Here is a 63,250-nt window from a genome sequence, read left to right as displayed (position 1 = left end):
TACACCACCTCCCTGGGCAGCCCATTCCAATAGAATACATAGAATACATAGAATAAACCAGGTTGGAAGAGACCTTCAAGATCATCGCGTCCAACCCATCAACCAATCCAACTCCGCCCAAGCAACTAACCCACAGCACCAAGTACCCCGTCAAGTCTTCTCCTAAAAACCTCCAGTGATGGTGACTCCACCACCTCCCCAGGCAGCCCATTCCAATGTGCAATCACTCTTTCTGTATAGAACTTTTTTCTAACATCCAGCCTGTATCTCCCCTGGCGCAGCCTGAGACTGTGTCCTCTTGTTCTGGTACTGCTTGCCTGGGAGAAGAGACCAACATCCGTCTGTCTACAACCTCCCTTCAGGTAGTTGTAGAGAGTAATAAGGTCACCCCTCAGTCTCCTCTTCTCCAGGCTAAGCAACCCCAGCTCCCTCAGCCTCTCCTCATAGGGCTTATGTTCCAAACCCCTCACCAACTTTGTTGCTCTTCTCTGGACTCGTTCCAGCAAGTCAACATCCTTCCTAAACTGAGGGGCCCAGAACTGGACACAGTACTCGAGGTGCGGCCTAACCAGTGCAGTGTACAGGGGCAGAATGACCTCCCTGCTCCTGCTGGCCACACTGTTCCTGATGCAGGCCAGGATGCCATTGGCCCTCTTAGCTGCCTGGGCACACTGCAGGCTCATGTTCAGTCTACCGTCGACCAGCACCCCCAGGTCCCTCTCAGCCTGACTGCTCTCCAGCCACTCTGACCCCAGCCTGTAGCTCTGCATGGGGTTGCTGTGGCCAATGTGCAGAACCCGGCACTTGGATGTGTTAAATCTCATGCCGTTGGACTCTGCCCATCTGCCCAGCCTGTCGAGGTCCCTCTGCAGAGCCTCTCTACCCTCCAGCAGATCAACTCCTGCGCCCAGCTTGGTGTCGTCAGCAAATTTACTGATGATGGACTCGATGCCCTCGTCCAGATCATCAATAAAGATGTTAAAGAGCAAGGGGCCCAGTACTGATCCCTGGGGCACACCACTGGTGACTGGCTGCCAGCTGGATGTGGCACCATTCACTACCACTCTCTGGGCTCGGCCCTCCAGCCAGTTCCTAACCCATCTCAGTGTGCTCCCATCCAAGCCATGGGCTGACAGCTTGGCCAGGAGTTTGCTATGGGGAACGGTGTCAAAGGCCTTGCTGAGGTCCAGGTAGACTACATCCACAGGCCTCCCCACATCCACCAGGCGGGTCACCTGATCATAGAAGGAGATCAGGTTGGTCAGGCAGGACCTGCCCTTCCTAAACCCATGCTGGCTGGGCCTGATCCCTTGGCCATCCTCTAAGTGTTGTGTGGTTGCACTCAGGATGACCTGTTCCATAATCTTGCCTGGCACTGAGGTCAGGCTGACAGGCCTGTAATTCCCTGGCTCATCCAACCGGCCCTTCTTGTGGATGGGTACCACGTTGGCCAGCTTCCAGTCAGCTGGGATCTCTCCAGTGAGCCAGGACTGATGAAAAATAATGGAGAGTGGCTTGGCCAGCTCATCTGCCAGCTCTCTCAGCACCTTAGGATGGATCCCATCTGGTCCCATGGACTTGTGGGGGTCCAAGCTGCTGAGGAGAGCTCCTATCACTTGCTCATGGAACACAGGGAAACCATGCAGCTCCCTGGCTCCCTCTGCCAGTTCTGCAGGCCAGCTGTCTGGTAGACGTTCTTTCCAGCTAGTAAAAACTGAGGTAAAGAAGGTGTTAAGTACCTCTGCCTTTTCCTCATCCTGTGTTACAACATTTCCTTCCATGTCAACCAAGGAGTGGAGGTTGTCCCTGCCCTTCCTCTTGCTATTAATATATTTATAGAAGGACTTTTTGTTGTCCTTCACATCAGAGGCCAGTTTAAGTTCCAAATATGCTTTTGCCTCCCTAATTTTCCTCCTACATGCCCTAGCAACCTCTTTAAACATTCCATGGGTTGCCTCACCTTTCTTCCAAAGATTATACACCCTCTTTTTTTCCCTTAGTTCAATTAAAAGTTCATTACACAGCCAGGCTGGCCGTCTGCCCCGGCGGCTCCTCTTCCGGCACATTGGCACAGCCTGCTCCTGAGCCTTCATCAGCTCTTTCTTGAAGCAGGTCCAGCCCTCCTGGACCCCTTTATTTTTAAGGGCTTTCTCCCAAGGAACCCTCTGAATTGTTTCCTTGAGCAACCTGAAGTCCGCCCTCCGGAAGTCCAGAGTGGAGGTCTTCTTGCTGGCCCTCTTAGCTTGACTGAATACTGAAAATTCTATTATTTCATGGTCACTGGCCCCTAAACAGCCTCCGACCACCACATATAGTATAAGTATATATAGTATAAGCTTCCCATATAGTTAGCTTAAAGGAGCAGCGGGACTCTCAGAGAGGTCCTGGGCTTGGAGGAGTATAGGCACGAATGGTGCTCTGGATTTCCCTGAGGTTTACAGGGCTCGGCGTGGCAGCTCCTCACTCACGATAGTGTGGTTATGCGTATGTGCGGACTACCAGACTTGGTCAAGTCCTTTCTCCCCGGCAGCTGGGCAGATCTTACCCTCGGGGGTTGGTCCAGTCCTCTGGTGGCACGGTAGGCTCTCCCAGTCAATACGACTGGCTGTGGCAACGCTGGGCTCCTCGGCTTAGTGCAGCATCCTCCCTCTATGGAGATGATTCTCCAACTGCTTCCCACGATGCAGAAGCTTTTAGTATGCGTGCATGTATATAACAGAAGCTAAACAACAATAAACTCAATGGCAGAGGCTGCGGTTCGGAGGGTTACACTCTCGAACAAGCACAGAGACAAAGTGGAAGAGGGGGACAACTTGTTTACCAGCTGGGGTAATACTTATAGAATCCCTCGAGGCTGGGTTTGACCAATGGGCACTCTCATAAACAACTGGCTTCAGCCTATGGGAAAGCGTGAAGCTAGAATTCTGCCATATTTGGCGTTTGCATGAGCACAGCATGCGCTGGGTGCATGCTGGCCTGGCTAATGCCTTGGCTTTTATCTTCCTCCTGAAGGAGGGGGAACTTGCCCACATGCTGGGACAAGATTCAGTATCTGGGCATAATGTGCCTTCACCGCACAGAAGCAATAAACTCTTTCTCCTGCAGAGCAGTTCTGATGTCACTCAGTGCAGGCCCAGCCTGGCTTCTGCATTTGGTGGTGGTGGTGGTTTACTCTTTATCAAACATCCCTTTTCTAACACATTCTCTGCTTTGCTGACCAAGAGTTTGTGCAGCAGGACCTCTGCTCTTTGCTTGGTTAAAAAAATAAAGAACCTTTCATTAACATTGTCCTTCCACCAGGAATTTTCCAGTGCTTCAGGGCCAGGTCCTGTGCAGATTTTGGGGAGAAAAGAGTCCCAGCACAGCATCACTGCCAGAGAGCACCAGCACCTGGACTCCCAGGGCAATTCCCTTTCCACTTCCAGCCTCTCCTGGGTCAGTGCAAGGCCTGAGTGCTGTGGCAGCTTGGTCATTGTTCTGCTGCATGCCAGTGCTGTGAGCACACGCAGGGACAGGCCATGGGAACTACTCTGACTGAGCTGACCCCCAGAAGCAGTTCCACAAAGACAGATGATCTGCTCAGGGCAGAGTCTGAAGGCTTAGGGCTCCATCCAAAGTTTCTCTCCAGAGCAGGCCCAAGAAAGTGTCCCAGGGATGCAAACAACAGGGAACAGCTCAAGTGTGAGTGTGCAGGGCTGGGGCACACAGCAGTGTGCTGATACAGAGAGGCCTCCTGCAAGAGGCCTGAAGGAGCAGCAGAGCAGGCTCTGATCTGTGTCTCTGTTCACTGCACAGCCTGGGGAAGCTGTCCCAGGGTAATCATCCTGCTCCAGCCACTCACCACCACCATTTCCACCACTGGACACTCACCATAACTTGTAAAGTTTCTTTGTGCCCCAGTTGCAGGTCACAGGATCAGGAGGTCAGCAGTGGCTGCTGGCATTGCACAGATGAGATGCAAGCATGGCCATGGTGTGTGGGGTGAGAGGAACCTGAGTGAGCACAAACACCATCAGCTGTGGCTGGGGTACCAAGGCACTGGAGGTGTGAAGAGCCTCCCAGTCTCTGGCAGGGGCAGCAGGAGGCCAGGGACACTCTGCCTGCTGCAGTGCAGAGCCTGAGTGAGGGATGGGGAAAGACTCTGCCTGAACATCCTGAGGTGCTGAAGCAGTTCATGAGGCCAGCTCAGGTGTGGACACCTGGCAGAGCTCTGACATTTCTCTGTGTGACTGCAGCACAAACCTCCCTGCCCCAGGAAGAGTCCTCTCAGGTGTCCTGCACAGGCTCATTGCAAATGTTGCTGTCTGCTCACACCACCCTTCCTGTGCTGTGCCCTGAAATGTGCACAGAGCCATCAGAGAGGTTCTGGCTCCTTGGCAAAGGCATCTTCAGGAAGGCCAAGAAGGAGGCTGTGGCAAACTGCAGGCTGGTCACCCTCAGCACAGTCATGGTGCTGGGTCAAAAGTGATAAGTCAGACACTCCTGCAGCCATCTGCAGACCCTTGCAGGACAAGAGCGAGATCATCAAACCTGTCTGGGCAGGAGCAAGAAGGGGATGTTATGTGCCTGGACCTTAGCCAGGCCTTTGCCATGATCTCCCATGGTCTCTGTAGAGCCAGACTGGGGACAGCAGGACTGAAGGAATGGTTGAGGTGCTGGGTGGGAAGGTGAGTGGTGGATCAAGCCCAAAAGTCACCACGGTAGATCCCTCCTGGCAGCCACTTCCCACTGGCATCCCTCAGGGCAAGCCTTTGAGCCAGCACTGTGCAATCTCTTCATCAGCTCCCTGCAACTTCTGACCCAGGGCCTCTGCAGCTCCTTTAGGGCTGAGGCCAAACTGGGCACAGACCTTGAGACTTCATCTGCATAACCCTGTGTCGTAGTTTGGGCTAGGTGCCCTCTGCTACAGGGGTGTTTCCTGTGTCCAGAAGTCCATCCCAGTGGGTGGACTCAGGAAATTAGGTATTTCTACCATAATCCCTTGCACCACTATAAATTTTGCAGTGGGGTCTGGCACTTCCTCTTTCCTTCCCTCTCCAAGACTTGGTAACTGGGGGAGAGATCTCCCGGCCATGGGCCTGATTGGGCCCAAGGCCACAGGGGGATGGGCAGTCTCAGGCCTGGCCAGCTGAGACTAGCCCAGCAGAGGGAGGGGGAAGAAGGAGCCCTGGGGGTTTTGGATGCACCCTCAGGTGGGGATGGGATCTTTCTTTGTCACTGCGCTTTGGGTTTTCTGTAACATTCACTGCTTTCTATTTAAACTTTCATCACTTTTGCAATCCGTTTGTCTGAGTCGTTATTTCTGCCTGTGGTGGGGAGGGGATCTGCCCCAACCCATTACATTTTGGCGCACCAACGTGGGGCCAACTGCAGCTCGGATTGCAAAAGATGGAGAGTTTAAATTTAGTTCTGGGCATCGGTTTGGGTTTGGAAAGTTGGGGCTCAGGTTTTGTGTTACCGGGGCGACTGTGTGAACTCCTGTGGACTGCAGAAGGATAGCTGGTGCGTGGCTGATGGCGTGGAGGTCCCTCCTGTTGCTTGAGAACAGCGAGGGGTGGTTCTTTCTGTGACTTTCTGCCCAGGGTGGCTTAAGAGTGCTCGAGTAGCCTAAGAAGGCGAGACCTGCCTTCTCCTCGTTCTCTGCGGAGCGGCAGGGAGCGGAGGAGGGGCAGCGGCAAGCAGAGCGTGGTCGGCCCGCGGCCGCTGCGGGGGGCGGACACCCGTGGCGAGCGGGCAAGCGACTGCTGGAGGTGACTCGGACTCTGCATCGCGGCGACAGAGACGGCGGGGGCCGGGCTGGGCCGGGCCGCGTTCAGGCGGCGGCGGCGGCACCGCCCGAGCCGGGCTGCGTTCAGGCGGCGGCGGCAGCTGTAAATCTTTCCCTGGTGTTTTCGGACGTGTTCCGAAAATGGCGCCGAGCACCTGGCTCCGCCTCCCTGCTTCTTCAGTGGGCTGTGGCGCAGCTCCTCTCTCTTCCGGGGGTGGAGGTTGTGCAGCCGGATGCTGTCCTGCCTCGGTACGCGAGCGCCCAGCCGGGGGGTGCGGAGTGCCTCTGACATGCATCCGTGCAGCTTTGGTCCGCGTGAAAGCGGTTGGCTGCGGCACCCTGGATGGATTGAAAAAGGTAGTCGTGGAGCCGGATTGTTCCGACTGGCCTGCCCCAGGGGTGGAGAATTTGCCGCTGAATATGAGAGTAAAGGCTTGGCTGAGAAGTTGTGAGGTATTTCCAGGTGACCAGGATGTCCCAAGGAGTCCACAAGGAATTCACACTGCAGGAGAAGGACTGCGTCGCTGGGAGGTTCCATCACATGAGGAAGAACAACTGGAATGGACTGATGCTTGAGCCTGAATGAGAGACTGTTTGAGTGGACGCCCAGATGAAGATATGGACTCCGCCGGACATGTCATCAGAAGTTTTCTGATCTGATGATGTGTTTGGGTGCAAGGATTATGGTATGAAATACAGGGGTGGCTCCTGTCGTAGTTTGGGCTGGGTGCCCTCTGCTACAGGGGTGTTTCCTGTGTCCAGAAGTCCATCCCAGTGGGTGGACTCAGGAAATTAGGTATTTCTACCATAATCCCTTGCACCACTATAAATTTTGCGGTGGGGTCTGGCACTTCCTCTTTCCTTCCCTCTCCGAGACTTGGTAACTGGGGGAGAGATCTCCCTGCCATGGGCCTGATTGGGCCCAAGTCCACAGGGGGATGGGCAGTCTCAGGCCTGGCCAGCTGAGACTAGCCCAGCAGAGGGAGGGGGAAGAAGGAGCCCTGGGGGTTTTGGATGCACCCTCAGGTGGGGATGGGTTCTTTCTTTGTCACTGTGCTTTGGGTTTTCTGTAACATTCACTGCTTTCTATTTAAACTTTCATCACTGTGGTGGGTTGAGAGAGGGCTTAGCTCTCCCTCCTCCACAGAGTAAGAAACCACGGCTAACTCAGTCGAAGAGCAAAAGCTATATATTTACAAGCATATATGGAAAGCAGGTTATATATAACACAATATATACAGGTATTTACAATATATACACAGAAATACACAGCAAAGACAAATAACACAACAAAAATCCCTCCCTCAGGGAGGGATCCCCTCTTTGGAACCCCCTCTCTCCCCCCCTTACCTCCCTTTTTCCCCAAAAAGGGGTTAGAGAGAGAGAAAGGCAAGTTACTAAGGAAAAGAGTTGTTAGCAAGCTTCAAAAGCCCATGCAGGATTAGTGTTTGCTTATCTGAAGGCCAAGTCCAGCAGTTCGCAGAAGAAGCAGGCAGGGAGAACAGGCTGAAACACCAAACTCCCCCAACTCCCAAACCGAACTGAACTGAGGAAAAAATTTTCCAACCGCTTCACAATCTAAAGCTGAATTTTTGTTTATCAACCAATGAAATTCGTTTAGAATATCAGAATGTTTTGGTTCTAGTACCAAAAACATTAGCCAGTGTGTTCCAGCAGTGTTTGTTCTTAAAGGCACAGCCTCAAACGACCACAGTCCACCCCTTTCTAAACAATTTCATTGGCTGTTCGTACTGTCCATCCAATCCAGAACAATATTTACAGTTTGTAAGTCAAGTTCATAGTCCATTCCGGCTATACTCAGATGTAGATGATTCAGAAGTCCAAGAAAATCCAAAATCAAGAAAATGGAAAACAGTTTGTCTCTCCGCAGACGAAGCGAAGAAAAAGGGAAACAGGGACTCAGGGACTCTCAGTTGACTCAGGGCTCTCAGGGTTCTCAGGGTTCGTGCACCGTAGATTCCTCAGGGACTCTTTCCTTTGGACGCGCTGTAGCTGTACAACATTCTGAAATTAAACTCTCTCAGCTAAAGTTAAATCTCTTTGTGGAATACACTGAATTTCACCATTCTCTTGCATTACCCAATAAGTGTGACCCGGACCTTCTGCTGAAACCACCCCTCGGACAGGTTTAGCCTCTCCTGAGGGCGAAAATACCCAAACAGTTTTACCTAACAGATTCTTTTCCCTAACAACAGGAACTCTATCACCTTCTACTTTCTGTAGCAGATCAGAATGTGCAGGTCCAGCTCGGTTCACTGAACCTCTACTGTTCACCAGCCAGGTTGCTTGTGCTAAATGTTTCTCCCAGTTTTTCAAAGATCCACCTCCCATGGCTTTGAGAGTGGTCTTCAACAAACCGTTGTAGCGTTCAATCTTCCCTGCAGCTGGTGCATAGTAGGGAATATGGAAAATCCACTCAATACCGTGCTCTTTTGCCCAGCTCTTTACAAGGTTGTTCTTGAAGTGAGTTCCGTTGTCTGACTCAATCCTCTCTGGAGTTCCGTGTCTCCACAGGATCTGTCTCTCCAGACCGAGAATGGTGTTGCGTGCAGTTGCATGTGGGACTGCGTAAGTTTCCAGCCATCCAGTGTTTGCCTCTACCATAGTAAGCACGTACTGCTTACCAGAACGAGAACGTGGTAGAGTGATGTAGTCAATCTGCCAAGCTTCACCATACCTGTATTTGGACCATCTGTCACCATACCACAAGGGCTTAATTCTCTTTGCCTGCTTAATAGCAGCACAAATGTCACAGTCATGGATGACTTGTGTGATGGCATCCATGGAAATGTCTATGGATCTGTCACGAGCCCATTGGTATGTTGCATCTCTGCCTTGATGTCCTGACGAATCGTGAGCCCACCGAGCTAAGAATATCTCACCTCGGTGTTTCCAGTCGAGATCAAGTTCAGAGTCCTTGTCTACTTGAGAAACTCTTGCAGCTAGATCTGCCTGATGGTTGTGCTGCTGTTCCTCAGTAGCTTTGCTCTTGGGAATGTGAGCATCAATGTGTCTCACTTTCACTGGAATTCTCTCGATTCGATCAGCAATGTCTTGCCACAGTTCAGCCGCCCAGATGGGTTTTCCTTTCCTCTGCCAGCCATTCTTTTTCCAGTTCTTTAGCCAACCCCATAGAGCATTGGCTACCATCCATGAGTCGGTGTAGAGATAAAGCTTTGGCCATCTCTCACGTTCAGCCACGTCGAGAGCTAGCTGGACAGCTTTTACCTCTGCAAACTGACTGGATTCTCCTTCTCCATCCTTCGCCTCTGCAACTCGGCGTGTTGGACTCCACACGGCAGACTTCCACCTTCGCTTGTTCCCGACGAGACAACAGGAACCGTCTGTGAACAAAGCATATTTCTTTTCATCATCAGAAAGGTCATTGTAAGGAGGAGCTTCCTCAGCACGAGTTACTCTCTCCTCTGGAGGTTTAGCACAGTTGGTATCTTCAGGCCAACTTGAGATCACCTCCACCAGACCAGGTCTTTCAAGATTTCCCATTCGAGCTCTCTGTGTTATCAGGGCCATCCACTTAGACCAGGTGGAATCTGTGGCATGATGTGGTGTGGAACCTTTGCCTTTGAACATCCAATTCAAAACTGGCAATCTGGGAGCTAAGAGAAGTTGTGACTCAGTTCCAATTACTTCAGAAGCTGCTTTCACTCCTTCATAGGCAGCTAGAATCTCTTTCTCTGTTGGAGTGTAATTAGCCTCTGAACCTCTGTAACCTCGACTCCAGAAACCAAGAGGTCGTCCACGTGTCTCACCTGGAGCTTTTTGCCACAAGCACCAGGTTGGACCATTGTCACCTGCAGCCGTGTACAAAATGTTCTTAATGTCTGGACCATCTCGCACAGGTCCCAGACCCACTGCTTGGACTACTTCTTGCTTTATCTGGTCAAAGGCTGCTTGTTGTTCAGGTCCCCAGTGGAAACTGTTCCTCTTTCGAGTCACATCATACAGAGGTTTCACAATCTGACTGTATCCAGGAATGTGTAGTCTCCAAAATCCCACTATCCCCAAGAAACGTAGAGTTTCTTGCTTGTTCGTGGGATTTGCCATGGTAGAGACTCTATTTACCACATCCACTGGAATGTGTCGGCGTCCATCCTGCCACTGCACTCCCAGAAACTGGATCTCTGTGGTAGGACCTTTCACTTTGTCTCTCTTGATGGCAAAACCTGCATTCAGGAGAATGTCCATGATTTTGTTACCTTTCTCGAAGACTTCCTCAGCAGTTTTACCCCAGACGATGATATCATCGATGAACTGGATGTGTTCTGGAGCACCACCTTCCTCCAGAGCATCGTGGATTACTGCATGACAGATGCTGGAGCTGTGGATCCAGCCCATTGGCAGTCTGTTGAAAGTGTACTGGATTCCTCTCCAGGTGAAAGCAAACTGAGGCCTGCATTCCTCTGCTATGGGAATAGAGAAGAAGGCATTAGCAATGTCTATGGTAGCATACCATTTGGCCTCTTTGGATTCCAGCTCATACTGGAGTTCCATCATGTCTGGTACTGCTGCACTCATAGGCGGAGTTACTTCATTCAGGGCTCGGTAGTCCACTGTCAGACGCCAGTCTCCATTCGGCTTTCGCACAGGCCACACTGGACTGTTGAAAGGTGAATGAGTTTTGCTGATGACTTTCTGACTCTCCAACTGACGAATCAGATTCTGAATGGGCAACAAAGAGTCACGGTTGGTTCTGTATTGTCTGTGATGCACAGTCCGAGAAGCAACCGGCAACTTAATGTCCTGAATCTTGTGTTGTCCCACAACTGCAGATTCATCAGAAAGCTCAGGTCTAGCAGACAGCTTCAGTTTTTGTCCATCAATTTCTACAGAAGCTACTTCAAAAGCCCATGCAGGATTAGTGTTTGCTTATCTGAAGGCCAAGTCCAGCAGTTCGCAGAAGAAGCAGGCAGGGAGAACAGGCTGAAACACCAAACTCCCCCAACTCCCAAACCGAACTGAACTGAGGAAAAAATTTTCCAACCGCTTCACAATCTAAAGCTGAATTTTTGTTTATCAACCAATGAAATTCGTTTAGAATATCAGAATGTTTTGGTTCTAGTACCAAAAACATTAGCCAGTGTGTTCCAGCAGTGTTTGTTCTTAAAGGCACAGCCTCAAACGACCACAGTCCACCCCTTTCTAAACAATTTCATTGGCTGTTCGTACTGTCCATCCAATCCAGAACAATATTTACAGTTTGTAAGTCAAGTTCATAGTCCATTCCGGCTATACTCAGATGTAGATGATTCAGAAGTCCAAGAAAATCCAAAATCAAGAAAATGGAAAACAGTTTGTCTCTCCGCAGACGAAGCGAAGAAAAAGGGAAACAGGGACTCAGGGACTCTCAGTTGACTCAGGGCTCTCAGGGTTCTCAGGGTTCGTGCCCCACGTTGGGCGCCAATAAATGTGGTGGGTTGAGAGAGGGCTTAGCTCTCCCTCCTCCACAGAGTAAGAAACCACGGCTAACTCAGTCGAAGAGCAAAAGCTATATATTTACAAGCATATATGGAAAGCAGGTTATATATAACACAATATATACAGGTATTTACAATATATACACAGAAATACACAGCAAAGACAAATAACACAACAAAAATCCCTCCCTCAGGGAGGGATCCCCTCTTTGGAACCCCCTCTCTCCCCCCCTTACCTCCCTTTTTCCCCAAAAAGGGGTTAGAGAGAGAGAAAGGCAAGTTACTAAGGAAAAGAGTTGTTAGCAAGCTTCAAAAGCCCATGCAGGATTAGTGTTTGCTTATCTGAAGGCCAAGTCCAGCAGTTCGCAGAAGAAGCAGGCAGGGAGAACAGGCTGAAACACCAAACTCCCCCAACTCCCAAACCGAACTGAACTGAGGAAAAAATTTTCCAACCGCTTCACAATCTAAAGCTGAATTTTTGTTTATCAACCAATGAAATTCGTTTAGAATATCAGAATGTTTTGGTTCTAGTACCAAAAACATTAGCCAGTGTGTTCCAGCAGTGTTTGTTCTTAAAGGCACAGCCTCAAACGACCACAATCACTTTTGCAATCCGTTTGCCTGAGTCGTTATTTCTGCCTGTGGTGGGGAGGGGATCTGCCCCCAACCCATTACACCTTCCCATACTATGACTCTGTGACCTCAGGAGGTCCCTTCCAACCCCTCCCAATCTCTGAATCTGTGAATTCAGAAGGTCCCTTCCAGCCCCTTCCATTCTGTGACTCTCTGACCTCAGGAGGTCCCTTTCAGCCCCTCCTAGTCTACTGCTGTATGATATCTGCAGGTACCTTCCCGACCCTCCCACTCCATGACTCTGTGACCTCAGGAGGTCCCTTCCAGCCCCTCCCATTCCAGGCCTCTATGACCTCAGGAGGTCCCTTCCAGCCCCTCCCATTCTACAGTCAGTGACCTCAGGAGGTCCCTTCCAGCCCCTCCCATTCTGTGACTCTCTGGCCTCAGGAGGTCCCTTCCAGCACCTCCCATTCTATGACTCTGTGACCTCAGGAGGTTCCTTCCAGCCCCTCCCATTCTTTTACTCTGTGACTTCATGAGGTCCGTTCCAACACCTCCAGTCCTAGGACTCTTTGACCTGTGCAGGTCCCTTCCAGCCCCTCCCATTGTGAGACTCTGGGACCTCAGGAGGTCCTTTCCAGCCTCTCCGATTCTATTGCTCTTTCACCTCAGAACGTCCCATCCAGCCCCTCACATTCCAAGCCTCTGTGACCTCAGGAGGTCCCTTCCAGTGCCTCCCATTCTATGACTCTGTGACCTCAGGAGGTCCCTCCCAGCCCCTCCGATTCTTTGACTCTGTGACCTCAGGAGGTCCCTTCCTTCCCTCCCATTCTACACTCCGTGACCTCAGGGGGTCCCTTCCAGCCCCTCCCATTCTATGACTCTGTGACCTCAGGAGGTCCCTTCCAGCCCCTCCCATTCTATGATTCTGTCACTTCATGAGGTCCCTTCCAACCCCTCCAATCCTAGGACTCTTTGACCTGTGCAGGTCCCTTCCAGCCCCTCCCATTCTGAGACTCTGGGACCTCAGGAGGTCCTTTCCAGCCTCTCCCATTCTATTGCTCTTTCACCTCAGAATGTCCCATCCAGCCCCTCACATTCCAAGCCTCTGTGGCCTCAGGAGGTCCCTTCCAGTCCCTCCCATTCTATGACTCTGTGACCTCAGTAGGTCCCTCCCAGCCCCTCCGATTCTTTGACTCTGTGACCTCAGGAGGTCCCTTCCTTCCCCTCCCATTCTACACTCCGTGACCTCAGGGGGTCCCTTCCAGCCCCTCCCATTCTATGACTCTGTGACCTCAGCAGGTCCCTCCCAGACCCTCCCATCCTATGACTCTGTGACCTCAGGAGATCCCTTCCAGCCACTCCCAGTCTATGACTCTTTGACCTCAGGAGGTCCCTTCCAGCCTCTCCCATTCTACACTCTGTGACCTCGGGAGGTCACTTCAGGCCCCTCCCATTCTTAGGCTCTCTGACCTCAGGAGGTCCCTTCCAGCCCCTCCCATTCTATGACTCTCTGACCTCAGGAGGTCCCTTCCAGCCCCTCCCATTCTATGACTCTCTGACCTCAGGAGGTCCCTTCCAGCCTCTCCCATTCTTTGTCTCTGTGACTTAATGAGGTCTCTTCCAGCCCCTCCATCCTAAGACTCTCTGACCTCAGGAGGTCCCTTAGGACCCCTCCCATTCCAGGCCTCTATGACCTCAGGAGGTCCCTTCCTGCCCCTCCCATTCTATGACTCTGTGATATCAGAAGGTCAATTCCAGCCCCTCCCATTCTTTGACTGTGTGACCTCCGGAGATCCCTTCAAGCCCCTCACATGCTACACTCGGTGATCTCGGAAGGTAACTTCAGGCCCCTCCCATTCTTTGTCTCTGTGACCTCAGGAGGTCCCTTCCAGCAACTCCCTTTCCAGGCCTCTGTGACCTCAGGAGGTCCCTTCCAGCCCCTCCCATTCTATGATTCTGAGACCTCAGGAGGTCCCTTCCAGCCCCTCCCATTCTGTCACTCTGTGACCTCAGGAGACCCCTTGCAGGCCCTCCCATTCTATGACTCTGTGACCTCAGCAGGTCCCTTCCAAACCCTCACATTCTACACTTAGTGCCCTCAGGAGGTCCCTTCCAGTCACTCCCAGTCTATGACTCTGTGACCTCAGGAGGTCCCTTCCAGCCCCTCCCATTCTATGACTCTGTGATCTCAGAGGTCACTTCCGGCCCCTCCCATTCTATGACTCTATGACTTCAGGAGGTCCCTTCCAGCAACTCCCTTTCCAGGCCTCTGTGACCTCAGGAGGTCCCTTCCAGCCCCTCCCATTCTGTCACTCTGTGACCTCAGGAGACCCCTTGCAGCCCCTCCCGTTCTATGACTCTGTGACCTCTGCAGGTCCCTTCCAAACCCTCACATTCTACACTTAGTGCCCTCAGGAGGTCCCATCCAGTCACTCCCAGTCTATGACTCTGTGACCTCAGGAGGTCCCTTCAAGCCCCTCCCATTCTATGATTCTGTCACTTCCTGAGGTCCCTTCCAACCCCTCCAATCCTAGGACTCTTTGACCTGTGCAGGTCCCTTCCAGCCCCTCCCATTCTGAGACTCTGGGACCTCAGGAGGTCCTTTCCAGCCTCTCCCATTCTATTGCTCTTTCACCTCAGAACGTCCCATCCAGCCCCTCACATTCCAAGCCTCTGTGACCTCAGGAGGTCCTTTCCAGTCCCTCCCATTCTACACTCCGTGACCTCAGGGGTCCCTTCCAGCCCCTCCCATTCTATGACTCTCTGACCTCATCAGGTCCCTTCCAGCCCTTCCCATACTATGACTCTTTCACCTCAGGAGGTCCCTTCCAGCCCCTCCCATTCTGTCACTCTGTGACCTCAGGAGGTCCCTTCCACCCCCTCCCATTCTATGACTGTGAACTCAGGAGGTCCTGGGGTGGTTTAGGTTGGGTGTTGGCCCAGATGCCACTACGCAGGGCACACCTGGGATGTCCCAAGGGTTGGGCCCAGCCCAGGGGGTGGTCACAGGGACCAGGTATTCCATTCCCATAATGCCCTGCTCCCCTATAAAAAGTCCATGCGGGCTTTTCACTTCGTCTTTCGTCCTCTGTTGCTGCCTAGGTACAATGGCTGTGCTGCCTCCCTTGGGCCTCCCCAGGCCCAAGGCTCGGTTGGGGGGGGAGGAAAGAGCCCTGGGGGAGGGTTTGGGTGTACCCCCAGGTGGGGATGGGATGTTCTTGGGTGTGTTCTGGGATCTCTCTCTTTGTCACGGTGCTTGTGGCTCTCTGTATTTTTTCCTAGTCAATGTCTAGGAAGGAAATATAAAGACGTTACATTAGCTGAGGAATACTTTTTAAAATGAATACCTATTTACTACAAACCTTAACTATATTACACGGAGCTCCTTTGCAATGCTGAGGCACACAGCTAAGAAGGTTCAAACCAAAAGAAAATCTTCTTATTTGAACTCATTACGTATGTACACCTTACTGCAATTACTATGGACTAAGTACCTGTAAATACCAAATGCTTACCATTCCTTATGCTTACTAGGTAGACTTAGCAAAACTCTAAATAACAAATCTCTGAAGGACATTACAAGCAGAAATGATGAAATTAGCACCGTTGCTTTCCATCAGAACAGAGCTTTGGTAGACTGGAGTCTTACCAGAGGAAGGGGGTGGCAGTGTGAGGCTGGCTAGCAAGGTATGCCCTAATTGCAATTGTTTCTGCAGTAGGGTCTTAACGACTTGCAGCCTATCTTGTCTGAGCGACCACTGCTCCACCCATTCTGGATTATCTGGTTTCCATTTTAATGTGAGGGTTGGTTGCTGACCAGTAGCCGCTACAGAAAAGGAACAGAAACGAGTTTTGCTCCTAGCTAACTTAAGGCATCTCTGCCCAATAGAGCAACTAGAAGGGTTAACAAGTATGGTCTTACAGTGATTGATTGGTGGTCTTTAAAAGCTAATTACACCGGCTCTTTGCTGACCCATGTTGTTTGGATACCTTCTAAACCCATGACTCCAGAGTTTGCCATCAGCAGTGGCTAGTGACCATTCCATTTATGGCAAGGTATAATAGTGACATCAGCTCCAGCATCCACAATCCTTGAAAGTTGTATAGTTTGTCCACAAGGGTGTCTGATTGTTACAGTCTGTTCTGCTTTTCCCTTTTGGATTTCTAGGGCCAAGAAGCTATTGAGAAGCCACCTGGAGTACTGCATCCAGTTCTGGAGCCCCTGTTAGGATCTGGATGTGCTGGAAGGTGTCCAGAGAAGGGCCATGAGGATGATCAGAGGGCTGGAGCACCTCTCCTGTGAGGACAGACTGGGAGAGTTGGGGTGTTCAGTCTGGAGAAGACAAGCCTCCAAGGAGACCTTATTGTGGCCTTCCAGTATCTGAAAGGGGCCTACAAGAAAGCTGGTGTGGCACTTTTTAGGGTGTCAGGTAATGATAGGACTAGGGGGAATGGAAAAAAAATAGAAATGGGTAGCTTCAAGTTGGATATTAGGAAGAAATTCTTCCCCATGAGGGTGGGGAGACACTGGAACAGGAGGTGGTAGGAGCCCCATCCCTGGATGTTTTTAAGGCCAGGCTGGATGTGGCTCTGAGCAACTGCTGTTAAGTATTATACTAATGGGATCTCTCTGGGAAAGAGTCTCATACAGTTTTCCCTTTTGCAACCATATCCTCTAGATCTGGTCTAGTTGTGCGACTAAGGGTTTCTTAATGTATAGGCAAGATGGCCCTGCGTTTTCAGAGAGGACAGTGATACCACTTGTAATGCATCCAGTAAGAGATGAGCTGCAGCCTGCCTGACACACACTCCCCTGCACACTGGAAAGGCCAGGCAATAAAGAGAGCATTACAAATAGTGGTTGTGCTGTTTGATAAATTCAGTTCATCTGGAAATGGAGGGACAAACCCTAAGTGACTTTCCCTGCCCACGAACTGCGCCAGGGGAGGTTCAGGCTGGATGTTAGGAAAAAGTTCTACACAGAGAGAGTGATTGCCCCTAGGAATGGGCTGCCTGGGGAGGTGGTGGAGTCGCCAACATTGGAGGTTTTCAGGAGAAGACTTGATGGGGTGCTTGGTGCCATGGGTTAGTTGTTTAGGTGGTGTTGGATTGGTTGATGGGTTGGACGCGATGATCTGGAAGGTCTCTTCCAACCTGGTTTATTCTATGTATTCTATGTATTCTATATGGGTGGAACCTCCTTGTCCTCAAATCCTGTTAGAAGCCTTAGGCACTCGGGACTCAACTGGTATTAGCTGAGCAATTGTGGTCCCAACAGGAGTGCTAACAGGAGGGGTAATGGTATAGAGCATAACTTTTATAACCCAGTCATGATGAGACTCTATTAAACTGGGAGCTATAAAGATGCCCTGTCTCGAGGTAGACAATCTGCCCATGAACAGAGCACAGGGTAGAAGCCCGTGCTTTTCAGACTCCACAACAACATTGGTGGACTCAAGAGTGACGTCCACTGCAGTTGTGTATCCTGACTTTAACCCATAGGTAGCTATGGCTTGTTTAGCTTCTTTTAACATTTTCTAGTCCAGAGATTGCCATATTCTTTGTTGACCTTCTAATACCACAGGAGATGCATGTACAGGAAAATCTACAGATTCTCCATCTATTCCTGCATTTCTCACAATACCTTTCCACAAGCTCAGCGCAGCAGTTCCTCGTCCCTCCCACCTCCCAATCCCTTACACTATCCCTTACACTTCAGAATTCGATTGTAGCCTCCATCGCAGGGAGATGCTGAGAATGCCTGGGATCTGAGAGGCAGGGAGGGTAGCGCAGCTGGAGCCGCTGGGGAGGGGCCACCACTGGGGCCACTGGGGCCACCACCATGGGGATAGCCACCGGGGCCACTGGGGTCCTTGCTGTGACTGCTGCCATGGGGGCAGCTGCCGGGGCCACCGCTACAGTCGGTGCTGCTGGTGTCGGTGGTGCATTGATCGGTGCTGCCTTGGTCGGGGCAGTCGGGGCCGCCGGGGCTCACGAGGGCCATCGGGGCTCATGGGGGCTGCCGGGGCTCATGGGTGCTGCTGGAGCTCGCGGGAGGGGTGCGGTCATAAAAATGCCGTAACCACGAGCCTCCAAGCACTCCATTTTTCCTAAGAGGAGCTGTAGAACAAAGTTGGTGCTGTTTGGTTTCTCAACATCGGTGTTTTCGTCTTCCGAATCCCAGCTGTCTCTGTCGGTATTAGAGGAATCTCAGAGTATAGCTCACAGTATCACCAAGGTTGGAAGAGACCTCAAAGAGTCCAAGCTGTCACCACAGACCTCATGACTAGACCATGGCACCAAGTGCCACGTTCAATCCCCTCTTGAACATCTCCAGGGACGGTGACTCCACCACCTCCCTGGGCAGCAGCATTCCAATGACTGAACAACTCTCTCAGTGAAGAACTTTCTCCTCACCTCGAGCCTAAACTTCCCCTGGCACAGCTTGAGACTGTGTCCCCTTGTTCTGGTGCTGGTTGCCTAAAAGAAGAGACCAACCCCTTCCTGGCTACAACCACCCTTCAGGTAGTTGTAGAGAGCAATGAGGTCACCCCTGAGCCTCCTCTTCTCCAGGCTAAACAATCCCAGCTCCCTCAGCCTCTCCTCATAGGGCTTGTGCTCAAGGCCTCTCCCCAGCCTTGTTGCTCTTCTCTGGACATGTTCAAGTGTCTTGATATCCTTCTTAAATTGAGGGGCTCAGAAGTGGACACAGTTCTCAAGGTGTGGCCTAACCAGTGCAGAGTACAGGGGCACAATGACTTCCCTGCTCTGCTGCATGCATTAAATCAAACCTGGAATTTAAATGCCTGTCAAAATTCAATTGTAGCACACTAGTAAGGTGTTTTGAGCATCAGGACATGTGGGATCATAATTTGCTCTCTGCCCCATTAGAGCCTCAGGAATTAGATATTTCAGGGACCTTACAAGCAGAAATCTGTGTGTACCTGCAGCAGAGATCTGGAGCTGATACAGTACTATGATCTTTAATCACACTCCCTTTGCCTTAAAGCCATGCAGGCTTAGCCTAACAGCTGAATGAGATGATCATGGAGGTTTGTAGAACAAAGTTGAACACATAGCAGCCAGGATAATCTTGCTTCAAATTGCTACAGCAAAGCACCAGCTCAGCTAAGGGAACTGGCATCTTGGATTGCAAAACAAGACAAGGAAACATCAAAAGTGTTGCTTGAATTAGCCACTGATGTGGAGAGTGTCAGCCCTGCCAGGCTGCAAAATCGAGCTGCTGCTGTTCTTTGTTCCCAGCTCCCAGTCAGGGCTGGACAGAATGTGATGGTCTGTGTTGTGCACACTGAAGTGATCATTCCAAACATAGACATAAGAGTATTACAAACTGGGTTGTGAATATTGCTGATTGGATTAATCCTGGTGTTGGCAGTGCCCTGTTCATTCTCATGTCTGCAAAGGGCCCTGCAGAGGATAATGAGCCCTGGGCAGGAAGGAGGAATTGTAGATAAAGCAGGTGGCCATGGGCAGCTTTAACCTTGAACTAAGCAGAGTTCTGCCCTTGAATCAGGAATGTAAACAGCTCCAGGAATGAAGATCTGTGAACAACAAAGGAAGAAACAGAGAGAACTCCACAGGCTACCAAAAGGGGGAGAGAGGTGCCTGGACACCAAGCCTAAACCAATCACTTGAGTACAAAGGGCACATGGACACAGAAAGAAAAAGATATAAGCCATGATGTGTATGAATCAAGTGGCCTCTGCTGCTGGCTGGTGCTTGAGCACATCTTGGTGTCATCCTTTTCCTTGGCCACCAGCACTGCATAGCCTTAGCTGTTGAGTTTTTCCAGTTCTCTGGATCACTTCTTCCTGTTGTTTGTTTGGAGAACCTTGAGTTTTCCCTTCCATCAGCTAGCCAGGAGAAGTTCTCCTCACCTTTCACTGCCTGTTTTAGAATCTCTTGGGTTTGTCACAAGACATTGGTTTGGTCACCAGCTGTGTTCAGACTTATCCCAAACCTTCACAAAGTACAATTTGGAAGGTTCATACCAGAGAGGACGCCAAAGAAATGTCCCTCAAAGGGCAGAGCTGCTATGCATGAGGCCATCCAGAGGTGTCAGGAAATGGCAGGGAGAGCTGAGACAGATCAGGGAAGGGATGGAAATGGCAGGGGGAGAGCTGGCTGGGGAAGCAAGATTGGTGTCAGCAGCCTGAAGGGAAAGAGCTGCAGGCATGGGACAGTGTAGGAGAGGCTGCTGTAGGGATGGCCAAGGGCTCTGGCAAGGATGAGAGGCCCAACAGGACCAAGGTATTTTTCCCCTTGGCTGTGCCAGTTGACTCTGCCACCAAGGCCTGTGAGGAAAAACTTTGCTTTGAGGTTTTCAGGCATTACTATTCCAAGGGCAGTGGTCAGGGCTTGGTCTTTCTGCTTCCTAGACCAAAGGCAAGTTTTTCTGCCCTGTACTTTGCCTTTGTCTCCCTGCAATCCTGGCCTCTAACAAGCTGCTCTAAGGAGTCCCTGGGGAGCCTTTGTCAGGAACAAGCCTCAGTGAGGCCAATCAGTGCTTCAAGGTACTTTGGAGTTTGCTTCTGCCTTGGACTTGTTGAGAGGCTTCTTGGCAGTACCTTGGCAGAGTCTCCTGGCAGTACCTGAGGATGATGTAATCAGCCCCAAATACTCCATGGGGCTCATTAAATACTGCTGAACCTCTCATTATTGCCAAGGTTTCTGCAGCTAATTGGAGAGGTTTTTATTGCACAAAGCATCTGATAAAAATTATTTTTAAAGGTACATTTCATTCCTTTTCAGCAGGAGTTGTCTCTTTGCAAGCAAACCACAGCAATCCTGTCAAGGTCCTGCCCTGGCCACTGCTCATCCTCACAGAGCCCAGAGCCACAGGTGAGAGACAGGATCTGCCTTGCCAGGGGCTGGGGGTCAGGGCTTGGCCCTTTGCATCAATGAAACCCCTCCAGGTTTCCTCAGCAGCAGAGCCACCTTGAGCTGCTTGTCCTGACCTGTCAGCACTGCCTCAGTTCTCTGCTCTCACCACAGCCTGGAGATGCTTCAGTGCCTCCAGTAAAGCTTCCCTTGCATCCACTGTCTCTTTCTGCTCTAACCAGACCCTGGGGACCCTTTCCCAGTATGCTTCACTGGGACCCAGTAACAGTAGAAAAACTTCAGAGTTTGACTCTGACTTTGACTTCTGCAGAGGTTTCATCAGCTTCTCAGTCTCTGAGGTTTACAGGGAGCCTAAAGGTACCAGAGGAGTTATTAAAAGACCTTGGGCTGGTCTTCTGCTGCCCTATTGGGCTGGACTCCTGGGCTGGAAGGCTGATGCTGGCAAGCAGGCAGCCCTGCAGGAGACAGCTCTGGCCAGGAGCAGCTCCTCTGCACAACAGAGCAGGGCTGAGGACACTGCCAGAGGATCTCAGGAAGATCAGGAAGGCAGAGAGAGCTTCAAGATGGCCAGGACTGGGAGGATGATGAGAGCTCACTGAAGGAGAAGTCACTGCAGTCATTGACACAGGGAGGCTGTGGGTGCAGGACACTGCAGCTGTATCTCCTGGAGGCATCTCCATCTTGGCAGCTGATGCTCAGCTGAAGGCTCCTGGAGTGTGCACACAGAAGGATGACCAACGACCTTCAGCTCCATCCTGTAAGCAGCAGTGAGCAGAGCTGGGTAAGGAGAAGGCTTCACTCCCAGCCCCTCTGCCTTTCTCTCTTCCCTTCACTTCTCTGCAGCACTGCAGGCCTGCTCCCTGTTTCTCCACCTCTCCATGGGTGTGGTGGTTTTAGGCTGCGCCTTTAAAATTTAGTGACAGATTTTGAGCAGAAAAGTAGAAACAAAATAAATAGATCACTCTTGGGTGTGAAAAGGAAAAGAAAAGATTATTCTAAACAAATTGATTGGATAAATATCTGGAATCAGAGGAGCTGTACCATAACAATTCTCTCTCTTCTCCTCTGATCTCAGCTGTTTTGCTTTGCTGGGGAGAGATCACCTGCTTTGGCTGCCCTTGGCTAAGTCTAACCCACTGATTTTTTTCTCTCTCCACTCCTCCTTTGTCTCTTGGAACAGGGGTTAGGGGTTAGGGGGAGAGGAAATACCTGTCTCATACTGTCACTCCTGTATGTTCTGTACCTGTTCATTGCATTCCATTGTAGAGTGTAGCTCTTGCTTGTCAATACAGCTTCATTTGCTTCTAACTGAGCTGCTCTGGCAAAGCTAATGCTGGGGGGAAATTTCAACCCACCACAATGGGACTCTTGTTCCCTGGGATTGGGCTGTTGGTCATTTTCTGTTCTGACTCCAGAGGAATCTTCATGGCAGTTCTGTGTCTCTGCTGCAATTGAAGCTGTGATGAATTCTGCCATGGGTTGGTAGTGATAGGACTAAGCTGATCCATTCCTCATGCAGCTCAGGGACAGGGGTTACAATGAGGCTGAGAGAAGTGTGCCCTAACTTGTCAATGCCTTTTTTGTCCTTGGACAGGTTTCCATGGCCAGAGGCAGCAGATGGCCAACAGCAGCTCCTTCACCCACTTCCTCCTCCTGCCATTCCCAGGCACAAGGCAGCTGCAGCTCCTGCACTTCTGCCTCTTCCTGGCCATCTACCTGGCTGCCCTGCTGGGCAATGGCCTCATCATCGCCACCATAGCCTGGGACCACCACCTCCACACCCCCATGTACTTCTTCCTCCTCAACCTCTCCTTCCTTGACCTGGGTGCCATCTCCACCACTGTGCCCAAATCCATGACTAATTCCCTGTGGGACACCAGGGACATCTCCTATGCAGGATGTGCAGCTCAGGTCTTTTTTATCCTCTTTTTGCTTGGCACAGAGTTTTTTCTCCTCACCACCATGTCCTATGATCGCTACATTGCCATCTGCAGACCCCTGCACTATGAGACCCTCCTGGGCAGCAGAGTTTGTCTCCACCTGGCAGCAGCTGTCTGGGCCTGTGGCATTCTCTATGCTGTGCTGCACACAGCCAATACATTTTCCCTGCCCCTCTGCCAGGGCAATGCTGTGAACCAATTCTTCTGTGAAGTGCCCCAGATCCTCAATCTCTCCTGCTCCACATCCTACCTCAGGGAACTTTGGCTCCTTGTGGTCACTTTCTGTTTAGTCTTTGTCTGTTTTGTGTTGATTGTGGTGTCCTATGTGCAGATCTTCAGGGCAGTGCTGAGGATCCCCTCTCAGCAGGGACGCCACAAAGCCTTTGCCACCTGCCTCCCTCACCTGGCTGTGGTCTCCCTGTTTACCAGCACTGGCTCCATTGCCTACCTGAAGCCCTCCTCTCTTTCTTCCCCATCCCAGAACTTGGTTGTTTCAGTTCTGTACTCAGTGGTGCCTCCAGCAGTGAACCCTCTCATCTACAGCCTGAGGAACCAGGAGCTGAAGGCTGCCCTGAGCAAACTGATCCCTGGATGCTTTCAGAAGCAATAAAATCTCTGAGGTCTCCTGCAGAGCATTTCTTTTGTCACTCAGTGCAGACCCAGCCTGGCTGCTGGAGTTCTGGCTGCTGCTGGTGCTGTTCCCCTTGTGAGAATGTTGTTCCCACACAAATGTCTTTCTTCAGACCATTTCTAGTTCAGTGTTGTGCTGTCTGGTGTGACCCAGAGGCTGCAGACATGAGGAGCTGTGCTCTCTTAGTGTTCAGCAATAAAGTACCCTGTTTGTCTGCATTCCATCCTCCAGAGTTGCTTGTCTCAGTTGCTTCCTCCAAGGCTTTTGTGGAGCTGCAGGGTAGTGCCTGTGTGCAGAGGTGGAAGGGCAGAGTCCCAGCACAGCAGCAGTGCCAGGGAGCCCCAGAGCTTGGGCTGTCCTCAGGTGCTCTTTCTTCCCTTCCACCCTCTCCTGCTGAGCCTCTGTGCTGGAGCAAGGCCTGAGTGCTCTGGCAGCTTGGGCACTGTGCTGCTGTGTGGCAGTGCTGGGACTGCAGGCAGGGACAGGCCAGGGCTGCTTGTGGGACAGAGCTTGTCCCCAGAGCAGCACTGCCATCAGAACAGGATGTCTCCTCATGCCTTCATCCCCCAACCCCCCCCCCCCATTACAGACTGTACCTACTCCGAGTCCAAACTGGATACCCTGACCCCCTTCCAGTATAGACTCAGTCCAAACATGTTTCCTTGAACCCCTCCCTTTACAGATGTGGCCTCATCCCAGTTCAAACTAGATCCTACTGTCCTCTAGCCCTGCAGCCTGGGTCCCATCCCAGCACAGAATGTATCCCCTGACTCCATTCCTGGTACTGAATGCATCCATCCCAGTACAAACTGCACATCCTCATGCCCTCCCAGCACAATCTGGTCCCTGTCCCACTCCAAACAGGATCCCTTTCATCCCTCCAAATACCTTGTCCCAATAAAAACTCCATCCTCTGATCCCCTCCCATACAGCCTGGACCCCTCACACTCTAATCAGTCCCCACTAGGCCTACTCCTCCCCTGAACACAGTCCCTTGTTCTAACCCACAGGAGCTGAGCTCATCCCTCAACTCACCCATCCCACCTCAGCCTCTCCCACACCTACCTCTGACCCTGACTTTGTAATCATTTTTCCCCCTGTTCCAGGCCCTTACCCTTGGCATTGAGGCCTTGCCCTTTACCCCAGCCCTCAACAGAGCCCCAGTCCAAGCTGTGTGACTCAGAGCTGGTCCTCACCTAAGCCCTACCCAGCACCCTCAGCAGGACACCAAAGCCTCTCCTCAGCCTTGGCCTGAGCCACAGACTTGAAGGACAGATCTGAGCCCTCAGTCCCAGTCTGCCTCAGCCCCAGTCGTCCATCCTCTGCTATGACTCCTCATTTGCATCCCATCCCACACTTGAGGGATTCTGCTTGCCCCTGGCACAGGGTAGGGGCTGGGAGCTCACAGAGCAGCCTCATGGCCTTGGAAGAAGAGCAGGAGTTGAACTGTGGCTGAGCAGCTGATGGACACAGGGAGCAGATGGGTGGCAATGCCATGGGCAGCTCAGCTGTGCCGCAGAATCTCCTGCAAAGCAGCAGCCGCAAGGCTGGAAAGGGGCTGGGAGGTCACTGCTGGCTCAGCAGCTGATAGAACAGCAGCAAGAAGAGGGCAGGAAAGGGACTGAGAGGACACTTCTTGCTGCAGCAGCTGAGAGGGCAGCCCCTGAATCCTGGATGTCCTCTGTGCTTTTGGCCTCCCAGCTGCCAGAGTCCCCAGTAAGCAGCAGAAGGCATGTGGCAGGCAAGGGACCTGTGTGGCTCCCTGGCCCTGATCACCTGGTGGCCCCTGCAGGAAGAGCCTTGCAGCTGGGTTGTTACCTCCCTGCCACCTGAGGGCCAGAGGGGACAGCAGCAGGGACAGGGATTGGCTGTGGCTGCTGGGGAAGCTGAAAGGTAGCAGCAAGGACCTGCCTTGGAAGGCCCTGCAGAGGTTTCTTGTGCCTGCTCAGCTGCCAGGCCACAAGCAGGCTGAGGCCTTGGGCCATCCTTGGGACATCAGGGGTGGCTGAGAAGCTCCTAGGGCAGGAGGAGCCACATGGCCAGGAGGTGAGTGTGAGGTCACTGCAAACTCCAATCCCTTTGTGTCATTGGCCAGCAGCAGGCCCAGGGCTGGGGACTGTGTCATCCCTTGTGCCTGCCAAACTGAGAGGCAGCAGCAGGAAGGTGCTTTGGCTGTTGCTTTGGAGCTGGAGGATCTGCTGTGTGCCCAGGCAGAAAGGCCTCTGGCAGGGACCATTCCCAATGGCCTGGGATGGAGCAAAGCCTGAGCAGAGTGCAGAAGGCCAAGTGCAGCTGGGCTGTGGCAGGAGGAGTGTGGCCACACAGACACAGAGGTTGTCCTCCCCTGCACTCAGCACTGCTGTGACCACATCTGCAGCATTGGTGTCTGGCTGTGGAGTTCCTTAGTCTGGAGGAATGGAGAGGTACTGGAGAAGCTCCAGAGGAGATCTGCCTGGATGGAGTTTGGAGTCCCTATCTAGAACCTGAAGCTGCTGAGCTTCTGTGGCCTGGTGAAGTGAAGGGTCAGGGGTGATGTGCACCTGCTTGAAGGGGGGTGTCAGCTGATGGAGCTTTTCTGGGTTGTGGAAACAGAAGGAAGCCTTCAGAAAGTGCAACTTAAAGGTTCAGACTGGAGGTGAGAACAAAACAATGTCACTCAAAGTGTAGAGCTGAGGTGCAAGAAGTGATCCAGAAGTGGTCTGGACAGCCCATGTCTGCCTTTGGGTGTCAAGGAACAGGCAGCAAGAGTGGAGAGCCCTGAGTGAAGGTGTGGAAATCTCAGGGTGAGAGCTGGCTGGGGAAGCCAGATGGATGTCAACAGCCTGAAGGGAAAGAGCTGCAGGCATGGGACAGTGAAGCACAGCCTGCAGGAGGGATGGCCAAGGGCTCTGGCAGGGCTGAAAGGCTCAAGAGGGACAAGGTCTTGATCCTCTTCCTTCTGGCAGCAGCTTCTGCCACCATGGCTGCTGAGATGAATTTTTAGTTGGAGGCTCTCAGGATCTGCCTTTCCAAGGCCTGAGGGTCAGAGCTTGGCCTTTCTCTTTCCTAAACCAAGGCCAGGGTTTGTTCAGCTGCACTTTGCCTTTGTCTGCCTTCAATCATGGCCTCCATGGAGCTTCTCTGCCAACCCCTGGGAGGCTTTGTTGCTAATGGCCTTCAGTGAGGCCAATTAATACTTGAAGGAATTTTTGTTATGCTTCTGACTTCTTGAGCAGATTCCTTCAGGCTCCTCTCAGTGTGTGAGGCTCAGGCAATGATCCCCAAGTGCCCTAAGAGCTATTTGTGTCTCTGCAGTTTTCTTCAAGGTTTCAAAGTGCTCCTCACAAACTCCTTTATTATTTATTTTTCTCAGCCACCAAATGACAGAGAGGATAAGGACAAGGCTGACCCTGACTGACTGCAAGGGATCCTGAATTCAAATATATTTCCATGGCTGTGCCTGGATGCAACCACAAAGCACACAGACACAGGGACAGAGCTGGCTGGGTCCAGTGCAAGATAGAAACCTCGACCCTGGTGACTGCAAAGGTGTCTGTCCAAAGACACAGAGAGGTGGAGAGGTGGCTGGCAGAGGGCACCCTGGAGTTCAGTTTCCTTCTGCTGGAGCTCAGGGCAAATGTCGGGAAGAGAAATCCATCGGCGAGGGGGGTGAGGGAAAGACTCGCAGCAATCAATATGATTGATAAGCAAGCTTCAACTTTATTGTTCCACACTTCCTTATTTATAGTCTTATCTTATACATAGTTAATTCTATTCTAATTTAACACACACTATTGGTTACTTTCTAAAAGGTTACATCATGGTTCCACTACTCTGTGGAATTTCCTAATTGCTCTTTTTCCCAGCTCTTGTTCACTTCTTATCTTGTTTGCCTTCCTTCTCAGGGGCAGCTTGACTTCAGCATACCAAGCATCAGAACTTTTCCACAACTCCTACTCCATTGCTATATTAATAACAGAAAGTCCTTCAAGGCCTAATTTGCACAGATGTTCAAACCATTTCCCAACAGGCAAACACTCACAAAGCTTCAATACTCTCCGAGGATGAGAACTGAGCCTGGAGAAGTCTGACTTGGTGCTGGCCCTTGCTGCAGGTTGTGCCTGAGAGATGTCTGACTGGGGGAGATGCTGGACACAGCTGCTGTGATCCAGGGGAGCTCCAAGGCTCTGGCTTTAGGGTCACTGTTTTTAGAGGTGGAGATCATTGACTTCCATCAGGTGTTTCTCTGAGCTGGAGAACCTTGGATGCTGAATCATCCTGGGATCTTTTGCCACTTGCACAGACCCTGAAGTTTTTGACCTCCAAAGTTTTCTGTCACCTCCCTGTTGGCTCTGATCCAAGCACAGATGCACTGAGCTGGCAGGAGGTGACAAACCCCCAAGCCACAGGGAGAGCAGTGCAAGGCTGGGAGAGCGAGGGTGCAGCACACCAAGGACACCTCTCAGGGCTCCATTTCTCTCTGTCCTGATCCATCCCTGGCTTACCCTGGGCTAGTTCATGGCCTAGGCAAGGGGAGCCAAGGGGCCCAGACCTGCAGAGCCTGTGGCTCCTTCTTCAGGCATAGGTGAATGTTACAACTCCCCTTTCCCACAGCCTATCCCCACTCAGCTCACTGTTGCATCTTGATTTGAACAGGGGCTCTTCTCCCCACTTGCCTTTCCCATCAGCCTCAAGGATGCAGCACTTGGTTCTTTTTCACTCCCAGCCTTTCTCATATGGTTTGGTTGCACATCCCATCCCCTCCAGGGCCTCACACAGAAATGAAGGCCATCTCAACATTTCATTACCACTCCCTTTTAGGGTTCTTATAGATTGATTCTATTGCAAACTAAGTCACTAATCAGCATAGATCTACAGGCTGCAGCCCAGGCTCTGGTTGTCTGTCTGGGCTGCAAGTGCTCGCTGCTGTCTCCTGTTGAGCTTCCCATCCACCAGCACCCCCAAGGTCTTTTCTTCATGGCTGCTCTCAAGCCAGTCCCTGCCCAGTCTATATCAGGATCCATGTACATGGTCTCTGTACACAGTGTCCTGTGGGGTGCATGGGGAATGTTTTTAGGACTGTCCCTGGAACCCCAAATAGAAAACCCAGTTATGGTTTTGGTCATGGGGAGGTTACACCAACAACCTGATTTTGGTTGGGCTGTTGTGTTTCAATCTTTGTGTTCTGGGTTGGTGTCCTGAATGGACAAAAAAGCCTCAAGATGGCTCTGAATCAGACAATGAGCCAGGTGGGTGTGCCTTTGGCCACCTTTGAAAAGGTGGTTTTCTATAGGTTGCAATACCAGGGTTTCACCCCTAGATCTGTGTGGCTACTGGCCATTATTGCCTCAGGAAAATCCATAAGTACCAGCCCAAAGAGCCAGAGGGTTGTCTTGCAGTTGTCCACCCTCTGGAAGGAAGCACAAACTTTGCTTGGAAGCTGAACTGTGTTTCAGTTTTGCCCAGACAGGACAAGAGAGACCCCTCACTGCTTCAGCGTTGTAAAGCCCAGAGGACAAACACGCGTCTTGCCAGGCCGAGAGGAGAAACCCCAGAGGAGCTGAGTCCCCAGGACAGTTTCGTTCGACTGGAGCAAGGAGCGAGCGCTGCTGCAAAGGATTACAGCAGAGAAACCTCCTCTCTACAAAGCTTTCAGCTACAAATCTTTTGGGAATAAAGCCTGCCTCAGCAATAAGCTGCAGACACCAACAGAAAGTGAAACGGTGCTCCTGTAGCTTCCACGTGGTCGACGCCATCTTGGTTTGTCTAGATCTTAACGTGTGCCAGGAGGTATCAGGATCAGTGAGTAATTACAATATCTGATTTTTATAAGCATCCATCGAAGGTCTGTTGCCCCAGGGAATTCTGGAGTTCCCCCCCCCCCCATTGTGGGCAATCGCCGGCTGCATTGCCGAGGTTCCTTTTCTTTACAGTTTAAAGTGCTGTTTGTTGTTTCTGGATTTTTGTACATACTGTTTACATTGTTACTTGTTCCTGCTGGTGAGGGAGCTGTTCCACAACCGAACACCTCCAACCTGGAAATAGGTTTGAATTAGTTGTTTGGGTTTTTTTTTTTCGATATTTTTATGATTAATAAATTATTAATATTTTAATTAATCACCCCGCTTCTTGAACATTAAAATATCCTTTTATAGACACCCTCCACAACAAACAGAAGCCAGGAATAGGATAGGTGAAATTTTAATAACACTAATAAGCAAACAGGAATAGACTGTGCAGAAGCACAAAGCAGAGGGAGAGCTGTTAGTCTCTACTGCCCAGCAGCAGGATGATGGTCGGCCTCGGGCAGCAGGGCTCTCTAAGCTTGGTGGTTCCTTGGGAGGATAAATGCCATGGACGAATCCCCACACTTCCTTCTTTCACTTCATTCTTACACCTGAGCTGACCTCATATGGTATGGAATACCTCTTTGGACAGTCTGAGACAGCTGGCTCAGCCGTGTCCCCTCCCAAGGTCTTGCCCTCCCCTCAATGTACTCCTGGGGCAGGGAAATGTTAAAAGGACACAGCTTGGATACTTGTTCAACAGTAGCCAAAACACTGCTGTGCTATCAACTACCGCTGCAAAACCACAGCATTAGAAAGATGCTGTGAGGAAAATTAACTCCAGCTCAGTCCAACCCAATACATAGGATGAGACTCAGACTGTGCTGGGAGATGGCAATGGGATCCCATTTGCACCAGGATCAGGCCACAGCTGCCCTGGAGTCTGGATATCCACTGTGCTGTGCTGGGTGCAGCTGGGGCTGGGAAGGGGTCCAAGGGATGCACTTTGTACTGGCACAGGAAACTGTATGGGAGATGACAAAGTGATGCAGTTTGTCCAGGGATAAGACCACATCTGAGCTGGGAGGGGTTCAGGAGATGCAGTTTGTACTGAGATGTGACCAGGTCTGTACTGGGAAGGGTTTAAAGGATCACAAATTGTGCTGTGTGGGGACCAGAATGCCCTAGAATGTGCTCAGGAAATGCAGCTTGTAGTGGGACAGGGTCCAGGCTGTATGGAGGGCATAAGGGGATCCACGTTTTATTGAGACAAGGCCTAATGTGTACCTGGAGGGATGAAAGGGATCCTCTTTGGACTGGGACAGGGCCCAGACTGTACTGGGAGAGAATGAGGGAGTGCAGTTTGTACTGGGATAGATGCATTCAGTACTGGGAAGGGAGCCAGGGGATAGATTCTGTTCTGGGATGGGACCCAGGCTGCAGTGCTAGAGGACAGTAGGATCCAGTTTGTACTGGGATGAGGCCACATCTGTACTGGGAGGGGATAAAGGAATCATGTTTGGACAGAGTCTATACTGGAAGGGTCAGGGTATCCAGTCTGTAATGGGAGAGGATTGGGGTGTGAAGGCATGAGGAGACCTCCTGTTCTGATGACAGTGCTGCTCTGGAGCTCAGCTCTGTCCCACAAGCAGCCCTGGCCAATCCCTGCCTACAGTCCCAGCACTGCCACACAGCAGCACAGTGCCCAAGCTGCCAGAGCACTCAGACCTTGCGCCAGCACAGAGGTTCAGAAGGAGAGGGTGGAAGGGAAGAAAGAGCAGCTGAGGACAGCCCAAGCTCTGGGGCTCCCTGGCACTGCTGCTGTGCTGGGACTCTGCCCCTCTGCACACAGGCACTGCCCTGCAGCTCCACAGAAGCCTTGGAGGAAGGAACTCAGAGAAACAACTCCTGCAGCATCCTTTATTGTGTTGAATACATACAGGGAGCACAGCTCCTCATGTCTGCAGCCTCTGGGTCACAGCAGACAGGACAACATTGACCCAGAAATGGTCTGAAGAAAGACATTTGTGTGGGAACAACATTCTCACAAGGGGAAAAGCCCCAGCAGCAGCCAGAACTGGAGCAGCCAGGCTGGGCCTGCACTGAGTGACATCAGAACTGCTCTGCAGGAGAAGACAAAGAGTTTATTGCTTCTGAAAGCATCCAGGGATCAGTTGGCACAGGGCAGCCTTGAGCTCCTGGTTCCTCAGGCTGTAGATGAGAGGGTTCACTGCCGGAGGCACCACTGAGTACAGAACTGACACCACCAGATTCAGGGATGGGGAGGAGAGGGAGGAGGGCTTCAGGGTGGCAAAGATGCCAGTGCTGAGAAACAGGGAGACCACAGCCAGGTGAGGGAGGCAGGTGGCAAAGGCTTTGTGGCGTCCCTGCTGAGAGGGGATAATCAGCACTGCCCTGAAGATCTGCACATAGGACACCACAATGAACATGAAACAGACACAGTATAAAGATATGCTGGCCACAAGAATCCAAAGTTCCCTGAGGTAGGATGTGGAGCAGGAGAGATTGAGGATCTGGGGGATTTCACAGAAGAACTGGTCCACAGCATTGCCCTGGCAGAGGGGCAGGGAAAATGTATTGGCTGTGTGCAGCAGAGCATTGAGAGCCCCAGAGGGCCAGACAGCTGCTGCCATGTGGACACAAACTCTGCTGCCCAGGAGAGTCTCATAGTGCAGGGGTCTGCAGATGGCAACATAGCGATCGTAGGACATGGTGGTGAGGAGAAAATACTCTGCTGACATGAAAAAGGCAAAGAGAAATACCTGAGCAACACATCCTGCATAGGAGATGTCCCTGGTGTCCCTCAGAGAATTGACCATGGATTTTGGCACAGTGGCGGAGATGGCACCGAGGTCAAGGAGGGCAAGGTTGAGGAGGAAGAAGTACATGGGGGTGTGGAGGTGGTGGTCCCAGGCTATGGTGGTGATGATGAGGCCATTGCCCAGCAGGGCAGCCAGGTAGATGGCCAGGAAGAGGCAGAAGTGCAGGAGCTGCAGCTGCCTTGTGCCTGGGAATGGCAGGAGGAGGAAGCTGGTGATGGAGCTGCTGTTGGCCATCTGCTGCCTCTGGCCATGGAGACCTGTCCAAGGAGGCAAAGGAAGTGACAAGTTAGGGCACACTTCTCTCAGCCTCATCATAACTTCCCTCTCTGAGCTGCATGAGGAATGGATCAGCTCAGTCCCATCACTACCAACCCATGGCAGAGTTCATCACAGCTTCAAATGCAGCAGGGACCCAGAATTGCCATGAAGATTCCTCTGGAGTCAGAACAGAAAGTGACCAACAGCCCAATCCCAGAGAACAAGAGTCCCATTGTGTTAGGCTGAAATTTCCCCCAGCATTATCTTTGCCAGAGCAGCTCAGTTAGAAGCAAATGAAGCTGTATTGACAAGCAAGAGCTACACTCTGCAATGGACAGGTACAAACATACAGGAGTGACAATATTAGACAGGTATTTACAATTAGCAAACAATACAAAACCCTACTGGTCAGAGACCAGGGAAGCTGTTTCACTGCCCCTAACCTCTACACCCCTATTCCTTGAGAGAAAGGAGGAGTGGAGAGAGAACAAAAGCAGTGGGTTAGACTCAGCCAAGGCCAGGCAAAGCAGGTGATCTCTCCCAAGAGTAGTAAAACAGCTGAGATGAGAAGAGTTATGGTACAGCTCCTCTGATTCCAGATATTTATCCAATCAATTTGTTTAGAATAATCTTTTCTTTTCCTTTTCACAGCCAAGAGTGATCTATTTATTTTGTTTCTACTTTTCTGCTCAAAATCTGTCACTAAATTTTAAAGGCATTGCCTAAAACCACCACACCCATGGAGAGGTGGAGAAACAGGGAGCAGGCCTGCAGTGCTGCAGAGACAGTGAAGGGAAGAGAGAAAGACAGAGGGGCTGGGGGTGAAGCCTTCTCCTTCCCCAGCTCTGCTCACTGCTACTCACAGGATGGAACTGAAGGGCTTTGCTCCTCCTTCTGTGTGCACACTCCAGGAGCCTTCAGCTGAGCTTCAGCTGCCGAGATGGAGATGCCTCCAGGAGCTACAGCTGCAGTGTCCTGCACCCACAGCCTCACTGTGTCAGTGACTGCAGTGACTTCTCCTCCAGTGAGCTCTCAGTCATCCTCCTAGTCCTGGCCATCTTGAAGCTCTCTCTGCCTTCCTCATCTCCCTGAGATCCTCTGGCAGTGTCCTCAGCCCTGCTGTGCTGTGCAGAGGAGCTGCTCCTGGCCAGAGCTCTCTCCTGCAGTGCTGCCTGCTTGCCAGCAGCAATCTCCAGCCCAGGAGCCTGGCCCAGCTCAGCACAACAGGACCAGCCCAAGGCATTTAAAGGAGCCCTCTGGTGGCTTTGGTGCCAAGTCCATGAATCTCAGAGACTGAGAAGCTGATGAAACCTCTCCCGAAGTCAAAGTCAGATTTAAACTCTGAAGTTTCTTCTACTCTTAAGGGGTCCCAGTGAAGCATATTGGGAATGTGTCCCCAGGGTCTCTTTAGAGCAGAAGGAGACAGTGGATGCAAGGGAAGCTTCACTGGAGGCACTGAAGCATCTCCAGGCTGTGGTGAGAGCAGAGAACTGAGGCAGTGCTAACAGGTCAGGAAAAGCAGCTAAAGGTGGCTCTGCTGCTGAGTAAAGCTGGAGAGGTTTCATCGATGCAAAGGGCCAAGCCCTGATCCCCAGCCCCTGGCATGGCAGATCCTGTCCCTCAATTGTGGTTCTGGGCTCTACTAGTAGCAGAGGTGAGTGTGGGTGAGGGCTCTGCTGGGGGCAATGGGGATGAGCTGCAACCAGGGTAGGAAACTCTATGACACTTTGTGGCCTCCAGAAGGAGTAATAAGTATGAAACCGACTCCAGAGCCTCCAAAGTTTCTCCTGGCATCATTTCTCCATCAGCCACATCTGGTACTGAGCAGGTGACTGCAGAGTGTGGCACTCCTGATAAGACCTTGTCAGGTTTTGCTGTGGTTTCCTGCTGAAAAGTATTGAACTGTTCCTGTAAAAATAATTTTAATCAGATACTTTGTGCAACTACCAGAGCCAATGGCACAAAGCCCTTGGTTCTGTTGGGCCTCTGAGCCTTGCCAGAGCCCTTGGTCATCCCTACTTGGTCATCCTTACTGCAGCCTCTCCTCCACTGTCCCATACCTGCAGCTCTTTCCCTTCAGGCTGCTGACACCAATCTTGCTTCCCCACCCAGCTCTTCCCCTGCCATTTCCATCCCTACCCTGCCATTTCCTGACCCCTCTGGATGGCCTCATGCATAGCAGCTCTGACCTTTCAGGGGCATTTCTTTGGCCTCCTCTCCACTCTGTACCTTCCAAGCTGTGGAGGTTTTGGTCTCTTCCTACTCCCCAGAAGAGCTCCATCCTCCCTGAAACCACCCTTTAGCCATGTGCACACTGCTATGGCAGTGCCCTGAGCCTCCATTCACCAGGCTGAAGCAGCCCAGGTCCCTTAGCCTCACCACTGAGATGTCAACCCCCATCCCGCCAGATCTCCTCTGCCGTCTCTTCAGTTTCTCTCCATTCCTTCAATCTGGACATTCCCAAAGCCAGACAACAAGCGTCCAGGTGTGGCCACAGCAGTGCTGAGTCTGGGGGAGGACAACTTCTGTGTCTGGGTGGCCACACTCCTCCTGCCACAGCCCAGCTGCAGTTGGCCTTCTCCACTGTGTTCAGGCTTTGCTCCTGTTTGTGCAGGGAGGAGAGCGCCGTGTGAACTGAGGCCATCTCACAGGTTATCCATGAGTGTGACATCTGTGCTGCCATCAAGCAGGCCAACTGCATGAAGCCTCTGTGGTATGGGGGGAGATGGTTGGAATGTAAGTACGGAGAGGCCTGGCAGATCGACTCCATCACCCTTCCTGGGTCTCACAGTGGCAAACAGCACCTACTAACCATGGTGGAGGCAAGTACAGGGTGGCTGGAAACCTACCCAGCACCTCATGCCGCTGCTCACAACACCATCCTGGGCCTGGAGAGACATGTCCTGTGGAGACACAGCACCCCCGGGAGAATTGAATGGGACAATGGAAGCCACTTCAAGAACCATCTCCTAAGGGACTGGGCAAAGGAACATGGGATTGAGTGGATTTACCACATCCCATACCATGCACCAGCTGTGGGGAAGGCTGAGTGCTACACTGGCTTGCTAAAGACCACCCTAAAAGCCATGGGGGGGTGGAACCTTTAGGAACTGGGGAAGACACCTAGCTCAAGCCACTTGGTTAGTGACCAGCAGAGGAACTGTGAACCCTGGTGGTCCTGCCCAGTCTGACCTGCTGCAAACAGTGGATGGAGATGGAGTTCCTGTGATTGCTGAGAAAAACCTGCTGGGGAAGTGGGTGTGGATTTCCCTGCTGCTGGTGGGGGCAAACCAACCCAAGGTGTGGTCTCTGCTGAGGGGCCTGGTCACACCTCCTGGGTCATGTTAGAAACTGGGGACATTCAGTGTATCCCACAGAAGAATGGGACTCTGGCTGAGAGGGGATGAACTCAGAGGGGGCAGTGCACACGGATGTAATATAGTCACTGTAGAATAGTTGTAAGCTGTTCTTAGTTTTTCCTCTCCTAGTTTAATCCCAGCCCTGCACTGAGGATTGGAATACCACGTGTCACAATTGGATGGAGAAGCTGTGACAGGAGAGTGGAAGTGGAACAGAGGGGTGTATTGTGATGGGCTATGCCCATCCTGGAAGCAGGGGGGGAGGGCTGGTGAAATCTTTTGCCCTCCCTGGAGGTTGTTTTTCTCCTGGGAAACTAAAATAGTCTGTTCCACTCCCCCTCCCTGCCCTGCAATGCTATAAGAAGGGGGTACTGCAGCCATAAGCTTTTGGGCCCTGCCTTTGCTTGGACGAGGACTGATGGTGGCTCCCTGCTTCTCTGCCACGTGGTTGGGCCTAATCCTCATCCCTCCTGTCTCTGCAGGGAGACTGGTTTTGCATTCTTGTTTTTTTTCCCTCCCATCCATCCTTGTTCCTTGCCCTTGTGAACCTTACCTATTATTGTTCCATATATATATTGTTTAAAGAAAATTCTTTACCTCTCTAGTTCCACCCAACTCCAAATTATTTCTTGGTGGATTTGCTCCTTCCCTTTCCTTTTTCCCCTCTGTTGGGAAGGAGTAGGGGGGAGCAGGGGAGGGATTCTTAGCCTTGCCCCCATTCAGCTCTTAAATCCCAGTTAAGGCTCAAAACACCACAACCAATCAGAAAGGCACCACAGGGACGTGGAGGAACCATTCCAAATGCCCTGAGATGAAGCCAAGACTGACCACAGTAGAGAAGGCCAACTGCAGCTGGGCTATGGCAGAAGGTACGTGGCCACCCAGACACAGGAGTTGTCCTCCCCTGGAATCAGCACTGCTGTGGCTGCATCTGGATGCTTGGTGTCTGGCTTTGGGAATGTCTAGACTGAAGGAATGGGGAGGAACCGGACAGACTGCAGAGGAGATCTGCCAGGATGGGGGTTGACATCTCTGTGGAGAGGCTGAGGGAGTGGGGATGCTTCAGCCTGCTCAGGGCACTGCCACAGCAGTGTGCACATGGCTGAAGGGTGATTTCAGAGAGGATGGAGCTCTTCTGGGGAGTGGGAGAGATCAAAACCTTCACAAAGAGCACCATGGAATGTTCAGAGTGGAGATGAGGCCAAAGAAGTGTCCCTGAAAGGGCAGAGCTGCTATGAATGAGGCCATCCAGAGGGGTCAGGAAATGGCAGGGAGAGCTGAGACAGCTCAGGGAAGGGATGGAAATGGCAGGGGGAGAGCTGGTTGGGGAAACAAGATTGGTGTCTGCAGCCTGAAGGGAAAGAGCTGCAGGTATGGGACAGTGTAGGAGAGGCTGCAGTAGGGATGGCCAAGGGCTCTGGCAAGGATGAGAGGCCCAGCAGGACCAAGGGCTTTGTGACATTGGCTCTGGTAGTTGCCTCTGCCACCAAGGCCTGGGAGGAGAAATTTGGCTTTGAGGTTCTTCTATTGCAAGGGCAGTGGTCAGGGCTTGGCCTTTCTACTTCCTAGACCAAAAGCAAGTTTTTCTGCCCTGTACTTTGCCTTTGTCTCCCTGCAATCCTGGCCTCAAACAAGCTGCTCTAAGGAGTCCCTGGGGAGCCTTTGTCAGTAACAAGCCTCAGTGAGGCCAATCAGTGCTTCAAGGTACTTTGGAGTTTGCTTCTGCCTTGGACTTGTTGAGAGGCTTCTTGGCAGTACCTTGGCAGAGTCTGCTGGCAGTACCTGAGGATGATGTAATCAGCCCCAAATACTCCATGGGGCTCATTAAATACTGCTGAACCTCTAATTCTTGCCAAGGTTTCTGCAGCTAATTGGAGAGGTTTTTATTGCACAAAGTAGCTGATCAAAATTATTTTAAGGGTACAGTAAACCACACCAAAACCTGACAAAGGCTGATCAGGAGTACCACACTCTGCAGCCATCTGCTTAGTATAAGATGTGGCTGATGGAGAAATGATGCCAGGAGAAACTTCTTTAGAGGCTCTGGATTTTGTTTCATCCTTGATTCTTCTTCTGGAGACCACAAAGTGTCATAGAATTTCCCACACTCCTCACTGCTCATCCTCACTCCCCATTTCCCCCAGCAGAGCCCAGAGCCACAGGTGAGGGACAGGATCTGCCTTGCCAGGTGCTGGGGGTCAGGGCCTGGCCCTTTGGATCAGTGAAACCCCTCCAGGTTTCCTCAGCAGCAGAGCCACCTTCAGCTGTTTGTCCTGACCTGTCAGCACTGCCTCAGTTCCCTGCTCTCACCAGAGCCTGAGGACACTTTCCCTGTAGTGTCCCCCAGTGGAACCAAGTAACACTACAAGGAACTTCCGAGTTTGACTCTAACTTTGACTTCTGCAGAGGTTTCATCAGCTTCCTCTCAGTCCCTGAGGTTTATCTGGCACCAAAGGCCCCAGAGGGCTCCTTTAAATGCCCTGGGCTGTTCATCTGCTGCTGAGCTGGGCCAGGCTCCTGGGCTGCATGGAGCTCTGGCCAGGAGCAGCTCCTCTGCACAGCACAGCAGGGCTGAGGGCACTGCCAGGACATCTCAGGGAGATAAAGAAAGCAGAATGAGTTTCAAGGTGGCCAGGACTGGGAGGATGTTGAGAGCTCACTGGAGGAGAAGTCACTGCAGTTGCTCTCAGGGTGAGTCTGAGGTGCTCTTGAGCCTTCCCTGGCAGGGACAGCTCCAGGCAGGAGAGTGGTGGGCTACCCTGGGGGCTGTGTTCAGGCTGCTCTCTCAGTGCTTCTCTGCAGATGTCTCTGGGTGCTGTCTGCTGGGCAATAACTCTTTAGAACATCTCATCCCCAGGAACCCTGACTGCTCTGCCCATCCTGCTGGGCTTGGAGCTGCTCCCAGGAAGGCCCAGATCTGCCACAGGGCACTGGGCAGTGCTGCACCTTTCCTTGGGGGTCAGCACTCTGCTCCTAGAGTCCTTTGATTCTCTTCAGGAGAGGCTGTGTCCTGCTCTATCTCTCACAGCTGCACCTCTGGGTTGAGACAGGGAAGAGTTCACAGAGCTGTCCTTTGAAGCAGTGCTGCACTGCTCTCCTCAGAGCACAGAGAGCTGGGGGGAGGTTCTAAAGGCTAATTTGGGCATATGTGGCTGTTTGACGCTGTGCCTTTAAGAAAGGGGCACACTGGCTAAATGTTTGCAAAATATTTTGGTATTCTAAACGAATTTCATTGGCCAAGGATTGTGGGAGTTCAGATTGGACCCGGGGGAGCTGGGAACTTTCTCTCAGTCTTCCTTCCTTCGCTGTCCCTCTCGGCTGGATCTGCTTCTGGGATTCTGGCCAACTAAGATAAGATACTAACTCCCTGTGCAAGGCCTTTCTTTCTTTCCTGCCCTGTTAACCGTCCACATCTCTTTTCTACCTCTTTGGGGGGGAAGGGAGGGAGGGGGGTGAAGAGGCCACAGGGGGAAGCCCCCTCTGTGGGGGGTCTGGTTTCTGGTTGAGTTTATTTGCTGTATATTCCTGTATATACTGTAAAATACCTGTATTTGTTGTGTTACATATAATCTGTTTCCTTGTAAAATATACTCTCATTTCTCCGACTGGGTTTAGCCGTGATCTCTTTCTCAGTGGGGGAGGGAAAGCAGAGCCTTTCCTTTCAAACCACCACACTCTTTTTTTTTGGTGCCCAACGTGGGGCCAACTGCAGCTTGGATTGCAAAAGATGGAGAGTTTAAATTTAGTTCTGGGCGTCGGTTTGGGTTTGGAAAGTTGGGGCTCAGGTTTTGTGTTACCGGGGCGACTGTGTGAACTCCTGTGGACTGCAGAAGGATACCTGGTGCGTGGCTGATGGCATGGAAGTCCCTCCTGTTGCTTGGGAACAGCGAGGGGTGGCTCTTTCTGTGACTTTCTGCCCAGGGTGGCTTAAGAATGCTCGAGTAGCCTAAGAAGGTGAGACCTGCCTTCTCCTCATTCTCTGCGGAGCGGCAGGGAGCAGAGGAGGGGCAGCAGCAAGCAGAGCGTGGTCAGCCCTCGGCCGCTGCAGGGGCGGACACCTGCGGCGAGCGGGCAAGCGACTGCTGGAGGTGACTTGGACTCTGCATCGCGGCGACAGAGACGGCGGGGGCTGGGCCGGGCTGCGTTCAAGCAGCAGCACCGCCCGAGCTGGGCTGCGTTCAGGCGGCGGCGGCAGCTGTAAATCTTTCCCTGGTGTTTTCGGACGTGCTCCGAAAATGGCGCCGAGCACCTGGCTCCGCCTCCCTGCTTCTTCAGTGGGCTGTGGCGCAGCTCCTCCCTCTTCCGGGGGTGGAGGTTGTGCAGCCGGATGCTGTCCTGCCTCGGTACGCGAGCGCCCAGTGGGGGGTGCGGAGTGCCTCTGACATGCATCCGTGTAGCTTTGGTCCACGTGAAAGCGGTTGGCTGCGGCACCCTGGATGGATTGAAGAAGGCAGTCATGGAGCCGGATTGTTCCGACTGGCCTGCCCCAGGGGTGGAGAATTTGCCGCTGAATATGAGAGTAAAGGCTTAGCTGAGAAGTTGTGAGGTATTTCCAGGTGACCAGGATGTCCCAAGGAGTCCACAAGGAATTCACACTGCAGGAGAAGGACTGCGTCGCTGGGAGGTTCCATCACATGAGGAAGACCAACTGGAATGGACTGATGCTTGAGCCTGAATGAGAGACTGTTTGAGTGGACGCCCAGATGAAGATATGGACTCCGCCGGACATGTCATCAGAAGTTTTCTGATCTGATGATGTGTTTGGGTGCAGGGATTATGGTATGAAATAAGGGGTGGCTCCTGTCGTAGTTTGGGCTGGGTGCCCTCTGCTACAGGGGTGTTTCCTGTGTCCAGAAGTCCATCCCAGTGGGTGGACTCAGGAAATTAGGTATTTCTACCATAATCCCTTGCACCACTATAAATTTTGTGGTGGGGTCTGGCACTTCCTCTTTCCTTCCCTCTCCGAGACTTGGTAACTGGGGGAGAGATCTCCCAGCCATGGGCCTGATTGGGCCCAAGGCCACAGGGGGATGGGCAGTCTCAGGCCTGGCCAGCTGAGACTAGCCCAGCAGAGGGAGGGGGAAGAAGGAGCCCTGGGGGTTTTGGATGCACCCTCAGGTGGGGATGGGATCTTTCTTTGTCACTGCGCTTTGGGTTTTCTGTAACATTCACTGCTTTCTATTTAAACTTTCATCACTTTTGCAATCCGTTTGTCTGAGTCGTTATTTCTGCCTGTGGTGGGGAGGGGATCTGCCCCAACCCATTACAAATTCCCTCCTTAATAATTACCTTTTTCTCTCTCTCTAACCCTTTTTAGGAAAAAAGGGAGGTAGGGGGAGAGAGGAGGTACAGGGGGGGAACCCTCCTGGCTGGAGGAGGGAGTTTTGTTCTGTATTATGTTCTTTGCTATATATTTCTGTACATATTGTAAATATTGCATATTGTGTATACATTCACTGCATTTCATCCTACTTGTAACTATCCATTTCTGCTTCTCCGACTGAATTAGCCGTGGTTCTTTGTGTGGGGGGCAGAACTGAGCTTTCTGTCACCACCACAGTAGCTAAGGATGTTGACTTGCTGGGCAATGAAGGGCAATGAAGTTGGTGAGGGGTTTGGAACACAAGCCCTATGAGGAGAGGCTGAGGGAGCTGGGGTTGCTTATCCTGGAGAAGAGGAGACTCAGAGGAGACCTTATATCTCTCTACAACTACCTTAAGGGAGGTTGTAGACAGGCAGATGTTGTTCTCTTCTCCCAGGCAAGTAGCACCAGAACAAGAGGACACAGTCTCAAGCTGTGCCAGGCGAGGTTTAGGCTGGAGGTTAGGAAGCCCATTGGAATGGGCTGCCTGAGGAGGTGGTGGAGTCACCATCATTGGAGGTGTTTAGGAGGAGACTTGATGGGGTGCTTGGTGCCATGGTTTAGCTGATTAGGTGGTGTTGGATTAATTGATAGGTTGGACACAATGATCTTGAAGGTCTCTTCCAAACTGGTTTATTCTACTCTATTCTATTCTATTCTAGTCACACAGAGAGTTATCTGGGAATAACAGGACAAACACCTGCATCAACAACCCTGCGTGTTATTAGTAGTTTCACCAATAATCTATAACAGCACGATGTGTGGTCACTCGTGGGGAACCAATGAAGCTATGCCAACAATGCTCTCTGAGTCTAGAGAAGCAGTAGAGGTTTCCTTAATAAATGAACAATACTACAACAATACTGGATCATACTGGTTGTTCATATTGACTCCATTCTCCATCACCAGCAGCTTGGAAGGTTCAGAGTGGAGATGAAGCCAAAGAAATGTCCCTCAATGGGCAGAGCTGCTATGCATGAGGCCATCCAGAGGTGGCAGGAAATGGCAGGGAGAGCTGAGACAGCTCAGGGAAGGGATGGAAATGGCAGGGGGAGAGCTGGCTGGGGAAGCAAGATTGGTGTCAGCAGCCTGAAGGGAAACACCTGCAGGCATGGGACAGTGCAGGAGAGGCTGCAGTAGGGATGGCCAAGGGCTCTGGCAAGGCTGAGAGGACCAGCACTATCAAGGTCTTTGTCCCCATGGCTCTGGCAGTTGCCTGTGCCACCATGGCCTGTGAGGAGAAACTTGGCTTTGAGGATCTGAGGTTCTTCTAGTCCAAGGGCAGTGGTCAGGGCTTGGCCTTTCTGCTTCCTAGACCAAAGGCAAGTTTTTCTCCCCTGCACTTTGCCTTTGTCTGCCTGCAATCCTGGCCTCTAACAAGCTGCTCTAACGAGTCCCTGGGGAGCCCTTGTTAGTAACAAGCCTCAGTGAGGCCAATCAGTGCTTCAAGGTACTTTGGAGTTTGCTTCTGCCTTGGACTTCTTGAGAGGCTTCTTGGCAGTACCTTGGCAGAGTCTCCTGGCAGTACCTAAGGATGATGTAATCAGCCCCAAATACTCCATGGGGCTCATTAAATACTGCTGAACCTCTACTTATTGCCAAGGTTTCTGCAGCTAATTGGAGAGGTTTTTATTGCACAAAGCATCTGATAAAAGTACTTTTAAAGGTACAGTTCATTCCTTTTCAGCAGCAAACCACAGCAAAACCTGTCAAAAGGTCCTACCCTCGTCACTGCTCACCCTCACTCCCCACTGACCCCAGCAGAGCCCAGAGCCACAGGTGAGGGACAGGATCTGCTTTGCCAGGGGCTGGGGGTCAGGGCTTAGCCCTTTGGATCAATGAAACCCCTCCAGGTTTCCTCAGCAGCAGAGCCACCTTGAGCTGCTTGTCCTGACCTGTCAGCACTGCCTCACTTCTCTGCTCTCACCACAGCCTGGAGATGCTTCAGTGCCTCCACTGATGCTTCCCTTGCATCCACTGTCTCCTTCTGCTCTAACCAGACCCTGGGGACCCTTTCCCAGTATGCTTCACTGGGAGCCATTAAGAGTAGAAGAAAGTTCAGAGTTTGAATCTGACTTTGACTTCTGGAGAGGTTTCATCAGCTTCTCAGTCTCTCAGGTTCATGGACTTGGCACCAAAGCCACCAGAGGGCTCCTTTAAATTCTTTGGGCTGGTCCTGAGCTGCTGAGCTGGGCCAGGCTCCTTGGCATGATGGAGGCCTGTCCGGGAGCAGCTCCTCTGCACCACACAGCAGGGCTGAGGGAACTGCCAGGGGATCTCAGGGAGATGAGGAAGGCAAAAAGAGCTTCAAGGTGGCCAGGACTGGGAGGATGCTGAGAGCTCACTGGAGGAGAAGTCACTGCAGTTGCTGACAGGGTGAGTCTATGGTTGCAGGGCAGTGCAGCTGCAGTTCCTGGAGGCATCTCCTAAATCTGGGGCTGTGTGCTGGGGCAGGGACTCTGCTGCCTGTCAGGTTCAGCTGTCAAGCAGCCCAGGGAGTTCTTCATGATGCTTTGGGGAGAAGCTGTGGTTGGAAGGAGCCACCCTTGACAGGGCAAGGCAGGTCAGTGCAGGGCAGGTTCCTTCTGTGGAGATTCTACTGTGTGGCTCAGGGCTGCTCTCAGCTCCAGCTCAATTCAAGTACATTTTCAGGGGGACTTTTCATGACTATGTTCAGGCCAGGGGGTCCTGACCCAGGCTCTGCTCTCCTGAATCTTTGCTTCCACTGTCTCTGGCCTGGCTGGTGAGGAGGAAAACTCAGTTGTGCCTTTAGAGCAAGGGCTGACCCTTTTAAACCATCACACAGAGCTTTACTGGGAACCTCACCAAGTGCCTACACTCCTCAACTGAGGCCCTTCCTGAGTGTCTGTCTGTCCCTCTCCTTGCCTGTCTCAGATGCTCTTTGTGTTGCTGATGGCTATCTGGGCATGGAAGCCTCAGCTGCAGAGTCAGGCACAGACACTGGGAGATCTCCTGTGCAGGTGGAGCCACAGCAATGAGGTGTCCCAGCTGTCCTCCAGCCTGGGAAGCTCTGGGCAGTGCAGGCTGTGAGGCTGGCAATGAGCTGACTTCAGGAGCTGCCATGGTCATGCCTTGGCTGTGTCCTTGAGGTGCCCATCCAGGCTGTGCTGCCTTCCAGGGGACACTGAGCCAAGTGTCTCCTGGACTAGAGGTGGGATGCTGAGACCCTGAGACACTGAGTGGTGTGTGGTGGATCCCTCTGCTCTGAGCAATGTCTGGTGGCTGCTCAGGGTGACATGGGAGCATGGTCACCCTCCAGCTGAGGTGCAGAGCAGGGCGACAGAGAGTCCATGGGGAGCTCTCCCACTCTTGCCTTTTAGCCTAAGCCAGGACCAAGCAGTGCTCCAGCCTTGGAGCTGAAGGAAGGTCCCTGAGAATAAAGAGCAGCAGGTGTCTGTGTGACAGGGGAGGGTCTGTGGGGAGTGGTTTTGGCTGTGCTGAGAGAAGTCTCCTCTCACTTGTCCCTGTCTCCTTCTCTTCTGACAGTGCCTCATGGCCAGAGGCAGCAGATGGCCAACAGCAGCTCCATCACCCACTTCCTCCTCCTGCCATTCCCAGGCACAAGGCAGCTGCAGCTCCTGCACTTCTGCCTCTTCCTGGCCATCTACCTGGCTGCCCTGCTGGGCAATGGCCTCATCATCACCACCATAGCCTGGGACCACCACCTCCACACCCCCATGTACTTCTTCCTCCTCAACCTTGCCCTCCTTGACCTGTGTGCCATCTCCACCACTGTGCCAAAATCCATGGACAATTCCCTGAGGGACACCAGGGACATCTCCTACACAGACTGTGTTCTCCAGTTTTTCTTTTTCATCTTCCTAATTTCAGCAGAGTATTTTCTCCTCACCACCATGTCCTACGATCGCTATGTTGCCATCTGCAGACCCCTGCACTATGAGACCCTCCTGGGCAGCAGAGTTTGTCTCCACCTAGCAGCAGCTGTCTGGGCCTGTGGAGTTCTCACTGCTCTGCTGCACACAGCCAATACATTTTCCCTGCCCCTCTGCCAGGGCAATGTTGTGGAGCAGTTCTTCTGTGAAATCCCCCAGATCCTCAAGCTCTCCTGCTCCACATCCTACCTCAGGGAAATTTGGCTTCTTGTGTTCAGCGTCTGTTTTTTCTTTGTCTGTTTTGTGTTGATTGTGGTGTCCTATGTGCAGATCTTCAGGGCAGTGCTGAGGATCCCCTCTCAGCACGGACGCCACAAAGCCTTTGTCACCTGCCTCCCTCACCTGGCTGTGGTCTCCCTGTTTCTCATCACTACCTTCTTTGCTCACTTGAAGCCCTCCTCCATCTCCTCCCCATCCCTGGACCTGGGGGTGTCTGTTATGTACTCAGTGGTGCCTCCAGCAGTAAACCCTCTCATCTACAGCCTGAGGAACCAGGAGCTCAAGGCTGCCCTCAGCCATCTGATCGCTGGATGCCTTCACAAACAATAAACTCTTTGTCTTCTCCTGCAGAGCAGTTCTGCTGTCACTCAGTGCAGGCCCAGCCTGGCTGCTGGTGTTCTGGCTGCTGCTGGGGCTGTTCCCCTTGTGAGAATGTTGTTGCCACACAAATGTCTTTCTTCAGACCCTTTCTGGTTCAGTGTTGTCCTGTCTGCTGTGACCCAGAGGCTGAAGACAGGAGGAGCTGTGCTCCCTGTATGTGTTCAACACAATAAAGGACCCTGCAGGGAGTTATTTCTCTGAGTTCTTTCCTCCAAGGCTTCCATGGAGCTGCAGAGCAGTGCCTGTGTGCAGAGGTGGAGGGGCAGAGTCCCAGCACACCAGCAGTGCCAGGGAGCACCAGAGCTTGGGCTGTCCTCAGCTGTTCTTCCTTCCCTTCCACCCTCTCCTGCTGAGCCTCTGTGCTGGGGCAAGGCCTGAGTGCTCTGGCAGCTTGGGCACTGTGCTGCTGTGTAGCAGTGCTGGGACTGAGCTGTGCTCCAGAGTAGTACTGTCATCAGAACAGGAGGTCTCCTCATGCCTTCACACCCCAACCCCTTCCCATTACAGACTGCACCTACTCAGAGTCCAAGATGGATACCCTGACCCCCTTCCAGTATAGATTCAGTCCAAGCATGGTTCCTTTAACCCTTCCCAATACCGATGTGTCCTCATCCCAGTACAAACTGGATCATACTGTCCTCTAGCTCTGCAGCTTGGGTCCCATCCCAGCACAGAATCCATCCCCTGGCTGCCTTCCCAGTTCTGAATGCATCCATCCCAGTACAAAATGCACACTCTCATGCCCTCCCAGTACAGTCTGTGCCCTGTTCCAGTACAAGCTGCATTCCCTGACCACATTCTAGAACATTCTGGGCCCTGCACAGCACAATTTTTGATCCTTTTAACCCCTTCCCAGTACACACCTGGTCACATCTCAGTACAAACTGCATCTCCTGAACCCCTCACAGCTCAGATGTGCTCTTATCCCAGGACAAACTGCATCCCTTTGCCATCTCCCATAAAGTTTCCTGTGCCACTACAAAGTGCATCCCTTGGACCCCTTCCCAGTCCCAACTACACCCAGCACAGCACAAAGTGGATATCCTGATCCTAGTGCAGCTGTGGCCTGATCCTGGTCCAAAAGGGATCCCATTGCCATCTCCCAGCACACTCTGAGTCTCATCCCAGGACAAAGTGCATCTCCTGAAACCCTGATTCCATCCCAGCACAGACCAGGACCCATCCCTGCAAGCTGATCCCCTGATGCCATCCCAGTTCAGACTGGGGCCCCTACCAGCTGAACCTCTCTGAGCTCTCCCAGTACAGACTGGGCCTTGTTCCAAAACAAGTTGAATCTCTGGTCCCCTCCCAGAGCAGACATGGCCTCATCCCAGCACAAACTGCATCATCTTGCTCCATCCCAGTACAGACTGGGTCCCATCCCAGTATGCTCTGGGTCCCATTCCAGTACAAAGTGGATTCCCTGGAGCCTTCCAGTACCTACTGCATCCCTCCACATGTTAACTGGGTACTCTGGTTCCAACCCAGTACAGACTGAGCCTTGTCCAAGTACAAATTGGGTCCCTGATCCCATCCCAGAAACTGGAGAGAGAGGATCCTTCTACTTTATTCTTGGGGTGCTGGTGGAGGAGTTTGACAGGAGCAACCAGTGTGAACTTGCAGCACAGAAAGCCAAGGGCAGCCTGGGTTGCATCCAAAGCAGCATGAACAGAGATGGACAGGGAAGATCTTGCCACTACTCTGCTCTGGTGAGACCTCTGGTGAGTACTGCATCCAGGTCTGAAGCCTCAATATAGGAAGCACATGGAGCTGATGGAGAGGGTCCAGAGGAGGGCCAGGAAAATGATCAGGGCATTGGAGCAGCCCTGCTATGAGGGCTGGCTGAGGGAGCTGGGGGTGTTCAGCCTGCAGAACACTCTGGGCAGACCTTATGACAACCTTCCAGTATCTGAAGGGTACTGGATGGGGGGAGACTGTTTGCAAACTCCTGCAGTGACAGGACAAGAAGCAATGGCTTCAAACTAGAGCAGAGCAGAATTAGATTGGATGTTAGGAACAAGTTCTTTACCACAATGATAGTGAAACACTGGAACCCAAAGGCATCCTGGCTGGGATCAGCAATGCTGTGTCCAGCAGGAGCAGGGAGGTGACTGTCCCCTGGGACTCAGCTCTGGGGAGGCCACACTTTGAGTGTTGTGTCCAGTTTTGGGCATCCCCATCCAAGAGAGATGTGGAGGTGCTGGAGCCAGGGCAGAGGAGGGCAAGGAGCTGGGGAAGGGCCTGGAGAATAAATCTAATGAAGAGCATCTGAAGGAGCTGGGGATGGTTAGTTTGGAGAAGAGGAGGAGGCTGAGGGGAGATCTCCTGGCTCTCTGCAACTACCTGAAAGGAGGTTGTGGAGAGGCTGCTGCTGGTCTCTCCTCACAGGTCATTAGTGACAGAACAAGAGGCAATGGCCTCAAGCTAGGACTGGGTAGGTTTAGACTGGACAGTAAGAAAAAACTTTTCCATCCAGAGTGGTCAGGGAGTGGAATGTGCTTCCCAGGGAGGTGGTGGAGTCACCAACCATTCAAGGTGAGGCTCAAGAGGGCTCTGGGCAACCTGATCTAGTGGAGGATGTCCCTGCTGACTGCACAGGGGTTGGGTAGATGACCTTTGGAGGTCCCTTCCAAACCAGACCTTTCTGTGGTTTTATGATCCCAGTACAGACTGGGACTCAGTGAAGTAAAACTGGAACCCCTCACCCCCTCCAAGTACCACCTGGATCTCTCCCAGTGCAAAAAGGATACTCTGAGCCCCTCCCAGGACAGACTGAACTCTATCCCAGTACAGAATGCATCCACAGACCTCCTCTCAGCACACACTGTGCTCTCTCCCAGGACAAACTGGACCCATCCCAGTTCACTTTGCAAACTCTTCTTGTAGAAATCAGATCTCATGGTCTCCTCCCAGTCTAGACTGGGCCATGTGCCAACACAAACTGCTTTGCTTGGAGCTCACAGAGGGTCTATGACCTGTCCCAAAGCAGAGATCCAGGCCTTACCACTGCTGGCTCCATTGGAAAGGGCAAATCCCTCTCCTTGCCTTTCAGGCCTGTCCACCCCACCCCCGACTCCTACTGTCTGCTGCCTCACACCATTTCTGCTGTCCACAGGAAGAAGCAGCTCATAGGACCCACACACAAATGTCTGAGTGTCCCTGTTTGTTCTGCATGGTGCTCTGGCACTCCAGAGAGATGTCCTGCATCACTGATTGCCCAGGTAGGACATCACAGGGTCATCAAATCACAACAGTGTAGCTGAGCTCTGATGAAATAGGACTGGACCCAGCATGGGTCCTTGCAGAGCACCATTGGTCACTGACAGTCATCAAGACCTTGTGCTGTGGCAATGGTAGCAATAAGCAGTGTAAGCAATCTGGCAGTACAAGCTTAGAGCCTGACATGGTGGTAGGCCATGCTCAGCATAAGCACAGAAGTAGCTAGCAGCTTAGCAAAGCAGTGCTGTGCCTGCAGCATGTAACTAAAGCAGGGCACTGGTAGCTATAAACACAGAGAGTTATCTTGGAATAAGAGTATGCATATATTGATCAACAACCTCATGTGATATTAGCTTAACCAATGGTGTATAACAGTAGGACATGTGGACAGTTGTGAAGAGCCAATGAACTTATGCCAACTATGCTCTGTGAGCTGTAGAGGTTCCTTAATTAATCTGAACAATACTTAGATCATATTGGTCATCCGTATTGATTCCGTACTCTGTCATCAACAACTGGCACCCAAACTCGTGGGTGGGACCCTCGGACTACGATGCTGCTCAACCCAGCATAAGAGGTACGCTCTGAGAGGGGATGGAAAGCCGGTCGGATCAGCACTGCCCCGGCAGTGGAGAAATAAGCAGTGTGTGCTCAGAGAAGGAAGAGAATCTCACCAGGATCTGGTGAGCGGACAGGGAGGAAATGGGGGTACAACTCAGTAAAGAAGAAGAGGCTATGCTAAAAGTCCTCCAAAGTATTCTCTCCATGAGAGTTATTACTTATGATTCTGGGATTTTAAAAGGGCTATTAACCTGGGCCTGGGATCAAAGTCTTATCCCCACAGGAAAAGAAGCTTTTACTTCTGCAGCCTGGGACAAAATTGGAGCCTGGCTGTGGGATGAGGTGCCTAAAGGCTCAAAAGGAGCTTTTCGCTGTAGCACCCTGTGGCACATTGTCACATACACTGCAATCTATAAAAGCAGAGCAGTCTACTCTCGATTCAGCTGCTGCGGCGTTGGTTCTAACCGAGATCAAAAAGGGAGATTCAGAAGGCTCCACACCCTCCACCCTCACACAGTATCACAGTAACTAAGGTTGGAAGAGACCCCAAGGATCATCAAGTCCAACCTGTTCCAACAGACCTCACAACTAGACCATGGCACCAAGTGCCACGTCCAATCTCCCCTTGAACACCTCCAGGGATGGCGACTCCACCACCTCCCTGGGCAGCCCATTCCAATGAGAATGACTCGCTCAGTGAAGAACTTTTTCCTCACCTCGAGTCTAAACCTCCCCTGGCACAGCTTGAGACTGTGTCCCCTTGTTCTGGTTCTGGTTGCCTGGGAGAAGAGACCAACCCCCTCCTGTCTACAACCACCTTTCAGGTAGTTGTAGAGGGCAATGAGGTCACCCCTGATCCTTCTCTTCTCCAGGCTAAACAATCCCAGCTCCCTCAGCCTCTCCTCATAGGGCTTGCACTCAAGGCCTCTCCCCAGCCTTGTTGCCCTTCTCTGGACACGTTCAAGTGTCTCGATGTCCTTCCTAAACTGAGGGGCCCAGAACTGGACACAGTACTCAAGGTGTGGCCTAAGCAATGCAGAGTACAGGGGCACAATGACCTCCCTGCTCCTGCTGGCCACACTATTCCTAATACAGGCCAGGATGCCATTGGCCTTCTTGGCCTCCTGGGCACACTGCTGGCTCATGTTTAGGCAGGTGTCAATCATCACCCCCAGGTCCCTCTCTGTTTGGCAACTCTCCAGCCACTCTGACCCCAGCCTGTAGCTCTGCATGGGGTTGCCGTGGCCAAAGTGCAGCCCCTGGCACTTGGACTTGTTAAATGCCATGCCATTAGACTCTGCCCATCTGTCCAGTCGGTCGAGGTCCCTCTGCAGAGCCTTTCTGCCTTCTAACTGACTAACATCCGTTCCCAACTTGGTGTCATCTGCAAACTTGCTGATGACTGACTCAACCCCCTCATCCATATCGTCAATGAAGATGTTGAAGAGGATGGGGCCCAGCACTGATCCCTGGGGGACGCCACTGGTGACTATGGGGGAGCCTCCTTAGCACGGCTCACTGTCTGCTCTGGTGGCATTCCCAAGTCATCACCCTCTGGCCAGTTGGGGATCACTTTCACTATGCCAGGGCATTTGAAGCTCCCCATCCAAGCTCGCTGAGTTATCAGGGCCATCAACTTCCTCCACGTGGCATCTGTGTCATGATGTGGGATTGAGCCTCTCCCTTTGAACATCCAGTTCAGGTTTGGAAGCCTTGGAGCTAGAAATAGAGGTGACTCAGTCCCAATTACCTCAGAGGCATCCTGGATGCCCTCATAGGCAGCTACGATTTCCTTCTCTGTTGCGCTGTAGTTGGCCTCGCAGCCTTTGTAGCCCTTCCTCCAGAAACCTAGGGGCCTGCCCCTGGTTTCACCAGGAGCCTTCTGCCACAAGCTTCACGTAGGACCATTCTCACCGGCCGCAGCGTACAGCACATTCTTGATCTCTGGTCCAGTTGGAACAATTCCCAACTTCATTGGTAAATGTTTCTCTAGTCAAGCAGCATCTCTATCATTAACCAAACCACATGACATGAGTCCAAAAGATCCAGCCAAAAACCCATGCAAAAGCCTGGAACATTAGAGTCTTCATGATCAACATCTCTGCTTCCAATCCTTTCTTTCCAAAGTGTTAGCTTTGGAGCACCAAAATATTGTGGTGGTTTAAGCCTTCACTGGAGTTTAATCTACCAAAAAAGTGAATAACCTGGAGTCAGTTTGGAAGTAGAAGTAAATTTTTCAACTATATATATATATAGCAATACCAGGGAGGATGTACAAGGGTAAGGAATAAGGGTGAATAGGAGAATATGCAACCCCAAATGTGGATCACCTTGTATCTCCCTCAGTGCATGTGGAGTTCAGTCCTGTAGTGAAGTGTGGATGCGGCAGGGAGAGGATAAGGCCTGACCACGTGGCAGAACCAGGAAGCCAGCAGCAGCTGTGGGTCCTTTCAAACAGGCAAGGCAGGAGCCAAAAGAGCTCATGGCTGCCATGGTCTCCCCATTATAGTCTTGCTGGACAGGAAGGAGGAGTGTCACAGACCACTTTAGTCCCAGGGAACCCTCCACCCAGGAGGGAGAAACCAGGTCCACCAGGATCAGGTTCATTTTATCCCCTGGGGGAGGCAGGGCACTTGCAACCCAAACCCAGGATGGTGTCGCCCATAACAGGGGGTTTAAAGGAACACAGTATGTACTGGTATGAGTCCCAGACTGTATTGGGATGTGGCCAGAGGACTCAGATTGTGCTGGTATGGGGCCCAGTCTGCCTGGGAGTGGAGAGTGGAAGGGGGCCAGAGCTTCAACTTTGCCCATGTCTGTACTGGGAGGAGATCAGGAGATGCAGTATGCACTGGGATGGTCCCCAGTCTGTACTGGGTGATGCCATTGGATCCCGTTTCTGGAACATGTCCTGGACTATACTAGTTTCTGGGACAGGTCTTGGACTATACTGGGATGGGATCAGGACACCAGTTTGTACTTGGACAGGGTCCAGTCTATACAGGGAGGGAGTCAGGGAATGCAGCTTGTACTGGAACAGGGTCCAGGCTGTAATGGGAGGGCATAGCGGGGTTCCACTTTCTATTGGGACAATGACTAATGTGTACCTGGAGGGATGAAAGGGATCCTGTTTGGACTGGGACAGGGCACAGACTGTACTGGGAGGGCATGAGGGTGTGCAGTTTGTACTGGGATGGATGTATTCAGTACTGGGAAGGGAGCCAGGGGATACATTCTGTGCTGGGATGGGACCCAGGCTGCAGTGCTAGAGGACAGTAGGATCCAGTTTTTACTGGGATGAGGCCACATCTGTACTGGGAGTGGGTAAAGGAACCATGTTAGGGCTGAGTCTGTACTGGGAGGGTGTCAGGGTATCCAGTATGGACTCTGAGTAGGTGCAGTGTGTAATGGGAGGGGGTTGGGGTATGAAGGCATGAGGAGAACTCCTGTTCTGATGGCAGTGCTGCTCTGGAGCCCATCACTGTCCCACAAGCAGACCTGGACTCTCCCTGCCTGCAATCCCAGCACTGCCACACAGCAGCAAAATGCCCAAGCTGCCAGAGCACTCAGGCCTTGCCCCAGCACAGAGGCTCAGCAGGAGAGCCCTTAGAGGAAGGAGCCTTGGAGGAAGGAGCTCAGAGAAACAAGTCCCTGCAAGGTCTTTTATTGGGTTGAACACCCAGGGAGCACAGCTCCTTATGTCTGCAGCCTCTGGGTCACAGCAGACAGGACAACACTGAACCAGAAATGGTCTGAAGAAAGACATTTGTGTGGCAACAACATTCTCACAAGGGGAACAGCCCCAGCAGCAGCCAGAACTCGAGCAGCCAGGCTGGGCCTGCACTGAGTAACATCAGAACTGCTCTGCAGAAGAAGACAAAGAGTCAGGATGCTTCTGAAAGCATCCAGGGATCAGTTTGCATAGGGCAGCCTTGAGCTCCTGGTTCCTCAGGCTGTAGATGAGAGGGTTCACTGCTGGAGGCACCACTGAGTACAGAACTGACAACACCAGGTCCAGGGATGGGGAGGAGATGGAGGAGGGCTTCAGGTAGGCAAAGAAGCCAGTGCTTGTAACCAGGGAGACGACAGCCAGGTGAGGAAGGCAGGTGGCAAAGGCTTTGTGGCGTCCCTGCTGAGAGGGGATCCTCAGCACTGCCCTGAAGATCTGCACATAGGACACCACAATCAACACAAAACAGACAAATACAGAACAGACACTGAGCACAAGAAGCCAAAGTTCCCTGAGGTAGGATGTGGAGCAGGAGAGCTTGAGGATCTGGGGGATTTCACAAAAGAACTGGTCCAGAGAATTGCCCTGGCAGAGGGGCAGGGAAAATGTATTGGCTGTGTGTAGCAGAGCAGTGAGAACTCCACAGGTCCAGACAGCTGCTGCCAGGTGGAGACAAACTCTGCTGCCCAGGAGGGTCTCATAGTGCAGGGGTCTGCAGATGGCAACATAGCGATCGTAGGACATGGTGGTGAGGAGAAAATACTCTGCTGACATGAAAAAGGCAAAGAGAAAGAGCTGAGCAACACATCCTCCATAGATGTCCCTGGTGTCCCTTAGGGAATTGTCCATGGATTTTGGCACAGTGGTGGAGATGGCACCCAGGTCAAGGAAGGAGAGGTTGAGGAGGAAGAAGTACATGGGGGTGTGGAGGTGGTGGTCCCAGGCTATGGTGCTGATGATGAGGCCATTGCCCAGCAGGGCAGCCAGGTAGATGGCCAGGAAGAGGCAGAAGTGCAGGAGCTGAAGCTGCCTTGTGCCTGGGAATGGCAGGAGGAGGAAGTGGGTGATGGAGCTGCTGTTGGCCATCTGCTGCCTCTGGCCATGGAGACCTGTCCAAGGAGGGAAAGGCAGTGACAAGTTAGGGCACACTTCTCTCAGCCTCATTGTAACTCCTGTCCCTGAGCTGCATGAGGAATGGATCAACTCAGTCCCATCACTGCCAACCCATGGCAGAGTTCATCACAGCTTCAAATGCAGCAGGGACCCAGAATTGCCATGAAGATTCCTCTTGTGTCAGAGCAGAAAGTGACCAACAGCCCAGTCCCAGAGAACAAGAGTCCCATTGTGGTGGGTTGAAATTTCCTCCAGCATTAGCTTTGCCAGAGCAGCTGAGTTAGAAGCAAATGAAGCTGTGTTGACAAGCAAGAGCTACACTCTACAATGGAATGTAATGAACAGGTACAAAACATACAGGAGTGACAATATTACACAGGTATTTACAATTAGCAAACAACACAAAACCAGGGAAGCTCTTCCTCTGCCCCTACCCTCTATCCCCTCTTCCAAGAGAGAAAGGAGTAGAGACAGAAAAAAGGCAGTGGGTTAGATTTAGCCAAGGCCAGCCAAAGCAGGTGATCTCTCCTGAGTGAAGCAAAACAGCTGAGATCAGAAGAAAAGAGAGAGAATTGTTATGGTACAGCTCCTCTGATTCCAGATATTTACCCAATGAATTTCTTTAGAAGAATCTTTTCTTTTCCTTTTCACACCCAAGAGTGATCTATTTATTTTGTTGCTGCTTTTCTGCTCAAGATCTGTAACTAAATTTTAAAGGCATTGCCTAAAACCACCACACCCATGGAGAGGTGGAGAAACAGGGAGCAGGCCTGCACTGCTGCAGAGACAGTGAAGGGAAGAGAGAAAGGCAGAGGGGCTGGGGGTGAAGCCTTCTCCTTCCCCAGCTCTGCTCACTGATGCTCACAGGATGGAAGTGAAGAGCTTTAGTCCTCCTTCTGTGTGCACACTGCAGGAGCCTTCAGCTGAGCATCAGCAGCCGAGATGGAGATGCCTCCAGAAGCAACAGCTGCAGTGTCCTGCACCCACAGCCTCACTGTGTCAGTGACTGCAGTGACTTCTCCTCCAGTGAGCTCTCAGTAACCCTCCCAGTCCTGGACACCTTGAAGCTCTCTCTGCCTTCCTCATCTCCCTGAGATCCTCTGGCAGTATCCTCAGCCCTGCTGTGCTGTGCAGAGGAGCTGCTACTGGCCAGAGCTGACTCCTGCAGTGCTGCCTGCTTGCCAGCAGCTCCTTCCAGCCCTTGAGTATGGCCCAATAGGGCATCAGAAGAGCAGCCCAAGGTCTTTTAACAGCTCCTCTGGTACCTTTAGGTGTCCTGTGAACCTCAGGGACTGAGAGGAATCTGATGAAACTTCTGCAGAAGACAGTCAGAGTCAAACTCTGAAGTTTCTTCTACTCTTAATGGGTCCCAGTGAAGCATACTGGGAAAGGGTCCCCAGGGTCTGGTTAGAGCAGAAGGAGACAGTGGATGCAAGGGAAGCATCACTGGAGGCACTGAAGCATCTGCAGGCTGTGGTGAGAGCAGAGAACTGAGGCAGTGCTGACAGGTCAGGACAAGCAGCTAAAGGTGGCTCTGCTGCTGAGGAAACCTGGAGGGGTTTCATTGATCCCGAGGGCCAAGCCCTGACCCCCAGCCCCTGGCAAGGCAGATCCTGTCCCTCGCCTGTGGCTCAGGGCTCTGTTGGGGGCAGTGGGGAGTGAGGATGAGCAGTGACCTGGGTAGGACATTGACAGTTTTTGCTTTGGTTTGCTGCTGAAAAGTAATGAACTGTACCTTTAAAAGTAATTTCTATCAAATGCTTTGTGTAACAAAAACCTCTCCAATTAGATATAGAAACCTTGGCAATAATTAGAGGTTCAGTAGTATTTAATGAGCCCCATGGAGTATTTGGGGCTGATTACATCATCCTTAGGTACTGCCAGGAGACTCTGCCAAGGTACTGCCAAGTAACCTCTCAACAAGTCCAAGTCAGAAGCAAACTCCAAAGCACTGATTGGCCTCACTGAGGCTTGTTACTGACAAAGGCTCCCCAGGGACTCGTTGGAGCAGCTTGTTAGAGGCCAGGATTGCAGGGAGACAAAGGCAAAGTACAGGGGAGAAAAACTTGCCTTTGGTCTAGGAAGCAGAAAGGCCAAGCCCTGACCACTGCCCTTGGACTAGAAGAACCTCAAAGCCTCAAAGCAACGTTTCTCCTCACAGGCCTTGGTGGCAGAGGCAGCTGCCAGAGCCAAGGGGACAAAATCTTGGTTCTGTTGGGCTTCTCAGCCTTGCCAGAGCCCTTGGCCATCCCTACTGCAGCCTCTCCTCCACTGTCCCATGCCTTCAGCTCTTTCCCTTCAGGCTGTTGACACCAATCTTTCTTCCCCAGCCAGCTCTCCCCCTGCCATTTCCATCCCTTCCCTGAGCTGTCTGAGGTCTTCCTGCCATTTCCTGACACCTCTGGATGGCCTCATGCATAGCAGCTCTGCCTTTTGAGGGATATTTCTTTGGCTCTGAACCTTCCAAGCTGCACTGTGTGGAGGTTTTGGTCTCTTCCCACTCCCCGGAAGAGCTCCATCCTCTCTGAAACCACCCTTCAGCCATGTGCACACTGCTCTGGCAGTGCCCTGAGCCTGCATTCACCAGGCTGAAGCAGCTCAATTCCCTCACCCTCTCCACAAAGATGTCTACCCCCATCCTGGCAGATCTCCTCTGCACTTTCTGCAGTTCCTTGCTTCTCCTTCAGACTGCAGAGCCTCACATCCAGACGCCAAGCATCCAGATGTGGCCACAGCAGTGCTGACTCCCGGGTGAGGAAAACTCCTGTGTCTGGGTGACCACATTCCTCCTACAACAGCCAGCTGCAGTTGGCCTTCTTCACTGTGGTCAGGCTTTACTCCATTTTATTTGGAATGATTCCTCCCAGACCCTGTGGTGCCTCTCTGCCTGGGGCAGTTCCATACTAACAGGGACCCATTTTGTACTGGGATGGGTTTCAGTCTGTCAGGGAGTGTGTAAGGTGATACAGTTTGTACTGGGAGGACTTCCAGATTGTCGGCGATGGAGACTGAAGTCAATACAGATGACCAATATGACCTAGTATTGTTCCTTTATTGTTCCAGTGTTGTACAAGTATAGTGCAAGTATAGCATTGTACAGTGCTAAATTAGAGCTAATAGGGAGAAGTAATAATATAGTGAGAGCGAATAATATTGCATATTAAGTGAACCTCTACAGCTTATATAGACTCAGAGAGCATCGTTGGCATAGCTTCATTGGTTCCCCACGAGTGACCACACATCCTACTGTTATAGATTATTGGTCACACTACTAATGACACATGAGGTTGTTGATGCAGGTGTGTGTCCTGTTATTCCCAGATAACTCTCTGTGTTTATAGCTACCAGTGCCCTGCTTTAGTTACATGCTGCAGGCACAGCACTGCTTTGCTAAGCTGCTAGCTACTTCTGCACTTATGCTGAGCATGGCCTACCACCATGTCAGGCTCTAAGCCTCCACTGCCAGATTGCTCACACTCCTTACTGCCACCATTTCCACAAATCCCCCTTTTTGTTTTTGTGAGCAATCTGGTCATGGGAGTTGTTCCCATCCCATACAAGATACTCTTTGCATACACAGAAGCAAGGAAATTAAAGCTAAGCTGTATAGCAAAAGCAAAAGTCCTGTAGCGCAGCATGTCTAACAGACTGATGTAACCCATACAAGGCAGGGTGCTTAAGTTGAGCTAGTTAGAATGTTCTAACAGAGCTGGCATAATACAAGGTGCATAGAAAATGACAATTTGAGAACACAATATGCTTTAACCACTTGGTTTTTTTGGTTGATTCTTTTATTTATATATATTTTTAACTATTTTTTCTTATTGAACTTTATTATTTTTAATTTTTTAATTTTAATTTTAATTTTAATTTTTACTTTAATTAATTTTTAAAAATTTCTTTTAGTAGTTTTTCTTATTTTTAATTTTTAAAAAATATTTTAAAATTAATTTATTTTTTAAATTTTTATTTAAAAATAAATAAAATAATAAGATAATAAAATAATATTTTTATTTTATTTTGTTTTAATTTTTATTGTTAATTTTATTTTTTTATCTTTAAAATTTTTAACTAATATTTTTAAAAAATATTTTAATTTTTTTTTGTATGTTTGTTTTATGTAATCTATTTTAAAACCCATAAGGGTTTTTGTTTGTTTTGTTTTGTTTTTTAATTATTATTCTTTTAAATTGCTTTTTATTTTAAATATTTTTATTTTTTATTTTTTATTATTATTATTGTTATTATTTTGTTATTTTGTACTTCATTTTTTGTATCTAAGTTTTTTTGTTATTTTTATTGTATTTTTGTATCTAATTTGTAATTTTGTTTGGTTTTTGTTTTTTAATTTTACCTATTTTATATACTTTTTTTTTACTTGATTTGTATTTTTTTCCATTTTTTTTTCCTAGTCAATATCTAAGAAGGAAATAGAAAGATGTTACATTAGCTAAGGAATACATTTAAAAACAAATACCTATTTGCTACAAACCTTAACTATATTACCTGGAGCTCCTTTGCAATGCTGAGGCACACAACCAAGAAGGATCGAACCAAAAGAAAAGCTTACAATGTGAACTCATTAATAAGTACTTACACCTTACTATAACTACTATGTACTAAGTACCTGTAAATACCAAACACTATTCATTATGCTTACTAGTAAAGCTTAGCAAAACTCTAAATAACAAATCTCTGACAGACATTAAAATCAGAAATGATGAAATCAGCACTGTTGCTTCAAATCAGAACAGAGCTTTGGTAGACTAGAGTCGTATCAGAAAAGGGGGGGGCGGAGGGGAGAGTGGCCAGCAAGGTATGGCCTAATTGCAATTGTTCCTGCACTAGGGTCTTAACAACTTACAGCTTAGAAATGGCAAGCTCTGATGTGGTGTTAACCCCATATGTGTGTCATATGGGGTTAACAAGTGTGCTGAAAACAAATGATCAGTTATAGCAGTTGTGTATCCTGACTTTAACCCATAGGTAGCTATGTCTTGTTTAGCTTCTTGTAACATTTTCCAGTTCAGAGATTGCTATATTCTTTGTTGACCTTCTAATACCACAGGAGATGCATGTACAGGAAAATCTACAGATTCTCTATCTATTACTGCATCTCTCACAATACCTTTCCACCAGCACAGCGGAACAGTTCCCTGTCCCTCCCACCTCCCGATCCTTTACACTGTCATCCCCTTGGAATTCGATTGTAGCCTCCGTGATATCGTCTGCTGATAATGCCTGGCATCTGAGAGGCAGGGCAGGTAGTGCAGCTGCAGCCGCTGGGGGCAGGGGGTGGGGCCGCTGGAGGGGCCACTGCTGGGGCTGCTGCCGTGGGGCCTGCCACTGGAGCCGCTGGGGCCACTGCTATGTTTGGTGCTGCTGGTGTCAGTGGTGCGTTGGTCAGTGCCAGCTTGGTCGGGGCTGCCAGAGCCGCCTCGGTCAGGGCTGTCGGGGCTTGCAGGGGCTGCTGGGGCTCGCGGGAGGGGTGCAGTTGTAAAAATGCTGTCACCACAAGCCTCCAAGCGCTCCATTTTTCCTAAGAGGAGCTGCAGAACAGAGTAGGCGCTGTTTGGTTTCTCAATGTCGGTGTTTTCATCTTCTGAATCTGAGGCATCACTGTTGGTATTAGAGGAAGATGTTGATGGTGGGGATTGAATATGCTGACCCACAGGTTTCGCTGCCTTTTTGTGGCTTTTTGCGGCTTTTTGCCTGCTTGGAGCAAAGGGCAGTGGTGGTGTCTGGTGAACGCGGTGTGTTCGCCAAGATGGCAGGTGTGGAGTCTTCTTGTATTAATTCTTCATGGTAGTGACCTCCATCTTGCCTGTGGGCATTTCCTCAGTCAGGTTAGAATTTGCCTCTGTCGCTACTGAGATTTTTCTTGGACTAGGACGGTAATAGAGGGGTTGTGATTCGTGCAGGAGGAGGGGTGGCAGGTAACTGAGATTGTGACTGTGGCGACGAGGCTGACGCCACGGCGGATGATGTGGGGTGGGGGCTGAGGGTGCGGAGCCTTCCGAATCTCCCTTTCTCATCCCGGTTACAACCAACGCCGCAGCAAACGCATCGAGAGCAGGTTTTTCTGCTTTCAGAGACTGCAGAGTGTCTGTCACAGTTCACCCCAAGGTGCTATAGCAAAAAGCCTCTTTTGAGCCTTTAGGCACCTCATCCCACAGCTGGGCTCCAATTTTGTCTCAGGCTTTGGAAGTAAAAGCTTCATTTACTGTGGGGATAAGACCTTAATCCCAGGCCCAGGCTAATAGCCCTTTTAGAGTCCCAGAATTGTAAGTAATACCTCTCATGGAGAGGATACTTTGGAGGACTTTTAGCACAGCCTCTTCTACTTTGCGGAGTGCTTCCCTCATGCCCTCCCCGGCCGCTTCACCGGATCCTGGTGAGATTCACTTCCTTTTCTGAGCGCATGCTGATTATTTTGTCAGTACCAAGGCAGTGCTGGTTCGAGCGGCTTTCTGTCCCTCTCGGAGCATACCTCTTATGCTGAGTCGAGCAGCATCATAGTCCAAGGATCCCATCCACGAGTTTGGGCACCAGATGTTGTCAACGGAGAACAGAATCAATACGAACGACCAATATGATCTAGAATTGTTTGTTTATTAAGGGAACCTCTACAGCTTATACAGACTGGGAGAGCATCATTGGCATAGCTTCATTGGTTCCCCACAAGTGACCACACATCCTACTGTTATAGATTATTGGTCACACTGCTAATGACATGCGAGGTTGTTGATGCAGGTGTGCGTCCTGTTATTCCCAGATAACTCTCTGTGTTTATAGCTACCAGTGCCCTGCTTTAGTTACATGCTGCAGGCACAGCACTGTTTTGCTAAACTGCTAGCCACTTCTGCACTTATGCTGAGCATGGCCTACCACCATGTCAGGCTCTAAGCCTATACTGCCAGATTGCTCACACTGCTTATTGCCACCATTGCCACATTCATGCAGTGGGAACTTCAGTTCTAAAGCTTGAAAATCTGCACCTTTCTGAAGACAACAGCTTGTAAACAATGGAAGAAGAGTGGTTTTGCTCCTGCTGTCTGTTTCCAGTTCCCCTCCTCCTCCTCCATCTGTCTCTCTTCTCTCTCTCTCTTGCTTGCAGTCTTTTGCAGCTCTGCAGAATCACAGAATCACAGAATCACCAAGGTTGGAAGAGACCTCAAAGATCATCGAGTCCAACCTGTCACCACAGACCTCATGACTAAACCATGGCACCAAGTGCCACTTCCAATCCGCTCTTGAACACCTCCAGAGATGGTGACTCCACCACCGCCCTGGGCAGCCCATTCCAATGGCTAACAACTCTCTCAGTGACGAACTTTCTCCACACATTGAGCCAAAACTTCCCCTGGCACAGCTTGAGACTGTGTCCTCTTGTTCTGGTGCTGGTTGCCTGGGAGAAGAGACCAACCCCCACCTGGCTGTAACCTCCCTTCAGGTAGTTGTAGAGAGCAATAAGGTCACCTCTGATCCTTCTCTTCTCCAGGCTAAACAATCCCAGCTCCGTCAGCCTGTCCTCATAGGGCTTGTGTTCCAAACCCCTCACCAGCCTCATTGCCATTCTCTGGACACGTTCCAGCAACTCAACATCTTTCCTAACCTGAGGGGCCCAGAACTGGACACTGTGCTCAAGGCGTGGCCTAACCAGTGTTGAGGACAGGGGCAGAATGACTTCCCTGCTCCTGCTGGCCACATTGTTCCTGATACAGGCCAGGAGGCCATTGGACTTCTTGGCTGCCTGGGCACACTGCAGGCTCATGTTCAGCCTACTGTCAACCAGTACCCCCAGGTCCCACTCTGCCTGGCTGCTGTCCAGCCACTCTGACTCCAGCCTGTAGCACTTCATGGAGTTGTTTTGGCAAATGTGTAGAACCCAGCACTTGGATGTGTTCAATCTCATGCCCTTGGACTCTGCCCATCTGTCCAGCCTGGCAAGGTCCTTCTGCAGAGCCCCCCTACACGCTAACAGATCAACTCCTGCCCCCAGCTTGGTGTCATCCCCAAATTTACTGATGATGGACTCAATGCCCTCCTCCAGATCATCAATAAAGATATTGAACAGGATGGGGCCCAGCACTGATCCTTGGGGGACACTACTAGTGCCTGGCTGCCATCTGGATGTGGCACCATTCACCACCACTCTCTGGGCTCGGCCCTCCAGCCACTTCCTAACCCAGCTCAGAGTGCTGCTGTCCAAGCCAGGGGCTGACAGCTTGGCCAGGAGTTTGCTGTGGGGGACTGTGTCAAAGGCCTTGCTGGAGTCCAGGTAAACTCCATCCACAGGTACTATTAGCCAAACACCAAACTCAGCTGTGAGAGGCAATGCACCAAAATGGACTCTCCAGACTGTCTATTAGCTGAGGATGGAGGTGGATGTGGAAAGTTTCCTACATTTGATTGGTGCCTAAAGAATGAGGACAATGGGGAGGCAGCAATAAATATAGCCACCAAGAGCAGGGAAATAGCTCCTGTACCAGTTCAAACCTGGCAAGGACTGGAATGGGACACATTGTCTTGGTTGCCTGGTGGGCCATGGGTCAAACTGTAGAGGAGTGGGCTGAGATGAAGGGATTGAATGCTGCAGTGGAATTCAATGAGAAGGACCTACAGAAGCACAGAACTCAGGGAGGCCCTGGGACGCTGAGTGACCTCATTGACTTGGAGTAACCCCGAAGCTGTTTACGTCCCCGAAGGTGCTGGAAAGTACCGAGAAACTGAATGTTGCAGTTTGAGCTGGGTGCCCCCCTGGTGCATTCACTTCCTGTGTCCAGAAGTCCAGCCCAGAGGGATGGACACAGGAAATTATGTATTTCCTACCATAATTCTTTGCACCACTATAAGATCCAGTGCGGGGTCTAGCACTTTCTTTTTTCTTCCTCCTCTGCCAGCCGGTAACTGGGGGAGATGTCTGCTGGCTTTGGGCCTGGCTAGGCCCAAGGCCATGGGGGGATGGGCAGTCTCAGGCCTGGCCAGCTGAGACTAGCCCAGCAGAGGGAGGGGGAAGAAGGAGCCCTGAGGGTCTCGGGTGTACCCTCAGGTGGGAATGGGATGCCTCTGGGTTTGCTTTGGGATCTTTCTTTGTCACTGCGCTTTGGGTTCTCTGTAACATTCACTGCTTTCCATTTAAACTTTCATCACTTTTGCAATCCGTTTGTCTGAGTGTTTTATTCCTGCCCGTGGTGGGGAGAGAGGCGGCTGCCTCAACCCAGCACATTCTTGGTAGCAGAGGATGGTTGTTGTGGGGAGGGGGTCTGCCTCTAAACCCACCACACTGAAAAA

The 63,250-nt window shown here is 51.3% G+C and overlaps 2 protein-coding genes and 1 pseudogene across 2 annotated transcripts; 2 read left to right on the top strand and 1 right to left on the bottom strand.

Moving 5' to 3' along the window:
- Window positions 1–22,232: 22,232 nt before the first annotated feature.
- On the top strand, window positions 22,233–23,211 carry LOC128899730 (olfactory receptor 14A16-like; annotated as a pseudogene).
- Window positions 23,212–27,722: 4,511 nt separating this feature from the next.
- LOC128899729 (olfactory receptor 14A16-like) lies at window positions 27,723–31,975 on the bottom strand (the record flags this gene model as incomplete). The annotated part of the gene is made up of 2 exons (XM_054179412.1): window positions 27,723–27,734; window positions 31,187–31,975. Coding segments are annotated over 2 exons (801 nt in total), but the record flags the coding sequence as incomplete, so codon positions are not given.
- Window positions 31,976–44,349: 12,374 nt separating this feature from the next.
- LOC128899728 (olfactory receptor 14A16-like) lies at window positions 44,350–45,282 on the top strand. The gene has a single exon (XM_054179411.1). It carries the CDS (start codon window positions 44,350–44,352, stop codon window positions 45,280–45,282), a length of 933 nt encoding a protein of 310 aa, XP_054035386.1.
- The last annotated feature ends 17,968 nt before the right edge of the window (window positions 45,283–63,250 follow it).

This window comes from Dryobates pubescens, unplaced genomic scaffold, assembly GCF_014839835.1.
Source record: "Dryobates pubescens isolate bDryPub1 unplaced genomic scaffold, bDryPub1.pri scaffold_34B_arrow_ctg1, whole genome shotgun sequence".
Classification (NCBI taxonomy): Eukaryota; Metazoa; Chordata; class Aves; order Piciformes; family Picidae; genus Dryobates; species Dryobates pubescens.
Note: the sequence above shows the minus strand (reverse complement) of the source record. Positions and strands in the feature narration are given on the sequence as shown.

Coding starts and splice junctions, on each gene's coding strand:
- LOC128899728 (XM_054179411.1), top strand. CDS start 44,350: ATGGCCAACAGCAGCTCCATCACCCACTTCCTCCTCCTGCCATTCCCA.